This window comes from Muscardinus avellanarius, assembly GCF_963383645.1.
Source record: "Muscardinus avellanarius genome assembly, chromosome: 9".
Taxonomy (NCBI): Eukaryota; Metazoa; Chordata; class Mammalia; order Rodentia; family Gliridae; genus Muscardinus; species Muscardinus avellanarius.
This window is the reverse complement of record NC_137795.1, coordinates 34,396,186-34,468,274: the sequence shown is the minus strand read 5'-3', so window position 1 is coordinate 34,468,274 and position 72,089 is coordinate 34,396,186. Positions and strand designations below refer to the sequence as shown.

The 72,089-nt window shown below is 41.6% G+C and overlaps 1 protein-coding gene and 1 pseudogene across 2 annotated transcripts; both read right to left on the bottom strand.

The window, feature by feature from the left end:
* Positions 1-242: 242 nt before the first annotated feature.
* LOC308266771 (ras-like protein) lies at positions 243-1,174 on the bottom strand (annotated as a pseudogene). The gene is made up of 2 exons: positions 1,089-1,174; positions 243-937 (listed from the first exon to the last, which is right to left on the bottom strand). The product of its transcript is annotated as a ras-like protein (transcript).
* Positions 1,175-24,238: 23,064 nt separating this feature from the next.
* On the bottom strand, positions 24,239-33,181 carry AGR3 (anterior gradient 3, protein disulphide isomerase family member; the record flags this gene model as incomplete). The annotated part of the gene is made up of 7 exons (XM_080701472.1): positions 24,239-24,288; positions 25,467-25,550; positions 26,228-26,291; positions 26,523-26,599; positions 27,386-27,438; positions 31,075-31,138; positions 33,076-33,181. The coding sequence occupies 7 exons, from the start codon at positions 33,179-33,181 to the stop codon at positions 24,239-24,241; spliced, it is 498 nt and encodes a 165-aa protein (XP_080557598.1).
* Positions 33,182-72,089: the final 38,908 nt, after the last annotated feature.

Here is a 72,089-nt window from a genome sequence, read left to right as displayed (position 1 = left end):
ATTTTGCTAGTTAATGGGCATTTAAAGGAAAAAAGTTTTCATTGTCATCTTAGAGTAAGCATCTAACAGTCTGCATGGAGCACCAAAAAATAGGTAATGTAAAAACAATTGCTAATAATTTAGTATAATGTACAAAAATATGCTTTAAGAAAAAAGTATAAATTGTATTTACATAATTATACATTTTGTCTTTGATTTTTTTTCTTCCTTTTATCATCTTTGCTCATCTTTTCTTTATGTTTTCAAATTTCCAGAACTAATGTATAGAAGACATCATCAACACCCTGTCTTGTCTTAGCTGATGTTTCAATAAAAGGAATTTCATAATTTTTTGCTAAGTCCTGAGCCTGTTTTGTGTCTCTCGTTCTAGAGGGCAGATCACACTTATTTCCTACTAGGACCATAGGTACATCTTCAGAGGCTTTAACTCTTTTAATCTGTTCTCTATAGTGGTGAATGTCTTCAAATGATTTAGTATCATTTATGGCAAATACACAAAGAAAGCCCTCCCCAGCCCTTATGTATTGGTCCCTCATTGCACTGAATTCCTCTTGACCTGTGGTTGTGTTGAGAATGTCTAAGAGACAGGTTTCTCCATCAATTACTACTTATTTCCTGTAGGAATCCTCTATTGTAGGATCATACTCATCCACAAAGTGATTTAGAATTAGCTGTATGGTCAAGGCACTTGCCTATGCCACCAGCTCCAACTATCACAAGATTATATTCAGTTATTTTTAGCAGGCCTTGCTCAGCACCTGGAGCCACCGCCCTCCTAAGCTCTTTAAGATCTTGGGGGATCCAGGGGTGCCAGGTAGGGGGAAGGTTTCCCCCAGGGTTAATGGTCACAGGGAAAAGTTGGGCTTGCTTCCCCTGATAGTTGACTCCCTGATATAGGGGAGGTGCTGAGGGAGTCACGGGGAGGGGGCAGAAGGGGCTATGGGAGGAGAAAGACACCGGGGCATCCCTTTTTTGCCAGAGGCAGCCCCAAAAAGATCAAGAGAGGGATACCAGGGCAGAAAATCTTTGGGGGCTTCAGTAGGTCCTTTATCTAATTTTTCCTGCGCTGTCAAAGTGACTGTCCGTACCTGGTCTTGCAGTTCCTAGCGATACCAGGCTGTAGGGTGGTTTCCTCCCGGGTTGATGTTGACAGTTCCTCCTGCTCCCACCTCATCTGATGGCATAGGAGCGGAGGATACGGAGAAGGAATTGGCCGGGGAAAGGAGTTTTGGGAAGCCCTTAGCGTCCCCAAAGGGATTGGAGGGATCGGGAGGTTTTTTAGGGGCTTCGGGACAGGAGGAGGGTGTATGCTCAGCGGCCCCTTTTTCCGCTGGCTTGGGGCCACGGTCAGCGAGGTTTTTCAGGGTTTGCGGGGGGGGGGGGGTTGGGGGGGGGTTGGGGAAAAAACTTTTAAGCGCGGAGATGGTGGGGAGAACCCTGAGAGGGAGAAACTCTCCTTCATCTGTTTGGGCATGCTTGATTAGCATTTCTACTTGGTCCCATGTGTCCCAGTTATAAAGATTTCCCTTGGGGAGCCAGGGGGCGATTTTTAAAAGACAACCCCAAGCTTGTCTGGCATGATCCTCAGAGAGATCAAGCCCACGGACTCTTTAAGAGCAATCTCAGAGATTCAAGGGAAGGGTCGGGGCTTGGAGCTAGACTTCCCCATGCTAAAGTATGGGGGATACTCACCCACAGACTGATTAACTCGCCAGCGATTACCTTTGTTAGACGATGGAGAGCGAGGGGGGGGAGACCTCACATGGAGCACCAGACTGATGGGTCCAGCCAGTCAGCGGCGGGGCGAGATGATGAGCACGGATGGCCCCGATCACCACACGGTCCGGGAGATCTGTCAAGCAAGATCTCGTTTATTTTCCTCAGGCAACCCAATTTAAAGCAAAAAGGCAAAGGGGGATTTTCTGGACAGAAAACTATTCTAACCTATCAAACTAAAGGTAGTGGGGGCAAGGAGATGCCCCCTTGCATCTGCTTGGTGCTATTTGTTGCAGGTCTACTCATCGGAAGTTCCGGCGGTTGTGCAGACCTGTGTTCGCTACATATAGCCCATTCATCGGAAGTTTTGAGAGTGCTACATGTAGCCTATTCATTGGAAGTTTTGACAGGTGGCCAACACGCTTGGCGCTACCTGTCATCTGGCGGTTGAGCAGACCCTAACACCTGAGGGGCTCACTAAGTTTCTGAGGTGGCCTTGAACCTGTAATCTTCATGTCTTAGCTTCCCAAGTACTGGGATTACAGGCATGTATCATCATGCCAGGCTGGTAATGCTTCTTAATTTAAGAAGATTATTTTCCTAAGTTTTTAAGGAAAATGCTAAGAAAATAGCTTTATGAGAGATCTTTGGGCACTATTTAAATAAAAGTATCAGTATTAGTTTATCTTTTATGAAGTGCTATAATTTGTTTTGTTTTATGGTACACATTGAAAAAATTCTTTTTAGAATTTAAGAATTCCTTTTAGAATTCAAGAATTCCCTTTAGCTTGCATATCATACTATCATAAAATATTTATAAATATTATGATAAATAAAATTTTATTGCACTATCTTGAAAGAAATCTTTCTAAATAATACAGTTTTACCAGTTTAATAAATTACTTTCTTATCCAAGAGAAACTAGGAAGGGTATGTTAACCTAGACATTAAGAAAAAAATGTGAATCTAAAGATGTCTCTGTTATAGCTTAACAAACTAAAGAAAAATAACAAAATGGGCATATGGAAAAGTCTGCCTTGTTGTGTTGAAACATCTTCCTCTCAATGTTTATTTTTTTAAATGGCAATGCTGAGGTCCAGAAACATTGATTTAACATCTGTATTTATTCTTCTAGCTAATTAATGAATACAACTTCAGATTTGTATATCTGTATAACAGTGTCTCACTGAGTTGCAAAGGGCCTAAGTAGCTGAGGCTGTCCACGAACCGCGATCCTCCTGTTTTAGGCTCCTAAATGCTGAGATTACAAGCATGTGCCACCATGCCTGGCCACTGATTTCTGATACCAACTCTCCATATTTATACTTTTTTTGTTCACAATTTGTGTTCTGTCACATTAAAACAAAATCTCCCCTGAAGATGTCCGCTTTTCCTTTCTTTTAATTTTTTCCTTTTGCTTCATTATTTTCGCAAAAACCATAACATATTCTAAAAACCGTGACATTTTTGGCATCCAACATTTTGGTGGCCATGCCCGACCACTGGCAGCTCGGGATTCTTAGGCTCCTCAGAAATTGGGGGATATTTTCAGGGAAGCAAATTAATAAAATTTTGTTGAAAATGGCAATTTTCAACAAAAATTGGTATTGGGAAATGGCTTCAAAATGTATTTGAAAATAGCTTTGGTATTAGAAAGCTAGAGCTTGGGTGCGGGCAGGTACTCAGGGAAGTGATCATGCAAAGATCCCTGCACCAAGGGTGATTAGCAAGAAAATATTGGGAGCCCAGGGCCTTTTGCATTTTAAAGACAAGCAAAAATTCCCCAAGCATGTAGAGGATGCCACAAGCCTTCAATGGATCTCTGACCCTGATAATCACTTACCACATTTTGGGGCATAACAAAAGGCTTGGGGTCTGTACTGGAGACTGGACAGGCCTACAGGAAGGAATCTCCACATCAAAAGACCTGCCCTGAGAAGGGGCAGATCTAGTCGGGTCAGAAGATTATTGGTAGAGCAAGATTAAGGATAATGTATCTTTATAAAATAGTTTTATATCCAAAAACTTTAGTAACTTATTTTCAAGTTACTCCCCTGTACCCTCCTTTGTATACTAGGAATGGAACCCAGGGGCATTCTACCTCTGAGCTACACCCCAGCCCTATATTTTATTTATTTTGAAACAGGGTCTCGCTGAGTTGCAAAGGGCCTCGCTAGTAGTAGCTGAGGCTGTCCACAAACCATGATCCTCCTGTCTCAGCCTCCCAAATGCTGGGATTACAAGCGTGTGGCACCACTTCTGGCTTTACTAATGAATTTCCAATGTCAAAATATCAAATTTTAGAGAGTTAAAACATTGAACTTGTGAAATAGAGTTTTCTGAATCTTGCTTTTCCTTGGTGCTGCTTTGAAGATTATGAGTTTTCCATGACATCACCATCGTCACTGAAACCCACCCTTCTCACAATCCTGCGGCGGGCAGCTCTTTCAAGTTCAACAGGGAAGTTAGAGCCAGTGCTCATAATGGCCTCTTTAACAAGTATATGAAAAACCAAGACAATGAAAATGAGCCCATACAGAAGAGACAGGCATGTGTACCAGCACATGCACTCTCCGTAGGCGTAGTGTGAAAGTGACATTCTCTTCAGCCTGTTGAACATTGACTCGGATCCCCTCATCAGAAGATTTACATCTAGGAAATAAGTAAATACTGTCATACTGTGGAAAGAGACCAGAGAAGGAAAAGGACCAGAGAAGGAAAAGTAGGTAGGCCACATTTGTTGGCTCCGGTTGTGAATATAACTTAATCCTTTTATTAGAACTAAAATACATTGTACATTTTGAGCTTTTTTAGTTACTGAGGACTGAACTAAGGGGCATTCAAACTCCAGGCTATTACCCCAGCTCATTTTACTTTTTAAAATTTTGAATCATAGTCTTTCTAAGTTGTTGAGGGTCTCTCTAAGTTGTGGAGGCTAGCCTTGAACCTGCAAACTTCCTGTCTCAGTCTTCCAAGTACTAGGATTATAGGCATATACTACCATACCTGGCTTCAAGAGCTCTTTGAATGGATGTGACACAATGATTCTAAAAAAAAAAAAAAAAAAAAAACAAAAAAAAACAACCTCACTATGCTTGTGTCTTCTAATGCTTTGGACATTTTTTAAGCATGCATTTTTCTAAGCATGAGAGAAAAGGATCAGGGTCGTGGCTCATTCTCTTACTCCTTCAGTTTGAATGCTGAGGTGGCCTAAAACTCCAGATATTCTTTGAAAGCCAAGCTCAGAAATTTTTTTTTTCTTATTTATTCTGGTCCAGTGCAAATATTTGTCTATTGAAAAATACACATAGCACATTACAATCGTAAACCCACCATCTGCTTAAAATGAGCCAACACCCACCTGTTAGGAGCCGGATACAGGCCGGTATCCTGTTTCTCCAGCTCTTAAGGGAAGGTGACTGACGCTATGGGGCCTGGTTTGTTTGAGCTGCCCCATGCCAAGATTGCCTGATAAAATTCCAGAAGGGTGTGTATATTTGTTGCAACCCCTGAAGATGCCTTTCAGGTTCTCTTGGAGAATAAAAAATTTTATTCCTTCTTGTGGTACTACAGATTAAGCCCAGGAACATTCTACCTCTAAGCTACATCCCTAGCCCTATTTTATTTTTAATTTGGAAACAGGATCTAAGTTGCTGAGAGCCTTGCAAAGTTGCTGAGGCTGACTTTGAACCTGTGATCTTCCGGTCTCAGTCTCCCAGGTACTGGGATTACAGGCATGTACCACCATGCTCTGCTGAGAAATATATATATATATTAATAATAAAGAGGTCAGAAAGAGGCTACAGTGCCATCAGCTTCCAGCAGGTAGATGCCTTCAAAGATTCTCCATTCTAATGTTCTAGTGCAAGGAGTGAAATAAATAAATCATTCGACATTCTGCAGTATGTGGATGAGCTGGGCTGCTCATATGAGCTGATGCTGACGCTGACTGAGAACTCCCACTTCCTAGTGAATGCGGAGAGGACTATAGCAGAGGAGGGCCCTCAGTTTGCCATGGTTGATCTTTTTAAAGTGACTACTAGCTGGGCGTGGTGGCGCACGCTTGTAATCCCTGCGCTGGAGAGGCTGAGACAGGAGGATCGCACAGGTTCGAAGCCAGCCTCAGCGACTTAGGCTCTCAGCAACTTAGTGAGATCCTGTTTCCAAATAAAATATAAAATAGATCTGGGAATAGAGCCTGGAGGTAGAAAGCCCCTGGTTTCCATCCCTAGTACCACACACACACACACACACACACACACACACACACACACAAGTGATCACTAGTTTTCATTGCAAACTGACAGACATGTGGTTGGGACTTCATCTTATGGTTTTGAAAGAAACTGTTATGGTTTGGGAAACTGTCCCCAGGGACCTTTGTTAGACCCCTGGGAATAATTCTCAAAAAAACCCCACAAAAACTGCGGGTTCTTATCCTGAGCTAAGAGTAAATATGCAATAGCCTGGACTCTTGATGAAGATTTAAAGAAGTTTATTAAAAAGATAGAAATACAGAAGACAGTTACAGCCTCATGTTACCCCAGAGTAACATGAGGGGGTGCTTGGAACAAAATCACTGAAGTACAAAACACAGAACAGACTTTTTATACACATGACCTCCATCTTGTTTCATGTAATTCTGACGTAGTAAAACTCCCTGTAAACCCCTCCCCTTACTTTCCCACGAAGGTCAACCCCTCCTCCCATCCTAGCTAGATTATCCAATTATGTAAACCTGTCTTTAGAATGATGAGGAAGTCCTAGTTCCTCTCTCTTATTGACTTGATAATTACCTTTAGCTAGGTTAATTTACATTCGAATAGTTGCCTGCTTCTTGGCAGAAACCAAGTCCTTTCACAGATCTTCCCCTCACCCAATTTTTGAAATATATTTATTAATAATCAGGGCTTTCTCAAATCTTTCTAGGCCATTCCCAATACTGGTACAACACTTCACCTCTGAGTTGCTCCAAAGTATCTGTTTTTGTCACTCGACAGTACATGGATAGGATCCGGAAAATGAGTTCACAGTGAGAGTTGTTACTGGAGGTGGCTGCTGTACCAGTATTGGGAATGGCCTAGGAAGATTTGAGAAAGCTCTGATTATTAATATATTTCAAAAATAATTGTGTCAAAATGGCGGCAGGCCTGGAGAGAGAAAGGCTTGGCTTTGGTCAGGAAGCAAACAGCTATTGAAACTTAGATTGACTTAGCTACATGTAATTAGCAAGTCAATAGGAGAGGAGAACTAGGCCTTTATCTAAAGACAGATCTTCATGATTAGATAAGCTAGCTAAGATGGTAGGAGGGGTCGACCTTCATGAAAGGAGACACCTTGCCACACCTTGCTAGGGGAGGTACCTTTTAGGGTAAGGGGAGGTACATTACAGGGTTAAGGGGAGGTACCTTACAGGGACGTTTGCTACGTCAGAATTACGTAAACAAGATGGAGGTCATGGGTATAAAAAGTCTGGTCCACGTGCTGTATCTTGGGAGTGGTGAGTTGGCCCGGGCCACCCTCCCCCCTCATGCCATTTTGGCATGGGGCTGTAACTATTTTCTGTATTTCTATTTTCTGTATTTCTATCTTTTTAATAAACTTCGTTAAATCTTCAGCAACTGTCCAAGCTATGCATATTTATTCTTAGCTGAAGATAAGAACCCGCGGTTTTTCTGTTTTTGGTCATTTTGGGTTTTGTTATGGGTTGGGGGAAAGTGTGTCCGGGACCCTCGCAGAGGTTCTTGGGGAACAGTTTCCCCATGACCATACTCTCCCCAAACCGTAACAGCTGCCTTTGCAGCCCGTTATAGAACAGGTCAATCAGTTCACATGAAATGTACCCCTGAAAGTCTTGATTGTTGGATTTTATAGTTTGAACGTAAATGTTTTGGGGTAACTAAAGATTGAGCCCTGAGGCATTCTACTCTCCAGCTATACTCACAGACCTTTTTAATTTTTTATTTTGAAACAGATAAATTACTGAGGACCTCACAAAGTTGCTGAAGCTGGCCTCAAACCTGCTATCCTTCTGTCTCAGCCTCCCAAATACTGGGAGTACAGGCATATGTTACCATGTTTGGCTCACTTTGAAAAAATATTTTTTTTTTTGGGTCTGAGGATGGAACTCAGGGGCATTCAACCACCGAGCTACACCCCCTGCCTTAGTTTTTATTCTTTAATTTGAAACAGTGTCTCACTAAGTTGCAAAGGGCCTCACTAAGTAGTTGAGGCTGTCCACGAACCGCGATCCTCCAGTCTCAGCCTCCCAAATGTTGGGATTACAAGTGTGAGCCACAGTGCCCAGCTTGACTTTGAAATTTTTGAAAGAAATTACCAAGGGTTTTTTTTCAAAGGAATTTTCCTGACTGATAGCTGTTATGGATTGGGAGAATATGGTTATGGTGTGGGAATGTTATGGTTTTGGGGAAACTGTCCCTGAGGACCCGTGTTAGGGTACCAGACACACAATTTCCCTCAGAACACACAAAAAAACAAAACAGAAAAACCGAGGATCTTGTCCTGAGCTAAGGGTGAATACACATTAGTCTGGACTCTTGCTGAAGATTTAAAGAAGTTTATTAAAAGATAGAAATACAGAAGACAGTTAAAGCCCCATGCCATTCAGAAATGGCACGGGGGGGTGGGGGGGATATGATCTGAGCGAATTCACCAAAAATCCCTGCATGCTGAGTGTTCTTATCCCAACCAAGTCTGTGCAGGTCCTTTGATATGTAGATATGCTGCCCTATCTCTAGCCCAGGTATCTGCTCTGTCTCCATCCCAGCCAGATCCACCCCCTGTAAGGGGGGGCAGCATTGTCTGGGGCACAGACACCCCCCCCCTTTTGTTACACTCCCAAAATGTGTTAAGTTGCTTATCCTGGATCTGGGATTTCCTCACATCCTAGAGGAACCTTGCCTCTCTTTAGAAATGTAAAAAGGCCCTTTTCCTGAGGAATTTTACCTCTCTTTAGGAATGTAAAATAAAAAGGCCCTTTTCCCTGATGCTCCTGGCTTTCTACCAAAGATATATTTTTAAAATTGGAAATCTTTCCCACTACTGGTACATTAATACATTTTGAAACCTCTTCCCAATACTGGTACATTTGTCAAATCTAGGTATGAAAGCAAATCAATTTAAACTTACTCTTTGGAGTAAATTGCTGTGCTCTGCAATTTTTAAGATAATGAAGAATTGCCGGGCGTGGTGGCGCACGCTTGTAATCCCCACGCTTGGGAGGCGGAGACAGGAGGATTCCGCAGGTTTGAAGCCAGCCTGGCTGGCTTAAGAGACCCTGTTTCCAAATAAAAATATAAAAAATAGGTCTGGGACTGTAGCCCAGAGGTAAAAGGGTTTCCAGGAACCCCAGTATCACCAAAAATATAAAAAATAAATAATGAAGAATTATATGATTAGTGTAAATAAATGCTTAAATGTTCCATAAAATTAATAAAACCAGAACATGATTTCAGTGGTAGATGGAATAGGTGGTCATAGATGAAAGCCCCACCTGCCCCGTTTCATCACTTACTGTTGGTGTCTGGAACCTCTAAAGCTTTTATATCCCTCCAGGGCTTCCCTTGTCAAACTCAAAGTAGAAGAAGTGCCATTGATTACAAGAGCCTTAAAGGGGATTGACCTGCACAGCTGTGTTAACATGAATATCTTCAAAGAATCTCAGGGCAAAGGACAAGTAAGGGTTTGAAAAAGATTGGGGGAAGGAAAAATGATTGAGGATAACAAAAGTTTTCAGAGTAAGCGTTGACCTAGAGCAGGTTTTCTGAGGGAAGGGGCACTCAGCAGTGATGTCAAGAGGGCCAAGTATGACTCAGAAGAGGTCTAAAAGTGAAGAATGATGCCAAACATAAAAATCTCCTCTTTAAAATTTTCCTATGAGGCTGGGTATGATGGTGCACGCCTGTAATCCTAGTAATTGGGAAGCTGAGCCAGGAGGGTCACTAGTTTTGAGGTCGGTCCCAGCAATTTAGCAGCTTCTGCAGTATAGAGAAACCTTGTTTCAAAAACAAAAAATAAAAGGGCTGGGGGTATAGCTTGGAGGTTGAATGTCCCTGGGTTCAACCTTCAGTGCCACTAAAAAAAAAAAAAAAAAAAATCCTCAGTGGGTAGTGTAGAAGATCAAGAAATAATCGCAGTCTTTTGCTTCTGTACATTGCTTGCTTTTAGGGTAAAATGCTAGCTAGCCTGGCTAATGCTGTTTTGTGGGCCAGCTCCATTTTGCTGTGCAGCTGAACTCAGTTTCCAGTATAAACTGCTGTAGATCCCTAGCAGAGCCATGACAGGCTCCACAGTCGCAGAACTGGTCAGTTTCGAAGCCTGGGCTGGGGTGGACAATTCCTAACTACCCTAGGTGCCATAAATTGATTAAAAATCATTAAGGGCCACTCTGTTACTCAAGATAACCTCTGTGGAAAATTCCTTTAGAATAAGATAATTCCTTCGAAAACCACGACCCCTGCAACCGTACTGTATAAAACCAACCTCTGGACACGGGCTCTGGGTCCTTGTCAAGACTCTATTGCGCTGGATGAGACTCGGACCCTAACTCGAGCTACTTTCCCAATAAACCCCTTCCTGTTTTTGCATTATTGTGTGTAGTGGTAGTCTCTGTCACCCTGGGGTCCTGGACTTTGAGACTTTGAGTATAACAGGTAGCAGTGATTTCTTAATGGCAATGTCTATCTTGTGTGGGGTACTGAAGTAGTATTACCCAGTGTTTCCCCTCCTTGCTCCCAGATCCTCAGGCTGCCCAGAGCCGCAGAGGCTGAGGGTAATCTTGTCTTTGGGTTTTTGTTGAACATGGGTGGAAACTTAAGGCTGGGTATGGAGGAGTTGTGTATGATCTTGCTCTAAAGCATAATTGAGATCCATGTTAATTGATTTTCTTTAATAAAGGACACAGTCCAAATAGCTTTAGGAGTCGTACCACATCAATTTCATTTAATTTATTTTTTTATAATATAAAAATTAAAAGCAGGACAGCATGGCAGTGAAGTGTGGGCACGGGAGTCAAATTTTTTGGATTAAAGTCCTGATTCCATTAATTAGTTGCGTGACCTTTAACTGATTTACTGAACATCTTCAAGCCCTTTCAAGCTCCATAGCAAAATGTGGATAAGAGCATTTCACATTGATGGTGAGGTTATTTATTTTTATATTTTTGTGGTACTGGGGATGGAACTCAGGGGCATTCTATTTACAAGCTACACCCCTAGCCCTATTTTTTATTCTTTATTTTAAAACAGGGTCTCACTAAGTTGTAGAGGGCCTTACAAGTTGCTCAGGCTGGCCACAAACCTGTGATCCTCTTGTCACAGCCTCCTAAGTACCGGGATTACAAGCGTGCGCCACCATGACCAGCCTGATGATGAGGTTTTAACACATTAATTCATGTGAAGACCCCAATATCATGCTTGAAACATAGAAAAGTTCATCATGTTTCTTTTAATTACAAACTAGAACTATCAACTAGAATAATCAGCTTTTTCTCTGGCAATAACTTTTGCTTTTGAATCAAAACCACAGCAATAGTTTTAGATATTTTTCAAAGCTGATTAACTTAACTAGTGACGGAAATTCCTTTGGATACTGAAATAACTTTTAACTGGGCAGATGTTGGTTTGGAGGATTAAACTAGGACTGGACAAATGTAAGAAATGATTCTTGTTTTAGCAGGGCTTCTGTGTGATGGAAAGTGTTGGTGTTTCTCTACCCATTATGGGATTCCTGCAAGTTGGGCATGGGAGGAAAGACCATCTGTACTGGCTTGCTCAGGCTGTCATGACAAAGTACCACATACTGGGTGGCTTAAATAGAGATTTATTTTCTCACAACTTTGGAGGCTTGCAGTATGAGATCAAGATGTTAGTAGAGATGTTTCCTTCTGGGAGCTGGGAAGGCAAACCTGTTAATGCCTCCAACCCTGTAGCTTTGATGAGCCTTTGTCCTTCTTTGGTTTCTGCCGCATGAGCTCAGTCTTGGCTTTCGTGTTCACATGGTATTCTCTCTCTGTGTCTAAATCTCTCCTTTTATAAGGACACCAGTCACATGTACATATGTACCTATGTTCAAATTCCTCTTTCTATAAGGACACCAGTCATATAGGGCTCACCCTACTTCAGTATGATTGCATTTTACCTAATTGCATCTTCAATGAGGCTATTTCTAAATAAGGTTGCATTTTGAGGCAGTTAGAACTTCAACTTCTGAACTTTTTGAAAGGCACAGTTCAACCTGTAATAGAAGAAGATTACTATTTCCAGAAGTCATAGCAATCAAAACTCAACAAAAACCTAATTGCAGTTTTCTGTATATGTTCCAGAAAAGATGTCCAGAAGACTGGTATTCATAAATAGAATCACTGTAGACACCCAGTGGTGAGGTGTTTAATGGCATTCTGTTGTGGATGCCTACACAATCTTGTGTTCTTGCAACACTCATACAATTGGTTTTGTGAGATTGTGTGCACATGAGTAAAAAGAATGGGGAGGGGGTTAGGGAAAGTCTTTTAGCTCCTCAGATTTTACTATTTGATGGAAAAGATGGATATTTCACAAGAAACACATCAAAAAGCAGAAAAGAAAATACTTATTTTATTTTACTTACAGGATCTTTCTAAATATACAGATTGTATATAACTGTGTTTTAGGCAGCACTATTGTAAAATCTTAAGCAAAATTTAGATGTTTATATGTAAATTAATGTTCATGCTCTTGTTAACTCTAATCCAAAATTCTAAATAACTCTCCCCCCAAAACTCTGTATGCTTTTGTATATTAAGGTTAATCCAGTGAACAAGAATTTCTTTAGTGCCTACAACATACTTTATTTTCTGCTTTGTCATATTATTACCATAGTGATGGACCACATTCTCATTCCTTCCAAGATTCATGACTGCTGCATCTTTTGTGAAGACTAGAAGCTTCTTAGAAGGTTGAGCCATCTCTCTGCTGATCCTATATTATCCTGTTATATAGGTTAGTAAGGAGCTGGTTCCCATCAGTGATATGTACATCTTGCCACTACACTGATTTCTTCAGGGGAGGAAAATTGCCTTATTTTTATCCAATCTATCTTTGAATCAATACTAAACATATTACCTGGCACAGAGTAGAAATTAGATGTTGGATAACTGAGAAAGAGTAAATGACAAAATAATTAAGAATTTTTGATCTCATAAATTCAGATATTGATTTGAAGTATAAAATAATTGCTACTATTTGAGGCAAAATATGGAGGAGGAGAAACAAGAGGAGGCATGTAATAAGTCAAAATTAGGGTTGCCATTATTAGCAAACAAAAGATAGGCACGAAATCTATTTTAGTACAAGTATGTAGCAAATATCACAGGACATAGCTCTATTAAAAAGTTGTTTATCTCTGATTTAAATTTAACCAGATGCTCTGAAATTTACATGGCAACCTTATTTTAATCCCCTTTTGCCTATTATATCTCTTTGAAATGCAAATTAAATCCCTGAAATCTGTTCTATACAAATTTACAGGCACACAGATTTGCATGTGTCATTTTACATAGTTGATATTAGTAAATTTTCTTAACATTGTATGTGTTAGGGAAGGAATATTTGTTTTAGAGGTTGTAAGCATAGTAGGATATAGAGTTTAATTTCTAAAGTAGGGTAGATCACTTCCCAATTTTTTTGATTGGGTTACTTGTTTTATTAGTGCTGAGTTTCTTGAGTTCTCTATGTATTCTAATATGTAAGATATTAGTCCTTTTTGGAAGGAATAGTAGGCAAAAAATTTCTCCTGTTCTGTCAGCTCTCTGTTGAGGTTCTTGATAGTTTCTTTTGCTTTACAGAAGCTCTTTGTTTAGTGCAACCCCATGCATTGATCCGTCTTTTAGTTTCTTGTGCTTTGGGGTCTTGTTGAGAAAGTTTTTACCTGTGCCTCTGTGTTACAGTGTTGTGCCTATGCCCTACTCAAGGAGCTGCAAGGTCTCTGGACTAATTTCCAAGTCATTAATTCATCTTGAATTGACTCTTGTGCAGGGTGAGAAAGTAGAGTTTATTTCCATTTTTCTGCATATGGTTAACCAGTTTTGCCAAAACCATTTGTTGAACAGGCTATCTTTTTCCAGTGTATGTTTTTGGCCCCTTTGTCAAAAAATCAATTGGCTGTAACTGCAGACTTGTTTTTGAGTCTTCTATTATGCACCATTTGTTTGTGTATCTGTTTTTTGTGCCAATATCATGCTTTTTTTATCACTATGGTTTTGTATCATAGTTTGAAAGCAGGTATTATGATTCCTTCTGTATGGTTTTTTTTTTTTTTTTTTTTTTTTTGCTGAGAACTACTTAGACTATTCTGGGCTTTTTGTTGTTCCAAATGAATTTAAAGACTGATTTTTCTATGTCCGTGAGAAATGACCTTGGTAATTTAATAGTTATTGTGTTGAATCTGAGATCACTTTTGGAAGAATGGCTCTTTGTGTGTGTGTGTGGGGGGGGTTGGGGATGGAACCCAGAGGCATTTGACCTCTGAGCTACACCCCCTGCCCTATTTTTTATTCTTTATTTTGAAACAGGGTCTCACTGAGTTTCAGAGGACCTCACTAAGTAGCTAAGGCTGTCCCCAACCACGATCCTCTGGTCTTAGCCTCCCAAATGCTGGGATTACAAGCATGCACCACCACGCCCAGCTAAGAATGGCCATTTTGATGATATTTATTCTGCCTATCCAAGAACATGGAAGATCTTTCCAAGATACTTCACAAAAGAAGAAATTCAAATGACCAATAAATGTATGAAAAATACTCAACATCACTGGCAATCAGAGATGCAAATCAAAACTACCTTGAGATTTCACCTAACTTCAACTAGAATGTCAATCATTAAAAACACAAACAACAACAAATGCTCGCGAGGATGTGGAGAAGTAAAAACTCTAATACATTGTTGGTGGGTTTGCAAATTAGTGTAACCACTTTAGAAAACAGTATGGAGAAGAATAGAAATGAACCTACCATATGATCCAGCAATGCCACTTCTGGGTATCTACCCGAAAATGTGAAAAACAACAAACTACTAACCTACTGAATGATAGCTATGTTCATAACTGCACAATTCACCATTGTGAAACTATGGAACCAGCCTAGATGTCCATCAACAGATGAATGGATTTTATTTTTTCTATTTTTTGTGGGTATGGGGATGGAACCCAGGGGCATTCGACCACTGAGCTACACCCCCTGCCCTATTTTTTATTCTTTATTTTGAAACAGGGTCTTACTATGTTGCAGAGGGCCTCACTAAGTAGCTGAGGCTGTCCGTGAACCACGATCCTCCAGTCTCAGCCTCTCAAACGCTGGGATTACAAGCGTGCGCCACCACACCTGGCTTGAATAGATTTTTAAAACAATGGAATATGTACACAGTGGAATTTTACTCAGCCATCAAGAAGAACAAATTACATCCTTTTCAGGGAAATGAATGGAACCGGAGAACATTATGCTAAGTGAGATTAGTCAGTCACAAAAAAATAATAAATAGTATGCTCTTCCTAATATGTGGAATATAGGGAGAAAATGGGTCATAGGAGGAATTCTAGACGAAGAAGAAGAAACCAGCCGGGCGTGGTGGCGCACGCTTGTAATCCCCGCGCTTGGGAGGCGGAGACAGGAGGATCGCACTGGTTTGGAGCCAGCCTTGCTGGCTTAAGAGACCCTGTTTCTACATAAAAAAGTTAAAAAATAGGGCTGGGAGTGTAGCCCGTGGGAGTGTAGCCCGGAGGTAGAAGGGCTTACAGGAACCCCAGTACCACCAAAAAAAAAAAAAAAAAAGAAAGAAAGAAAAAAGAAAAAAATAGGTCTGGGAGTGTAGCCCAGAGGTAGAAGGGTTTCCAGGAACCCCAGTACCACCAAAAGAAGAAGAAGAAGAAGAAGAAGAAGAAGAAGAAGAAGAAGAAGAAGAAGGAGGAGGAGGAGGAGGAGGAGGAGGAGGAGGAGGAGGAGGAGGAGGAGGAGGAGGAAGAGGAGGAGGAGGAGGAGGAGGAGGAGGAAGAGGAGGAGGAGGAGGAGGAGGAGGAGGAGGAGGAGAAGAAGAAGAAGAAGAAGAAGAAGAAGAAGAAGAAGAAGAAGAAGAAGAAGAAGAAGAAGAAGCCATAGATAAACAAATAAGGCAACTTAACTGAGGAGAACGGGATGGGGAGGAAAGGGAAATTCTTTAATGTACCTGATGTACATTCACAAACATATCACAGTCAATCAGTAAGCCAAACATGAGAAAGAGGGAAGGGGGAGGGAGTGTGGAGGGAAATTGGTGAAAGGCTGAATGAGATGTGTGCAGGTATGTCTCTACCATTTTGTGCCCCACTAAGATGCATAACTACAATGCACCAATAACAAAAAGTAGTGTAGAGAGACAAAATTGGTTACAAGGCTACACTTACTGATATAATTGGTAAGAAATAATTGTGTATAATACATATAGTAACTGTTACAAAATATATAATACTATGAGACAGGTATGGTGATGCATGCTTGTAAGCCCAGTACTTGGGAGGCTGAGATAAGAGGATTGCAGATTCAGGGCCAGTCTCAGCAATTTAGTGAGGTCCTCCACAACTTAGTGGGACCCATCTTCAAAATAAAAAAATAGGGCTAGGGGTTTACCTCAGAGGTAGAATGCCCCTGAGTTCAGCCCCAGTATTGAAAAAAACCCACCAATAATATGCACAATAAAATCATATGTATCAGGAGGGAGGGAAATGGGAAAGCAGGGGAGGGCGCCAAGTACTGTGTGCATATATGCCATTGTTAACATGATCCACATTATGATGTGAGCTTATAGTGCACCAATAAAAATGAATAAAAAATATGCCGGGCGCGGTGGCACATGCTTGTAATCCCAGCATCTGGGAGGCTGAGACGAGAGGATCTCAGTTCACGGACAGCCTCAGCTACTTAATGAGGCCCTCCGCAACTCAGTGAGACCCTGTGTCAAGATAAAGAATAAAAATAGGGCAGGGGTTGTGGCTCGGAGGTCAAATGTCCCTGGGTTCCATCCCCAGACCCCCACAAATAAATAATATAATGTCATATCTATTTTTATTACAAAGATCAATTTATCATTTAGTAATATTTTTTTTCAGGTCTAAGGATGAAACCTAGGGGAATTTGACCTCTGGGCTACACCCCCTGCCCTATTTTTTATTCTTTAGTTTGAAACAGAGTCTCACTAAGTTGTGGAGGGACTCACTAAGCAGCTGAGTTTGTCCCCGAACTGCAATTCTCCAGTCTCAGCCTCCAGAATGCTGGGATTACAAGCATGCACCACCATGCATGGCCTAGTCACATTCTTATATTAATTAAAGACTAGTGAGTCCTCCTTCTTTCCCTCCTTTCCTTCCTTCCTTCTATTTTTTTTTTTAATTTTATTTGTGGTTCTGGGGATTGAACCTAAGAGCATTCTGCTTCCAAGCTACATCTCTCAGCCTTTTTACTTTTTATTTTGAAAGTCTTGCTAAGTGGCAGAGGGTCTTGCTAAATTGCTGAGGCCGTCCTTGACCTGTAGGCAGCCTCCAAGTACAGGGATTATAGGCCTATGTGACCACACCCAGCTTCAATTTTCTTTATTCTTAACAACTAGTTGGTCAACAATCTCTTTGGAGATCATAGCAAAAGACTGCTAAGTTTTCTGCCTCTGAGGTATTTATACAACAATAGAATCAACCATACTGTTTTAGTCTTCATACATTAAGTCAGAGATTTTTTTATTATGATTTAAGGAAATAGAAGATATTGAATTAACCCTCTAGCAGCTTCTTATGAACATGAGTTTGTAGTTGAATATCTGATAATTTCTTAATAGATATACTGTTATGGTTTGGGGTGACTGGTATTGTTCGGGCAAACTGTCCCCAGGGACCCCAATTAGGCTCCCAGTGGTTATTCCCTGTAACTGTGGGTTCTTGTCCTGACTCAGGACAGATGTATACTGTCAGGACTCTTGCTGAAGATTTAAATTAGTTTATTTTTTTAAAATTTTTTTTTAATTTATTTTTTAAATTGGTGCATTGTAGTCATATATCAATAACATTGGAGTACAAGACTTGAGAGGATATACAAGCATACATCATCCGATTAGCCCTCCTCCAGCCCCCATCCCATTCCCTCCCCCTCCCTCCATCCCATGCTTCTTTGGTGATATACTTTGATACATTTGTTTATGTACCTCCTGCGTTTTAAAGAGGCTCCATCCTCCAGTATTGCATACCCTCTGATTGGTCACGTTAGTTGCTTCACTATAGGGCCCTTTCTATAGCTCAACCTCTTCCTGTTGCCCTTTTCCTCCTAGTTATTGCTGATTAAGAGAAGCGTCTGATTTATATTTTCTGCGGTATTTCTCTGTGCATGCTGTGTTGCAAGTACCGATCCCACTCTTGATGGTCCCAGTAGCGGCCTGGCTACTCAGTGGACTGATCCATACCTCGCTGGCTCAAGCTGCGGCCTTGCCTCATGGGAGGCCCCAGTTCTGGTCTCACTGGCCCCTGCACCGGTCTAACCCCTAAGCTGCCTTTGGTCCCGGCCTAGGAGGCTGCAGGAGTGAACTTGCCTCACGCCAGGCTCCGATGCTGGCCATTGGCCCCTGCACCGGCCTAACCCCTTGGCAGGATTCCAATCCCGTCCTTGGAGGCCCCAGCACCAGCCTAGCCTCACGGCAGGCTCCAATGCCAGCCTCGTTGGCCCCAGCACCGGCGTAACCCCTAGGCAGGTTCCGTTCCCGGGTTAGGAGGCCCCAGCACTGGCCATGTCTCACGGCAGGCTCTGATGCTGGTCTCTCCTCACGACAGGGTCCGATGCCGGCCTTGCTGGCCCCAGCACCGGTCTAGACCTTCGTCAGGTTGTTATCCTGGCCTCGGAGGCCCCAGTAACGGCCTTGCCTCACAGCAGGCTCCGATGCCGGCCTCACTGGCCCCAGCACCGGCCTAAACCCTCGGCAGGCTCTTTTCCTGGCCTCGGAGGCCCCAGTACCGGCCTTGCCTCAAGGCAGGCTCCAATCCCGGTCTTGGAGGCCTCAGCACTGGCCTTGCCTCACGGAAGGCTCCAGTGCCGGCCTCGCTGGCCCCAGCATCGGCCTCACCCCTCGGCAGGCTCCAATCCTGGCCTCGGAGGCCCCAGTACCGGCCTTGCCTCACGGCAGGCTCTGGTGCCGGCCTCGCTGGCCCCAGCACCGGCCTAACCCCTCGGCAGGCTCCGATCCCGGCCTTGGAAGCCCCAGCACTGGTCATGCCTCACGGCAGGCTCCGATGCCGGCCTCGCTGGCCCCAGCACCGGCCTAACCCCTCGGCAGGATCTTATCTTGGCCTTGAAGGCCCCAGTACCGGCCTTGCCTCACGGCAGGCTCCAATGCCGGCCTCACTGGCCCCAGCACCGGCCTAACCCCTCGGCAGGCTCTTATCCTGGCCTCGAGGCCCCAGTACCGGCCTTGCCTCAAGGCAGGCTCCGATGCCGGCCTCACTGGCCCCAGCACCAGCCTAACCCCTCAGCAGGCTCCGATCCTGGCCTCGGAGGCCCCAGCACTGGTCATGCCTCATGGCAGGCTCCGATGCCGGCCTCGCTGGCCCCAGCACCGGCCTAAACCCTCGGCAGGCTCCAATCCCGGCCTCGGAGGCCCTAGCACTGGTCATGCCTCATGGCAGGCTCCGATGCCGGCCTCGCTGGCCCCAGCACCGGCCTAACCCCTCGGCAGGCTCTTATCTTGGCCTCAGAGGCCCTAGTACCGGCCTTGCCTCACAGCAGGCTCCGATGCCGGCCTCGCTGGCCCCAGCACCGGCCTAACCCCTCGGCAGGCTCTTATCCTGGCCTCGAGGACCCAGTACCGGCCTTGCCTCAAGGCAGGCTCCGATGCCGGCCTCACTGGCCCCAGCACCAGCCTAACCCCTCGGCAGGCTCCAATCCTGGCCTCGGCGGCCCCAGCACTGGTCATGCCTCATGGCAGGCTCCGATGCCGGCCTCGCTGGCCCCAGCACCGGCCTAACCCCTCGGCAGGCTCTTATCTTGGCCTCGGAGGCCCCAGTACCGGCCTTGCCTCACGGCAGGCTCCGATGCCGGTCTCGCTGGCCCCAGCACCGGCCTAACCCCTCGGCAGGCTCCGATCCCAGCCTCGGAGGCCCTAGCACTGGTCATGCCTCATGGCAGGCTCCGATGCCGGCCTCGCTGGCCCCAGCACCGGCCTAACCCCTCGGCAGGCTCTTGTCTTGGCCTCAGAGACCCTAGTACCGGCCTTGCCTCACGGCAGGCTCCGATGCTGGCCTCACTGGCCCAGCACCGGCCTAACCCCTCGGCAGGCTCTGATCCCGTCCTCGGAGGCCCCAGCACTGGTCATGCCTCATGGCAGGCTCCGATGCCGGCCTCGCTGGCCCCAGTACCGGCCTAACCCCTCGGCAGGCTCTTGTCTTGGCCTCGGAGGCCCCAGTACCGGCCTTGCCTCACGGCAGGCTCCGATGCCGGCCTCGCTGGCCCCAGCACCGGCCTAACCCCTCGGCAGGCTCTTATCCTGGCCTCGAGGCCCCAGCACCGGTCTAACCCCTCGGCAGGTTCCAATCCCGACCACGGAGGCCTCAGTAGTGGCCTTGCTTCACAGCAAGCTCCGATGTCGGCCACTGGCCCCTGCGCCCGCCTAACCCCTCAGCAGGTTCCGATCACTGTCTCTGTGGTTATTATTTCAAAGGTTACAGGTGTAATGTATCAGATCTCTGCCTCCCCTGAGTATTGGCCACTGGCATTGCCACTGCCTCCACCGTTTCAAATCCTTCCCAGGCTCTTTTTCCACTCTGAATGTTGTCCAGTGTTCCTAAGCATGCGTGATGGTAGCATTCGACATTTGGTGCAATTTCTCCAAAAAAATAAAGTTGGTAAGATCCGGTTTCTGCTTCTCCTGAATATAAGTCTCCACCACCATCGCGGAGAACTCTTTCAACTCCGCATTTCTCCTTGGTCTCCGCTAAACTCTCTCCTTACAGGTGATGTCTGAGATTCTTAACAATATAGAGAAATAGCAGTCCTCTTTCACGGTGAATTTTTCCATAAGTTCCAGTGCATTTAGATAAGTTTTGTCTGCATCTCCAGTGTCCTGGCATCCATAACGGCTTTCTTACCTCCTCTCCGATATTTTTCTTTATCTTTTTCTGTTCTGGGTCCGGTTTCTCCAGGGGTCTGGCGTGCTAAGTGCAGTTCTGCCCGGGGCCCAGAGTCCCGCAACCCGGGCCCCGCCTGGCGTGCGCTCCGCGCGACCCCCGCCCAGATCCCAGCATCTTACTGGGCCCGGTTTCTCCAGGGGTCTGGCGTGCTACGCGCAGTTCTGCCCGGGGCCCAGAGTCCCGCAACCCGGGCCCCGCCTGGTGTGCGCCGCGCGCGACCCCCGCCCAGATCCCAGCGTCTTACTGGGCCCGGTTTCTCCAGGGGTCTGGCGTGCTATGCGCAGTTCGGCCTGGGGCCCAGAGTCCCGCGACCCGGGCCCCATCTGGCGTGCCCCGCGCGCGACCCCCGCCCAGATCCCAGCGTCTTACTGGGCCCGGTTTCTCCAGGGGTCTGGCGTGCTATGCGCAGTTCGGCCTGGGGCCCAGAGTCCCGCGACCCGGGCCCCGCCTGGTGTGCCCCGCGCGCGACCCCCGCCCAGATCCCAGCGTCTTACTGGGCCCGGTTTCTCCAGGGGTCTGGCGTGCTATGCGCAGTTCGGCCTGGGGCCCAGAGTCCCGCGACCCGGGCCCCATCTCTAAATTAGTTTATTAAAAAGCGAGAAATACAGAAAACAGTTATAGCCTCATGCTACCCAGGGATAGCATGAGGGGATGGCCGGAACAAAGTCACCGAAATACAAAATACAAAACAGTCTTTTATAGATACAATATCCTCCATCTTGCTCTCCTACATAATTCTGACATAGGTAAAGTTCATCCCCTTAATTTTCCTGCCTAACTCTCGATTATGCCCAGTTTCTCCTTTCACAAAGGTCAATTCCCTCCTCCCATCCTCTTAACTAGCTATCAGTTATTATGAAAACCTGTCTTCAGAATGTGAAAGTCCTAGCTCCCACTCCTCTTCCCACTTGCTAATTACTTTTAGAGAGGGTATGACGGGGGTCCTGCCCGTCGTCAGTGGCACGGGGCTGAACAGGAAGGTAGAGTGCCGACGACTCAAACACACACACACACACACCCAGAGCCAGGAGTCAAGCAAGATCTCGTTTATTTCTCTCCAAGCAATCATATATATAGCACCAAACCACGAGGGGAATTCCCATGGGAAATAGCCTAGCCTATCGGAATAAAGATCACTAGCACGTAGTTTACAGCCAATCCCAGGCCAGTACATGAGCCATTCATGTGTGCGGAAGCTCCTTTAAAGGTAAAAAGGGAAAAACTGCTCAGTCTCCCCACCCATAATGAATGGGGAAACCACGCCTTCGTAGCTTCCTCCAGGCGCCATCTTAGCCCCTTTTCTGCTGAATCATTTTACTGCATAAGTTCTTAAACTTTACTTAAAGTTTTGCCTTAGGCTGCAGGCCACTCAGGCCGAGGGAGGCTGCATCTCCTTAGGCGCTGTGTGGACACACCCCATCAAGGGTACTTTACATCCTAGCAGTGATCTGACTCCTGGCCTTAACCAAGTCCTGACTTGCCCTTCCCTCTTACAACTCTGAGCTTCATGTTCTGTGACCCCATTTTTGAAATATATTTATGAATAATCAAAGCTTCTTTCTCAAATCTTCCTAGGTCATTCCTAATATTGGTACATATATAATCTGTTTTTCCTAGTTAACTGGAGAAATTTTTTAATTTTCATGGGGCACTTATACTTTTCTTAAAATATTTAAAGTTTTAAAGTATGTGCATAATAGTTAAATAAAGTAAAACATACAGTTAAATTTTAAAAATATAGTTAATTTTATTTTTTATTTTTATTTTTTATCTTTTTTGAACTGGGGATGGAACCCAGGGGCTTTCTACCTCTGGGTTGCACTCCCAACCTATTTCATATTTTATTTGGAAACAGGGTCTCACTATAATGCGGAGTGCCTCACTAAGTATCTGAGGCTGGCCTCTAAACTTTGTGATCCTCCCATCGCATCCTCCCAAGTATTGGGATTACAAGTGTGCGCCAACACGCTTGGCTTAAAATATATTTTAAATGTACTGTATTGAGGTTTTTTTTTTTTTTTTTTTTTTTTTTTGTTCTACTGGGGGTGGAACCCAGAGGCTTTCTACCTCTGGGCTATACTCCCAGACCTATTTTATATTTTATTTGGAAACAGGGTCTCACTAAGTTGCTGAGAGCCTCACTAAGTAGCTGAGGCTGGCTTCGAACCTATGTGATCCTCCTGTCTCAGCCTCCCAAGTGCTAGGATTACAAGCCTGTGCCACCACGCTGTCTCTGTACTGAGTTTTAAATATCTTAATTTAAATACAGAAAAGAGGTTTCTCCTCCATTGTCTGGAGTCCCTCTGGTATCCCTAATACTCCCTAGTTTGAGCACATTAGAGAAAACATAAGTCCCTTCTCTTTCTGTGCTTGGCTGATCTCACTTAACATAATGTTCTCCAGGTCTTTCCATCTTCTTGCAAATGACATGACTTTGTTCTTTATAGCCTAGTAGAATTCCATTGTTTGTATTTCCCATAATTTTGCAATCCATTCATATGTTGAAGGAGACCTAGGTTGGTTCCATATTTTGGCTGTTACAAATTGTGCTGCTATGAACATGGGTATGCATATGTTACTGTAGTTCTCTGATTGCAACCCTTTTGGACAAATAACCAGGAGAGGTATAGCCAAGGCTAGAATGAAAAGATAGGAGAGGAAGAAGGCTGAGGTTGATTAATGAAGGAGCTCCATCTGAATTTGTGTAGAAATATAAATATAGCATGGTTAACCTGGACACTCATTGTTGGGAGGAGGTGAAGGGGAAGTAGGGGGGAGAGTGCCAAGCACAGTCTGAATGTATACCATTTTCAGTATAACCCACAAAAAATAAAGAAAAAAGAAAGTAAAAAATAAACACAGAAAAGAAACAAGTGACTGACTCTTAAATGTACTGCTGAAATTTGAAATGAGAAGTGGACAGAGATTCACCCATTTGCTTCAGTACCATAGAGACCATTTATAACGTACACTAGAAGGTTCAATATAGCGAAGAAGACAGAAGTGAAATTTGGTGAAATGAATAAGAGATGAGGAAATAGAAGCAACTATGATAGACATCGTATTTAGGTCCTTTTCTTTGCTATAACTCCTGGCTCATCATAAGCTTTTCTAGCTATTGATGAAGGTAGAAATCAAACTACTATTTTGTATGCTCAGGTTTCAACAACATTTATTGAACTATCATTTCACCTTTATAAGAATATTGCAAATACATTAAAAATGTAAATAGTAATGTTACAAATTCCATATAGTTGCACATTTTGTATTTGTCAGTGAGCCAGAGGTTTTCTTCATGACATTTGACCTCTTAGAATTTAAGACATTTTTCCATCATCTCTTACAACTCTGATTGAATAAGTCTCAATGCTTTCTTCATGTTTTCTATTACTGAAATAAGAGTAAACATATATTGTCATGTTAGCAATTGAAAGTATCTAATAATCTGTTAATGCTAGAATTTGGAATTGGTCCATTTATATTAATAGCTTGAAAAACATGGGAATTCACTAGGTGATGTTTAAAAATATTATGTTAAAGGTGTGCATGTAAATTTATGAATTAGACCAGTCAGAGCTAGTTGAAAAAAAATCCTTATAATAAACAATTTTATCAGAAGAGCTTTTAAGGCATATCTATTTTCTTTTCAATGAGTTATTAAACTTATCTGGCACTACTGAATCTGAGAGGCATAATTATCTTATTAGATATACTTAGTAGTGAAAGTCATTAAAGTTTTAATTAAATATGTACCTCCTTGCTTATAGGCATTGAAGAAAGACAAAAATATTTCATTATTAACATTTGAGGAAATCACATGTGATCTTTGATACCAGGAAGATGAACCATCTCAAAATTTCTGTCATTGTAATGTGTACTAAGTTCTTTTTTAGGTCTCAGAATTTTGTGGTCATAAGAACTCAGAATTTAGTTGGGCATAGTAGGCTGAGACAAGAGGATTGCAGTTTGTGGACAGCCTCAGCTACTACTTAGTAAGGCCGTTTGCAACTCAGCAAGACCCTGTTTCAAAATAAAGAATAAAAAATAGGGCTGGAGGTGTAGCTCAGAGGTAGAATGTTCCTGGATTCCATCCATCCCCAGTACCGCAAACAAAAGAAAAGAAAACAAAACAAAACAAAGCAAAACCCTCAGAATTTAGCAATCCATGTTAAAGTAGATATTTTGGCCAGACATGGTGGCACACACCTATAATTCCAGCTTGTGGGAGACTAAGGAAAGAGGATGAAGCATTTGAAACCCAGCCTGACCAATACAGGAAGACTCTGTCTCAAAAAGGAGTGGCGGGGGTTCTGGGGATATAGTCAGTGAATTTGGCTGGGTTGGAGAGAAGAGGAGAGAGAGAGAGAGAGAGAGAGAGAGAGAGAGAGAGAGAGAGAGAGAGAGAGAGAGAGAGAGAGAGAAAGATTTCTGGGAGGTAGGAGTTCACATTGTAAGCACCACCACAAGCCCCAGTGATTGTAGATAATACTGATATAGGCTATCATTAGCCCTTTTAACAGTCAAAGGTCAGATATTACCACTATCCAAGGTGATTTATGAATACGTACATACTGGTAAATCCTGAGGTTCATATGTATATAATCTATTAGAATATCTTCCAGTTAAATCAGCTCTGACAGTTAAAGAAGGGTCTGTTGAGAAAAAAGCAAGTCACTGAGATATTGTTTAACATTCTTAAAATCAGTTTTTCCTCCTACTCTAAAACAAATGCCAAGCAAATTTACAATCAAAATTCATTTGCATATATGTGAATACATGATGAATTAACCTGAAATTTTCTTTTACTGCATTATGGCTCTCTGTTATTTCAGGGCATTGGACTGAAAGTATGTTAGGATATTGATTTAATATTTACATTTATTTATTTATTTATTTATTTATTTATTTATTTTTGTGGTACTGGGGGTTCAACCTGAGGCCTTCTGCCTCTGAGCTATTCCCCTAGGCCTGGTTTTATTTCTTATTTGGAAACAGGATCTCACTAGATTACTGAGAGCCTCACTAAATTATTATTGCCAGCTGTGAACCTGCAATCTTCCTGTCTCAGCCTCCCAAGTACTAGGATTATAGGCATACATTACCTTGCATGGCCTAGTAGTTACTTTTAAAAATATCTAGCATTTACCAATAATAGACATGGTAAATTTTGAATATAGAACTAACAAGAACATGATGTTGTTTATTGGGTTAGAAATGACTTTCCTTTAGTAAGAATAGTACTAGAGTTAGCATTTGAAAACAAATGACAGCAAGAAGTCTACAATTCCTATTGATTTTGTGAATTTGATAAATGAGATTACACACTTACCAACAAACATGATTCTAGGCACATATTGTCCATCGGGTGATAAATTTTTATCAGTGGTCTCATGCTAGCAGAAGAAAGAAAATACAGTTATTAGGCTAGGCCACTTTTGACAGTTAATATAATAAATATTTTATGTGAATTCGTTTTCACTAGATAGTATATTTTGGCCTTTTATAATTCTATACAATATTCTATATCTACCAATACTTAGTGCTGTGTGTTCTGAAAATACAAAAATAAAAGAATAAAAACTTTTATTAATTATGATATTAAGAAACCTATTGAGTTTATGTACCATGATATTCAGCATGACAAAATTATTTTGAGCCATTTCTTGTATTTGTTCATCTTGGGCGAATACTTTTTTCAGTGCTGTGAGGAAAACAAAATGATAGTTATGTTTGAGGATCAAGGCATCTTCAACTTAACATTGTAAAATTAAGCTAGTATTTCTCACTAAATTAAGTTACATTAAGTTTAGTATTTTTCATTCACTTGAATCAATAGCTTCAGTTTACCTAGTTTGTTGGCCTTTTGCCACTTGGTTCTCTTTTTTTATTTTTATTTTTTTCAGTGCTGTAGATGGAACCCAGGGGCATTCTACCTCCGAGCTACACCTCCAGCCCTATTTTTGATTCTTTATTTTGAAACAGGGTCTTGCTGAGTTGCAAAGGGCCTCACTAGTAGCTGAGGCTGTCCTTGAACCGCGATCCTCCTGTCTCAGCCTCCCAAATGCTGGGATGACAAGCGTGTGCCACCACGCCCAGCAGGACACTTAGTCCTTCACTGGGAAGCAATTAAGGAACAGTCTGTTCATGGGGACACCAAAAGAGAGTCACACTAATGAAACTAGTTTTATAATTCCATGTCACTCATTGACTTATTGACTAAAACAATTTTTTTCAGCAAGTTTTCCCACTAGCTCCTTCTTTTCTAGTGGGAAGAGGGATATCACATTCAAAGGACACATAATAGAAATATATGAAATAGACCCCTAACAATCATCGTAGTCTTCAAACATCTGGGTAAAGTGTTGGTACTCTAGCATCCATCTATTAAAAAATGGGATCAGCTGAATGCCTTCTTAACTATTCTTACCAGGTCATATTTTCTACTGCATATTGGACAGAAATTAAAATCTCGGGACTAAAATTTTACCTTGGCAGTACTGACAAGCCTCCAAGTGGTGGATAACCATCAGTGGCTTATTACTATAAGAAGAAAGTGTGAGTTAAGTCATGTCGTTAACACTGAGTTAAAACATAAAGTGAAATTAACTCAAAGCTTTTTGACTTTTGACAAAACTTAAAATTTTCTGATTTACAAATCATAGTGATATAGTCTATAGCTAATATGTTAATATTTTTTATTCTCAAGCTTGCAATATAAGTAAATTTTAGTAAATTTACTTATATTGTAAATTTAAGTAAACCCTGAAACTTAGCTGCAAAGATTCGTAAGATAGTTAGAAAGCTGACATTTGCCAACAACTTCAAACTTATTGGTGAAAAAGCATGCTAGAAATCTGATAAATGAAATACAAATCTCACTTTTTATTAGTAGAATGCCATCCAGAAGTATTAATGTTTTTAGAAACAGATCTAGAACTCAGACCTTCCAAGTATCAACCTAGATACTTGCTACTAGATAAACTAGATAACTCTTCTGGCTGAATCTAGGTGGGTGTAGGTGTCTTGAGACACAAAGTTTAGTGGTGGGAGTCCTTCTGTTTTCCGGAAGTGCTCTCATTTCTTCCCAGTACCTACAGAACAGCTGGAAACAAGGGCAGCAGTGTTTAGGAAAAGGGAATGAAGTAACTCTTGGAAAATGAACTTTAGCATCAGATTTCTGGGCAATTAGAATCTAAGTGAAAAACTTATTGGGAGCAAAAGAAACTCCCTCTTAGCAATTCAGCCATTAAGTGAGCTGTTCACAAGAGCAAACCGAAACAACTGTTTCATTTCAAGGAAAGCACAGGAGTATTTTTGGCAGAAGGTAAAGTAGCACCAGTCTAAAACAAGGCCCATTTTCTTACTTCAGTGGGAGCAAAGAGTAAATATTTGAGAGTTTTCAGGCTGTGTGTTTTCATTTCTAACTACTTACCTCTGCCATTATCACACAAAAACAGACATAACCAACATATTAAAAAATGAGTGTCTTTGTGTTACAGTAGAACTTTATTTATGGATGCTAAAATTTGAATTTTGTGTGGTTTTCATGTCACAAAATATTACTTTTTATTTTTATCAAAATTTTTAAAATGTAAAAATCATTCTTAGTGTGCATACTATATAAAAACAGGTGGCTCCTAATTTAAAACTTCATTAATAGCACTTCAGATGATGAGAAACATAGCTTCACAGAGCGGGTAGCATTCACTAGCTGTACTTTTGAGACTCTCCCAAATCAGAACTTGCTAAAACCTCGTTGCTTGGTGTCATTTGGTGATTTGTGATTTGGTGAGCATTTTTTTCTGTTTTTTTTTTACACCTTTATTTTATTTATTTTTTATTAGTGCATTGTAGTCAAATATGTTGCAGGGGATAGGTTGTGGGGGGGAAAGGTGTGTGATGTGAAATAACCCCCCCCACCACCACCACCAGACACACAGAGACAAACAGAAAAACCGTGGATTCTTGTCCTAAGCTAAGAATAAGTATTCATCGCTTGGACAGCTGCTGAAGATTTAAAGAAGTTTATTAAAAAGATAGAAATATAGAGATAGTTACAGCCCTGTGCCGGAGCGAGGCACAGGGGGGCAATTCGAATGAAAATGCCAAAGAACTCCAGTTTATTGAGTTTTTATCCTGTTTAAGTCCAGCAGGTCCCTTTGATTTTTGGAGATCATGTTACACCTTATCGCCAGCCCCTGCTCTGCTTCTGTTATCTCTCCAGCTGGGTTTATGGCCTGAAAGGGGGAAACATCTCTATCTTCAAACACAGGCCCAGATTTATGGCTGGAGGGGGAGGCATCTCTGTCTTCAAACACAGGCTTTTACATTTCATCTTCTCCCCCAAAATGTGTTAAATTGTTCTTAGGAATGCAAGGACATGTTGGCTAACCCTGGCTTTCTTAGTAAAGAAGATATGTTTCAAGGTTGGACATCTTTCCCCGGATTGATACATTAATACTTTTTAAACTCTCTTCCCAATACCAGTACAATACATCTTAATAGGGTACAAGATGTAGAAGCTCTATTTAAAAAAATAAATTATAGATTTAGTTGGTTTAAGATTCAGAATTTAAAAAGGTAAGAACTCTACCTCTCACTGATTGTAAACAGTATTACTACTTTTTGTTTCCTTACTGAATCAAGTCATGATCTTGAATATAATTGTGTACTGGATATGTCTATGCATATATGCATTTGTATGTATACATTCCTTTTTAAAAATAACACAGGGCTGAGGGAAGCAGTTCTTGTCTGTAATACCAACTCCTTGGGAGACTAAGGCAGGAGGATTCTGGGTTTGGAGGTCAACTTGGGCAATTTAGCAAGACTCTGCTTCAAAAATAAAATAAAGTAAAATCAATGTTAATAATAACACACAGGCATTTGAATTAATATGTATCTTAGACATTATTCTACTGTTCTCTTGCGTAATCTTCCATTAAATGGATATATTTTGCCAGGAGTGGTGGCGCACGCTTGTAATCCCCGTGCTTGGGAGGCAGAGACAGGAGGAGCATGCAGGTTTGAAGCCAGACGCGCTGGCTTAAGAGACCTTCTTTCCAAATAAAATTATAATATAGGTCTGGGAGTGTAGACCGCAGGTAGAAGGGCTTCTAGGAACCCCAGTACCACTAAAAAAAAAAAAAAAAATTAAATGGATATATTTTAATTCAAATCAGTCCCCTTTAAAATGGGTATTTAAATTATTTTCAGTTTTCCATGTTTCTAAACGTCATTTGTATAAACAATTATTTGGTGAACATATTCATAGATAACTATAAATAATTTTCAAAAGCAGAATTTCTGGGTTGTAGAGTTTGCATATTAATTATTTTAATATATCCTCTCCATAGAAGTTGTATCAATGTATAGCCTCTCTGGTAAAATGAGAGCTAACTACTTTCTCTACTTTCATGAAAGTAGTTATAAACTTTAAAGATTTTTATCCAATAGTTGGATAGAGAGAAACTAGCATGATTTTACTTTCTTCTAAAATAGTCAATCTTACTCCTTTGTATTGAGTTCTGTGTTCTTATGTTCTGTGAACTCTCATATCCTTTGCTAGGTTTTCTAGAGTGACTTGAACTTTCTCTTTTTTTATTTTACATAATTATTTTTATTTACTTTTCTTTTTCTTTCTTTTATTTCAATTTGGCATATTTCTACTTTTGTAAGGTGCATTGGAATTGAACATTCTTTAGATAGTTGATAAATCCTTGGGGAGATTTAAAATATACAAGGTTTTTCAAAAAGTTACTAGGTCTTTTAGGATAAAAATTGCGTCACTTCTGATCATTGAGCCCAGGAGAGTGCCTGGCATTCCTTAAGTACTTGCTTGATTATGATTCTGAGTTTGAAAGAAGTTCCTCAAATTATTCTGATGATCAGATGAGCTGGAGGACTGTTGCTGTAAAAAAAATTTTCTATTTAATCTTATTTAATGCTTAATGAGCACTACTATTTTGTTTGTGCAAATTATACTCAAAAGCTTGTTTAGGAAATGAATAAATTAATACAAAAGTATTTAAAGCTTTTTAAAGTAACAGTTTGTCCAAACAGCAGGTAATAATAGAGCAAATACATGTGACATCCTTTCAAAAGCTAACATGTCCATCTGGGGTTCTTTTTATAAGCATCTCCATGATCTGTTAAATTACCTGAGAGGCATTTTACCTTTTGTGAGCATGAAAGAGACCTTCTTCATAAGTTTGTACCCATGTGATGTCATCTCCCCATCCTGAAGTAGAAGAGAAAAATCAATGTATTAACCTAGGAGTACAAGAGAGATCTGAAATGGGTATTTGATAAGCAGATGTCGACGTACAGACATTTAGATGAGTTGCCAAGCTGTTGGCGGGCATATGCTATAAAGAATACACAATGAAAGCCAGACACAAATAGATACTGTCCTTTCAGATTGTAATATGGAGGGTTTCGGAACTGTGTTTTAAATGTCAGGGGATCATGGCCTTGAGCCCTATAAGTACTTAATAAATATTGTTATTGATTAAAAGCTATCTCTGGACCACGCAAGAGCACTGGCTTTCAGGATGTGCAGGAAACAATAGCTCATCATGATGCTTTTAGCACTATCAAAAACCTTTGGACTGTACTACTCCAGACTGTCCTTTGTGTTATGTGTGCAAAGAGCTGCTTATCCTTATGAAAAAGTGTGCATTGTTGAAAAGGGAATTCCAACTTTGCATTGAGTTCTGACTTGAAAAAATTCTGCTGTGGTAATTTTATTAATGCAGATGCAATGAAACAGGTGTTTTGGAAACATCCCAAAGTGTGAAATAGAGGAAAACAGAAAGTAATGAGTAGAGAGAGACCCCAAGTAGTTGGGAATGTGTATAAGAGATTAAAAATAAGAACATCAAGAAGAAGCAACTCAGTGAGACCCCATTTCAAAGTAAAGAAATAAATAAAAATGAGGCTGGAAATGTAGCTTAGAGTTAGAATGCTCCTGGGTTCAATTCCCAGTAATACACACACACACACACACACACACACACACACACACACACACACACACGTGCACACACACTTGAAACCCCCCATCAGTTTTCCGACTCTGTAGTTTCATACTTTGGAGATTTCATATAAATGGAATCATATAATATGTGGTCTTTAGTGACTGAGATCTTTCACGCAGTGTAATGTTTCCAAGATTCATCCACTGTGTCATTTATTAGTACTTAATTCATTTTTTATGGTTGAATATTATTCCACTGTATAAATATACCATATTTTATTTATTCACTAATCAGCTAAAAGAACTTTGGGCCATTTCCACTTTTTGGCTTTTATAAATAGTGCTGCTGTGAAAGGTTTTTTGTGGGTGTGTGTTTTCATTTCTCTTGGGAGTAGACCCAGGAGGGGAACTGCTGAGTCAAATGGTAACTCTACCTTTTTAAGGAACTTCTGGGTTGTGGTCCAAAGTGGCTGCACTGCTTTACGTTTTCACCAGCGGTGTTGATTTGTTTCTGCCTGATTTCAAATCTTAACATTGGAAGATCTCTTTTGTTCAGGCCCAACTTTAGTGGAACTCTTCCTCTTTACAATAATCCTGAACTTTTCCAACTTCTCTTGAGCTTGTTCAACATCCTCACGCTGCATTTTGCATTCAATAGGTTATTCTAGAAACACCAGGTGAGACGAGGCCTCTGCTTATTTTTTTTTTATTTATGTTTTATCTTCTTTTGCTTTTTAAAATCTTTTGTTACAAACATCCTTTAATGCTAGAGCTTTCGTTTCAGTTCTGGGTAGTCTTGTATAAAATTCATTCCAAATTATCTTATTGCCTTAAGAAATAGTGGACTGGGATTTTGTGCAAATTTTAATAAATCTTAAAATTAGGACACCACTATAATATATCAATCATTATTATCTAAGACTTTACCAGGGTTGTAGATATCAAACTAGTTCTCTACTATTTCTGCAAAAGATGTAGAAAATCATTATTGTTCTAAGGTTGGTTTGATCTATTGCCTAAAATCAATGGATTTCTCCTGTTCTTTTGTTTTGTTTTGTTTAAATCTATTTTGAAGTCATACCCAACAAATATCCAGTTAATTGTGCTTGCTTTATAAACTAGACTATGGGTGAAGATATTGAGTATTTTTTAAACAATCCAAATGGCTAAGTTTAGGAAATAAAATGAGAATATAGTACCTCTTGAGAGTGTCTGCGGAGGTCTCTTTTCCTTTCTAATTGCAATAGCAAGGTTGGATGGAACCGTGATGAGAAAGAGGCAGAGGGCCGAAACAGAGTGTAGCATCCTGTCTTCTAGAGAACCTGTCAGAAGAAGCTGGATAACAGAAAGGCATTTTTAGAAGTCAGTATGTTCCTCCAAGCTATTATTAAAAAACATTTGTTAAGAGCTGTACAGAAAGCAAGGCATGGTGGTGCATGCTTGTAATCCCAGCATTTGGGAGGCTAAGACAGGAGGATTGTGGTTTAACAGACAGCCTCAGCTACTTAGTGAGGTTCTTTGCAGGTCAGTGAGACCCTGTTTCAAAATAAAGAATAAAAAATAGGGCTGGAGGTGTTGCATGGAAGTAGAATGCCCCTAGGTTCCATACCCAGGACCATAAAAAACAGAACAGTTATTTGGCCTTTTTGCCTTTCGGTTTATAACTCACCTCTTTCTTTTGATTTTAGTTCTGCCATGAGTTTAAAATATGTGTAAAGAATAGAAATAAATACACCAATATCCTTCACACTTAAAGTTTCCTTAAATAATTTTTCTCAGTGACTTGTGTTACTTAATCGCAATTTCCCCATGAAAATGATGAAATTCCCTAGCCAAAATGTAGTGGATGACTTATTGATTCTGCTCAAACATGGAGTTTGCTACATTTAACTGTATGAGGCAGTGTGAAAAATTAATGAGACACAGCGATCTGGCACTGACAAAACATTTATTGGTTTTAGTAGACTATTGGTAATAGTCTAGTTTATGTAAAATAGCAACTGTGGTTATGGACGAGAACAATAACTTAGTGGTAAAGTTTATATATTCTAGGTTTCTCTGGACATTTCCTCTTCTCTTCCTACTCATGCTAGCATTTTCCCCTTCTCAGTGTTGTATCTTTTCTGTCTCCTCTCTGAAGTGAAGATGTTTGCAATTGAGATTAGAGTTATGTCAATTATTTCCCTCCCTAATCTGCAATAGACCCATTTATTGCTTTCTTTATATTCAGGTACTAAAATGCCTGTTAAACAGTAACCAAAATGTCTGATAAGGATCTCAATTTAAGTTGGAGTAACTTATTAAGCCATAAAACATTTCAGAATGTCATCTTTTATCTTAAGAACTCCTTGTCTTTTTTTAAAGGCTGACTCAGAGAAATGGTGGGTTTCATTGGGGGATAGATAGACAGCTGAACTTGGACATGCAGTGTGTAGCCTGGGTAGGAGGGCAGCTCGATGTGGTTGACAGGTTCAGCAGAGAAACTGAAGCACTATTTATGTCAATCTTAACCTCAACCCAGAAGGCTTCTAGAAGGTCTATGGATGACCTACAGAAGGCTTAAAAAACAAAAACAAAAACAAACAAACAAACAAAAAAACCAGAAAAAGAAACTGCTCATAAAATGTTACAAGTTTCTGTTCATTTTTTTCCTGAGAGTCCAAAATTGCCTCCAGATTCTAAGGTTGTGGATTGAAGATTTGGGGAGCCGGCATGGTGGCGCATGCTTGTAATCCCAGCGCTTGGGACGCTGAGACAGGAGGATCATACAGGTTCAAAGCCAGCCTCAGCTACTGAGTGAGGCTCTTGGCAACTCAGTGAGACCCTGTTTCCAAATAAAGTATGAAATAGGTCTGGAAGTATAGCCTGGAGATAGAAAGGCCCCTGGGTTCCACCCCCCAGTACCACATTAAAAAAAAAAAAAAAGATTTGGGGAAAGCCAATCTGGAGAAAGCATTAGAAAGGTTCTCTTAGGAACAGAGATCAGCAGGTGAAGTGGACATTTAATGAAAAGAGAAAGCATAACTTTGTTGCTATTTTAATTTCACCAAGAGTCTAATGAGAACTGAATTATTTTTAATGTAGCTTCTATTTCATTGTTTTTAGATGAGTATGCTTCCTTTGGGATAGGATGTGTTGCTGAGGTCCTTTACTAGCAGGTGCAAGGTTAAGCTCCTTGGGATACACAGCTGAATGTGATATTCTAGCAGCTTGGAGACTGTGGAAGCACTTACCCAAAAGTCTACAATTAGCATTTTGGTCAGTTAGCATTTTCTGACACTAGGATTTTACTTTTCAAAAGTAATTTAACATAAGGCATTTACTTGACTATTATTTTAAAATTTCTGTATTTTGAAAACCAAACATTAAAATAGAATACAAGAAAGAAGGACTTTTACTTTTAATTTAATTTAATTTAATTTTGTTTTTGGTGGTACTGGGGTTCCTGGAAGCCTTTCTACCTCCGGGCTACACTCCCAGACTTATTTTTTTACATTTTTATTTGGAAACAGGGTCTCCTAAGCCAGTGCGCACGGCTGGCTTCGAACCTGCGCAATCCTCCTGTCTCTGCCTCCCAAGCGCAGGGATTACAAGCGTGCGCCACCACGCCTGGCTACTTTTAATTTTAAAAGAGTCATTTTTGGTTGATTCAAACTTGTTCTATTACCACTACTATAAAAAGAGAATACAACTATGAAAGTAGCATGTGAAATCCTGTTTAGTAGAAGAGGAAAAACACAATCTTGTTTTACTTTTTTTACTTTTCCCACCCTCTACCCGAAACCCTCACTTTTAGATAACAAACAAAGAGCATTTAAATACAGAAGAGATTGACTACTGATTAACAAATTTGGAAATATTTCTTGCTTACCTGAACTGGCCAGCGTTCCTTTTGAAGATGTATTCTGAACGTTTCTGGTTAATAAGGGGTGTGGATTTATAGACGCAGAAGCACGCATACCTGACGTAAACCTCAGCTGCATAGAAACAAGAGCACGTCACCTGCAATCCCCGAAGAGGCTGGTCTCAAACACTCAATACTTCTTTCCAGTTATCATGCTTCTCACAGTAAAAAGCTCTTCTTTCTCTAAAGTAAGATTGAATAGCCCTATAAAATGAGGCCAGAGATTATCTTTGTGCTTCTTTTTCCTCTATGTTTTATTTTCCATGGTAATTTAATGTTTGGCTAGAGGTCAGCATCAAAAAAAAAGTAAATAAAATAAAATAAAAGGAAGAAAAAGAAAGAAAGAAAAGAACAAAGAGAAATGAATGGTTTTGTACATTACTGTTCTCAGTGAGAGTTCTGTGAGGCTTGCAAACTAGATATAAAGCAAATAGAAATTTCTAAGCGTTGCTCTGTTTACAGGAATATAACTAACAGCCAAAAAGATTAGGATTTTTGTTTGTTTTGAGAGAGAAGGAAATAAAAAATGCTATTTTAAATTCAATACTTGCAGCCAGGCATGGTGGTGCACAATTACAATCCTAGTACTTGGGAAGCTAGGACAGGAGGATTGCAGGTTCAAGGCTAGAGTCAGTAGTTTAGTGAGAGCCTCAGCAATTTAGCAAAACTCTGTCTCAGGATAAAAAAATAAAAGAGGGCTAGGGGTATATATCCCTTCTGTTCAATGCTTATTATCACAAAATTAATGTCTTCATAATTTGATCACTCCTTATAATCTTTTTTGCGCAAAACAGAAAAACAGGCAACTAGATAAGTTTATTTATATAATAGATATTAAGTGATTACTAGTAACTATATCAATTTGTTAAAATGCAGTTATAATGATCAAGGGTGGAGGTCAACAAATCTGATACACTTGTTTTTGCATAGTTCAGGAACTAAGAATGGTTTTTATATTATTTTTCGAATGGTTGAGGGAAAAAATAAAAAGAATATTCATATTTTATGATATATGAAAATCATATGAAATTCAAATTGCAGCACGTCTGTGTACTTGGCTCGCATATCATCTATGGCTTACTACATGCTATAACTCAAAGTTGAATATGTAGAATAGGAACTGTATGGTCTGCAAAGCCTAGAGTATTTACTAACTGATCCTCTACAGAAAAAGTTTGCTGACCCCTCAATCAGGGTATTGTTTCTAAATTAATCCCCTTTATTCTTTCTTTCTTCTTGAAAGGTTTGAGCCTCTGCCCCACAGGGGGCGGGGCCGGAAGCTAGGAGGCAGAGCTCCAGGATTCCCAGAGGAGACCACGCCCCTCGATTTAAGGGAGCCGCTGCTAACACACAGACAGAAGCGGGCACAGGCACACTAACAGGGAGACAGGAGCTCGGCTCCCGTGGGACCCCTTCCCCTTGGGAGTGGGGACCAATAAAGGCATGCATTGTTGCAGGGGATAGGTTGGGGGGAAAGGTACGTGGTGTGTAGTAACCCCCCCCAACCACCAGACACACAGAGACAAACAGAAAAACTGTGGATTCTTGTCCTAAGCTAAGAATAAGTATTCATCGCTTGGACAGCTGCTGCAGATTTAAAGAAGTTTATTAAAAAGATAGAAATATAGAGATAGTTACAGCCCTGTGCCAGAGCAAGGCACAGGGGGGCAATTCGAATGAAAATGCCAACAAACTCCAGTTTCCTGAATTTTTATCCTAAGTCCAGCAGGTCCCTTTGATTTTTGGAGATCATGTTACACCTTATCGCCAGCCCCGGCTCTGCTTCTGTTATCTCTCCAGCTGGGTTTATGGCCTGAAAGGGGGGAAACATCTCTATCTTCAAACACAGACCCAGATTTATGGCCGGAGGGGGAGGCATCTCTGTCTTCAAACACAGGCTTTTACATTTTGTCTTTTCCCCCACAATGTGTTAAATTGTTCTTAGGAATGCAAGGACATGTTGGCTAACCCTGGCTTTCTTAGTAAAGACGATATGTTTCAAGGTTGGACATCTTTCCCAGGACTGATACATTAATACTTTTTAAACTCTCTTCCCAATACCAGTACATGCATATCATTCATATCGGTCTCCTGCGTGTATCTGTGCGCTGATGGGACCCGCCGCGTCTTTCTTATTTTAATCATATTGCTCTGTCTTTATTTTGTCTAATTGCGCTGAGTATATTAACAACTGCAGTCCTAGAATATTAGAGTAGTGGTTTTCTTGCCCCTGATATTATATAGAGTAGGCTTCTTTTATATTATCTTTAGACATCATGCTGATTTGTCTTGCCATGTTGAGAAAGCAGTTATCATTTCTATACTGCATCTCTTCAAAACAAAAATAGATTTTGTTTATAAAGACTACCTTATGGATTTTGCCACTTGATAAAGTGAGTTTTATCATTTTTTTTAACCGAACCTTCCTTGTCATCCTGAAGGAATCTCATGTAGCCAAGTTGTATTATTATTTATTTTTATGCCAATCAGTGGGTGTTTGTTTTAATGTGCTTTCTTCTTTAAATGGGATTCTCAAAGGGAACTGTTCCTGGAACGTGCTATTCAAATGGGACTCCTCCTGCTGGAGGTTCAGAAACTGCATCTATAATTTTAATTATAAAACCAGTACTTAAACCGGGCGTGGTGGCGCATGCTTGCAATTCCAGCATTTGGAAGGCTGAGACAGTAGGATTGCATTTCATGGATAACCTTAGCTACTTAGGAGACCCTTTGCAATTCAGTGAGATCCTGTTTCAAAATAAAAAATAAAAAATAGGGTTGGGAGTGTAGTTTAGAGGTAGAATGCCCCTGGGTTCCATCCCCAGTACAAAAAAAACAAAACAAAAAAACAAAACAAAACAAACAAAAAAACACCAACCCCCCAAAAAAAACAGTACTTATATTCGAACAATAATCCCTAAATTTCCATGTTAGAGACAGAGCTGGGAAAGTTTTCAACTTGCTCTTGACTGGGAGTAATCTAGAAGAAAATCTCAAAATATTCTAACGTCCTCACTAATTTCTCACATAGCATTCATTTTGACAGATAATGAGATGGAATGAGATAGAGGAAGCCAAGTGTTTATGGAGTATGACCGTACTGAGTTGAGAAGCATATTTGTTTCTTTCCCACTAGCCACTAGTGTGACAATGGAATTTATCCTAAAAACTAATAAAAATTTGGGAGCAAAAGGAAGTAATCAAAGTCATTAGAATTATATAATTTAAAATAATATTTTGAGATACATATTTGTTGGCTCAAATTTGTTTTTATTGCATAATAGATCACAAACAGTTCTACTAAAGATGGCGTGGTGGCGCACACTTGTAATTCCAGTACTTAGGAGGCTGAGACAGGAGGATTGCAAGTTCTTGGCTGGACTCAGCTACTTAGTGAGGCCCTCTACGACTCAGGAAGACCTTGTTTCAAAATGAAGAATAAAAAATAGTGTTGGGAGTGTAGCTCGGAGGTAGAAGGCTTCTGGGTTCAATTTCTAGTACCAAAAAAAAAAAAAAAGGTTATTTTCAAAAGTAAAATTCTTTAAAATATAGGCACTTATATTGTAGTAAAATTTAAGAAATATTTTTGTATATATTTATGTTAACCATTTTCTTAACTGTATTCCTCTGATACCAGGTGGTCTTTTTGAACAGAACATTTTATTAGATGAAACATAAAATAAGCCATCTCTTCATAATTATTTTAAAATTTTCATTAAATTTCCATGCTATAAAATTGTATGATTATATGCCTTCTATCATTCCACTAGGGAACAGCATCAAAATATATCTAATAGTCGGGCGTGGTGGTGCACGCTTATAATCCCAGCATCGGGAGGCTGAGATCAGAGGTTCACAGTTCACGGACAGCCTCAGCTACTTAGGCCCTCTGAAATTTAGTGAGACCCTATTTCAAAATAAAGAATAAAAATAGGGCAGGGGGTATGGCTTGGAGGTAGAATACCCCTAGGTTCCACTCCCAGTACCTCAAAAAAATATGTATGTGTGTGTGTGTCTACACACACACACACACACATACACTTTATAAATCAAGGGTTTTTTTTTTTTTTTTTTTTTTTTTTTTTTGGCTGGGCCAGAAATCCCCATAACAAAAGAGGCCTGCGCAGAGTTAAGGGGCAGACTTACACCTAGGTCAAAGGATCACGTCATAGAGCAAGATGGGGACTATTATCTATAAAAGCTGTTTTGTCTTTTGAACTCCAGTGACTTCATTATGGGCTACCCCCTATACGATCCCGGGATAGTAGAGGGCTGTAAACTGTCTCCTATATTTCTGTCTTTGTAATAATAAACTCATTTAAGTTTTCAGCAAGAGTTCAGACTAGTGTTATATCTATCCTAGTTCTGAACAAGAACTGGCGTTTACAGAGAACAGTTTTGGAGCCTGAAAGGGTCCCCCAGAACAGTTCAGGACCCTTTTAGGGTAACAGTAACAACTCAGGTAACTGTAACAGCGCAGAGGTAGAGCACTTTTGAGTTTAGTCTCTAGTAACACACACACACACACACACACACACACACCACACACACACGCACACACACACACATACCATGTAAGACTAGAGAAGTACCCCAAGAAGGAAGATACAGTGTCTCCAGTAGATCTTTTACTTCACACAGCCAAATGCAATGCTTGATCAAGGATCTTAGATATAAACATTGTATACAGAAATCTATAGTAAAAATTAATATTTGCCAAGACTTTGCTGCCCACTCCATCTCGGCATCTACATGTGTGAGAATCCATGTAGTCATCGGCGATTAGCCCCGAGAGAGGGCATCGTCTCTGGCCAAAAAACTCCTCCACTCTTAGATATTCTTTCATAACTACTATCCTTTTGGTAATGATTCTTTTAACTCTCCAAATGAATTGCTCCGGTGGGAAAAAGATCAGGACTGCGAGTGAAAATTGAATCCATGTAAAATAATCCTTCCAGTAAACTTTCAGCCTTGCTCAAATGGTAATCAGATGAGCCTTGTTCAAATGGTAATTAGAAGCAACATTCCAGTAAAAATAGCTATGTCAAAACAAAGGACAGATGAAATAGATGTGTAAAGGTGAAAGAAAGAGAATATGGTGAGAATGAGAAAGTATTTTTGTATGAAGAAGAGCTTATCCTAAGTTGGCCCGAATGGGAAAGAGAGAATTAGGGTAATCAGAGAAGAAAAGAAAGTTGCAGAAGGTTAGTGATAGGAATATGGATTATTAAAAGAGGGAAAATGCTCAGCTGCTAGAGAAATATATCTGACAACTAAATCTAAAGACCTCATGTTATTTCTTGGTGTTTACCTGCTAAACTGTGTCATGAGTTTGTTTAAGTTTTCAGACAGCGGATAGTATTGCAGACAAAATCCAGCAGACATTCATCGAAATTCCTTAAATCATCATAAAGGAACATGGATTTACCTTACAATAACTATATGAAAGCTGGAATCTCGGACTTTGTCCCCCATTATATATAAAGGAGGACATTGGACTAAGCCCTAGGAATGAGAGCTCCGAAAGGGTTAAAGAGAACTCTTAAATAACAAACTGGACTCTTCAAGTGATTTTGGGTGTGACTTTTAGCCAAATAGAAGCCTCTGCAGCTGCAAGGCCAAAGGGGGCTGGGCTCCAGAGCACAAGGCCCACCTGAGATAATGGGACTGATCTCAATCACAAAGACCTGGGATATCCCAGGCCTTACTTTTGTCTTGTTCAGGGTTGGTAATTTGCATGTGTATCTCTCTTTTGTACCTTGGGTGTTTTGCACTTCTTTTTACTAGAAATTCACTGGGAGAGGGGAATATATAAAAAATCTTGTGTCCAAAATAAAGTGTTCAATTGCACAAGAAGCATTGATCCATGTCAGGTTCTTTCTCAAAAGCGCCGATCATAGGATTATTTTCCTAGGAAAGAACCGCTACAGATAAGAATCTGTAGTACGTCACTCTATCTTTCCCCACCTTTACTGAGACCCTCGACCGCGAGCAAACTTGCGCCCCATTGGACTAGCTGGCTTTCGACAAATATTCAAAGATGGATTTCTAAAAGTTAACTAAATTGCATATTATAATTCATATTTTCAGGTTCACTTCAGACCTGGTGGGATAAGAAATCTCTTCCTTTGTGCTTGGTAGGCTTTATTTAATATGTATTAGTGTGTAGGCGTACGAGTCCTCTCTCCCTCTGATTTTGTCTGTACTACCTTAGAACACTTGAATTTTTAGTTTGGCTAAGTAAACTTTATTTTTCTTTGTCATTTCCAAGAGGGTATGATTTTATCTCTAATATATTCAAAGGAAGGTTAGAAGATTGTGGCTCTGATTGCCATTTTGCATTGAAAGCTACCGTTTATCCCACTTTAAATGAAACCAAAACGAGTTGCCTGATTTGTTGTAGCTCACTATCGATAGAAAAATCTGGTCTCGAGTTTAAATATTTCGAATCCAAATTTTGTGTTCTTTCCACAGCGGCGTAGCTATTGACCATGGGTTGCGAGGAAATGTGAACAGAGGTTTCCACACCTGTAGGGGTGGGTCCTGCTGGGCCACAACAGGAGCCGACTCCCCAGTGCTGACTGGGAAAAAAACAAGAACATTAAAGAGAGTTTTCTTTTGACACACACCTCGCAGTATGGCTGCTAATTTTAAGCCCACATTATATGACACTTCCCCATCATCTCCGTCACTGCCTGAAGTTGCCATGACAGCTCAGTACTTCTAGGGGCTACATAGGAGCAGCGATCATCACTCAGCTGTATCCTGAACTCTTTAAATTGCTTTTTCTTGGCGGGGGCAGGGCCTGAGGAGGAGGGGCAGTGGCGCTGGGGCTGAGGGACCTCTGCGTTGTCGTGGCAGGTGCAGTTGCAACCTGTGGGGAGCTGGTCCCAGTCCTTTGCCACTGGAGGAAAGAGCCCAACTTCTTAGCGGTCACTGTGCACCAGGGTCTTCTGTATGTTCAGCAATGAAAGTTGCTGGTGGGATCTCCAAAGTAGAGCTTCCTTTCCATTCTGGGTCCTGATGATGGCAGCCCTGGTCACCTTGCTATCCTGAGGCACACAGGCAATGGGGCCGCCTGCCTGGACAATTGTGAGGGAACCCAGACCAAAGCCAAGATCACCTTGATCAAGAACTCCATAAAATCCTTTCCTGACCACACTCAGTGTAGAAGACTGGAAGTGTACCTCTTGAGAGACTTCAGGGGAGGTAGGCAGCTGTCAAAAAAACTTACGGACTTCTTAGTGAATTTGGCAAACAGGAAGATGACTTTCACTTACTGACATTAATTAAACAGCCATGAAGAAAACGAAAACAGCTTTCTAATAATTTATGACCTTGCAGTCAACACTAAAACTGCATAGATTTTTGGAGCCTCCTTTCAAGACTGTCAGCTCTAACAGGAAGGTCAGTATTTATGATGCAGAGGCCAAACAGGTCCTCACTCCTGGATGCCATTTCTACACGTGGATTTCTGATTGTAGCAAGATGGTGAAGTCAGTATTAGAAAACCTTTCCACTTTACCTTTGGCGGAGCCCCCTCATTTTGTTGAACATGCTAGACATACCTTGATGTTTTTAAAAACATATCCAACTCCAGTGAACACACTATTTCCTGAAAATAAAGGTTTCCTCTACAAAAAGAATAATAATAATAAAACAAAGAAAAGTGGATTTGGGGATTCTAGGAAGCTAAATATAGGAATTATCAAAGACAGTAACTTTGAGGCATGACAAAGACCAATGTTGGGTTTGGGAAGAATATAAAGTTAGAATCTACATCTGTTGAGTTTCAAGTCTTCTTCCTTACTGTCTTTCAGATGGTTTTCAAAATAAAATCTTATTTGGCAAAAGAGAGAAAAAATTATTTTTATTTTTTTTTAGACTGTCTCACTAAGTTTCACAGGCCGGTGGTCTTGCACTTTTGATCCTTCTGCCTTAGCCTCCCCAGTAGCTGGGATTCAAGGCCTGTGCCATTGCACCCAGTTGGCAGTCACTATAATTTGCAAATGTATAATTCAAGATGTTTCAAGTACTAATTTCATATTAATTTTAAATAAGTTTGACATAGTTTTGCTCAAGTGTTTCTTGGCCCAACAAATTATCCCAGTGAATGTCCATCAGCTGACAGAGTGGTATTACAACCTGGAGAACTCCACCCTTTGGGAAACTTGACCAGGGCTGAGCTGAAGATAATCTCTGATTTCTACATGAGATGTCACTACAATCAAAGGAAAGCAGAGCAAACAAATGGGCACTGATGTGGGATTTGGACATTAAGGTGAAAGATACATGCTCAAGTTGTGGTACAAAGAACCTGAATAAGAACCCGTGACATCATGATTTGCATACTGACCACATTGCCATAGCAGAAAAAAAAAATCTTAATATATGTAAGGTAACTACATCTATTTTCTTGAAACATTGACTAGGAACAACTCCTAACCACTTTGCATATCTTGCTATTTTTCCCCTTAATAGAAGAAACAACTGATAGAGTCTCCAAAGATTTTTGAAGCAGAACAAGCCTAATAGATTATAAATGGGCCACTGAGAGTCTAGGTCTAATAATGAATTTAAAGCTTAAACCTTAAACTATTTAAGGCACTGGAACTTGAACCCAGAACCTTACACATGCTAGACAAATCTCTACCACTGAATTATACCCTCAGCACTTGAAAATATTATTTAATTATTTAACTTACCAAGTGTTTCAAAAGTTTCTTTGCAAGGTAAAGACATGAAGAACAAGATTTAGTAACTTTAAATACATTTTTCCCCTCAAGTCACTTAATATTTTTGTATTAAGTATAGTTCTGAGGTACATCCATATTTGTTTATTTAAGAATATCTACAAACAATTGACAGGAAAGGGCCCAGTGTAATGTTTCCTTTTATTGTTTGGCAACATGGTGAAATGAAAGGTCCATCCTCCCAAGGGATGTTGTATTAAATTTATCTTTCCACATGTATGAATTTGCACACATTATTGAAATAAATTCAAAAATAGTTAACAATTGAAATAGCCTAAGTACCAATGGATCATATCTAGTGGCTAGGTCTTCCAGGGAAAAAGAAGGAGTTCCCTGTGTGTATGTGTGTGAGGGGTTTTTAATAGTGAGCCTTGCTGAAGCCCCTGTTTATTATTAGTTAATGAAGGAATGGTTCCCATATATTAACAAGTGGCATGACTATAATAGTATCGACTTGTTGAACATCAGGTGTGTGTGTGTGTGTGTGTGTGTGTGTGTGTGTGTGTGTGTGTGTAAAAACATGACTTAGCAAGAATCCAGAAGATCTCCAGTTTCGACTTTAAGTATGTGTCAAAGTTGATTCATTATACCCTTTTAATAATGGTCTCTCCTGATAATTTTTGCATATGCTTTAGTGAAGAGAAGATGGGAGGGGGGGCGCTGAAAGATGTAGAGGTAATTGTTGCTCTATACATTTCTACAGTATCTTCTTTCTTCAAGTTGTGGTAGAGGCCTGGTTTCATCTTCTCCCATGATTCTAATTGGTACCAAGAGGCTAATATCTCTCCAAAGATTCAGACATGCAGGTTAGTAAGTGACATAACTAGGTTACCTTGGTGATCCCAGGAGTATAGTGGCATTGGGAATAGAAGTAGGGTTCTTAGTACTGGTGATAAATACAGTTTATTTTAAAGTATCATGAACACTGACTTTTTCTATCACCCCAACTGATAACTAATATACCAGCTTATAATACAAGCAAATAATTCCATGTAGATTGTTTGGAGGGGAAAGATGAGATTGTAGTTTCCCAGAGACCAGGCAGTTTTCATGTCAATGTCTTTTTCTATAATATGCAAGGTTTAGATTATGAGTATAACATAGGTCTCTAGCTCATAATTACTACTTGATAAACTTATTTTCTCTTGTTATTACTGAAAAGAAACACGCTTATTACCACAATGGTTGTGGTAATGTTTTAGTTTGATATAATTACTGAAGCTGTTTTTCTGGATACCTGTATCATTTTGCTGAGTCAAAACCAAATATAGAACTAAATTACATGGATTACATTTAACCTCTGCATTCTTTAGAATGACTGATTTTCTGATAAAAGTATGGATGGGTTATGCAATTCAAAACATAAAACTATTCTTTAGCACTTTGAGAATTAGCTTCTATTATGATTAGGCACCTTGTCTCACCAGCATGAGGTTTTTATTTGATGTCACAATGGGCTATGCCTTTTCACCGTTTTGAGGAGTTACTATCTTCTAATTCCATAATTTCTCATTGCTTACCTACCCATTTTCATTTAGCTTGTTTCTCCATATTTCATTGATACATGTATGGTTTTTGTTCTAATGTCTTGAAAATTCCAATATTTTATTTTATTTTTTGTGATGATGTTGAACCCAGAGGCACTCTACTATGAGCACTTCTTTTTCTTTATTTTCTTTCTTTCTTTCTTTCTTTCTTTCTTTCTTTCTTTCTTTCTTTCTTTCTTTCTTTCTTTCTTTATGTAGTCATACATCACTTTGGAATACAAGACTTGAGAGGATATACAAGCAAATATCATCCAATAGGCCCTCATCCAATCCCCATCCCATTCCCACCCCCCCCCCATCGATCCCATGCTTAATTGGTAATTATCTTTGATATATTTTTTTGCACCTCATGAGTTTAATTAATTAATTAATTAATTAATTTTTTGTGTGGTACTGGGGTTCCTGGAAGCCCTTCTACCTCCGGGCTACACTCCCAGACCTATTTTTACAGTTTTATTTGGAAACAGGGTCTCGTAAGCCCGCACGTGGCTGGCTTTGAAACTGCGCCATCCCCCTGTCTCTGCCTCCCAAACGCGGGGATTACAAGCATGCCCCACCACACCCAGCACCTCATGAGTTTTAAAGAGATTCCATCCTCCCCCATCCCCTCCCCTCTGATTGGTCACCTTAATTGCTTCTCAATAGGGCTTTTTCTACTACTGAACCTTCTCCTGTTACCCCTTTCCTCCTAGTTATTGCTAATTAAGGGAAGCATCTGGATTTTATTTTCTGTGCTATTTCTATGTGCATGCCACATTGCAAGTTCTGATCCCACTCTTGACGGCCCCAGTAGTGGCCTGGCCACCCAGAGGACTCTGATCCCAACCTCGATGGCTCCAGTACCGGCTTTGCCTCATGGGAGGCCCTGATCCTGGCCTCGCTGGCCCCCGCACAGAACTAACCTCTTGGCTGGCTCTGCTCCTGGCCTCATAGGCCCCAGCACTGGCCTAGCCTCATGACAGGCTCCAATCCCAGCCTCACTGACCCTGGCACCGGCCTAACCGCTCGGCAGGCTCCTATCCTGGTCTCGCATGTCCCAGCTCCATCCTTGCCTCACGGCATTTTCCGATTCCAGCCTCGCTGGGCCTGGCACTGGCCTTATCCCTTAGCAGAGTCCGATCCCAGCCTCTGAGGTCCCAGCACCGGTCTTGCCTCACAGCAGGCTTCAATCCCGACCTTGCTTGCCCCAGCACCAGTCTAACCCCTCGGCTGGCGCCGAACCCTGCCTCGGAAGCCTCAGTAGTGGCCTTGCCTCATGGCAGGCTCCGAACCCGGCCTGGTTGGCCCCAGCACTGACCTCACCCCTCAGCAGGCTCCAATCCCGGCCTTGGAGGCCCCAGCCCCGGCCATATCTCAAGGCAGGCTCTAATCCCGGCCTTGCTGGCCCTGGCTCCAGTCTAACCCCTCGGCAGGCTTCTATCCAGGCCTCAGAGGCCCCAGAACCAGCCTTGCCTCACAGCAGGCTCCGATCCCAGCCTCGATGACCACGGCATTGGCCTAATCACTCAACAGACTCCGATCCTGGCCTCGGAGGCCCCAGCACCAGCCTTGTCTCATGGCAGCTTTTGATCCCGGCCTAGCTGGCCCCGGCACCGACCTAAACCCTTGACAGGCTCCTAAACTGGCCTCAGAGGCCCCAGCACAGGCCTTGCCTCATGGCAGGCTCCAATCCCGGTCTCAGAGGCCCCATCACCTGCCTTGCCTCATGGCAGGCTCCGATCTGAGCCCCCCTTTTACCCAGCAGGTTGTCCCACATTCCTGAGGTGCGTGGTGGTAGTATTCTGCCTCTGAGGTAATTTCTTCAAAAGTTCCAGGTGTATTACGTCAGATCTCTGCCTCCCCTGAGTACTTGCCACTGCCAATGTGACTTCCTCCACCATTTCAAATCTTTCCCAAGCTCTTTTCCCATACACACAATGTCCAGTGTTCCTAAGCATGCATGACAGCATTAGACATTTGGAGTAATTTCTTCAGAGGATCAGGGTGGTTGGATCAGATGTCTGCCTCTCCCAAAGACAAGTCTCCACCACCATCTCGGCCACTGCTGCCGCCACCGCCTTCCTCCTAGGTCTCCGCTAGACTCTCTCCTTACAGGTGATGTCCCGGATTCTTAACAATGTAGAGAAGCCGCAGTCCTCCTTCGCGTGGAATTTTTCCAAAAGTTCCAGTTCAGATGTATATGTTTTGTCTGCATCTCCAATATTCTAGCTGCTGCCTCACCCATCATAACCCCTCTCGAATATTTTTCTTTTTTCTTTTCCCTTTAAAAAAAATTTTTTTTTAAAAAGGGAAGAGAGTATGTGTGGTTTGGGAAGGATGTGGGTTCAGGCACTTGGTAATGATGAAATATTTTTCCCATTCCGGGTGTGTGGGGTGGGGGTCACCTAAGGGTGCCCCGCCCACGGCCACCCACGCGCCCAGGTTTGGGGCCTGGAGGTCCGGACCTCAGGGTCCTTCTGGGTGGGGAGGGGGTCGCCTAAGGGTGCCCTGCCAGCACCTGCCCATCCGCCCAGGGTCGGGGCCAGGCGGCCTGGACCTCAGGGTCCTTCAGGGTGGGGAGGGAGTCACCTAAGGGTGTCCCGCCAGCACCTGCCCATCTGCCCAGGGTCCGGGCCAGGTGGTCTGGACCTCAGGCCTTTTTCTTTATTTTGAAAGAGGGTTTCACTAAGTTGCTGAGGTTTGCCCTAAACCTGTGACTCTACTATTTCAGCCTCCCAAATACTGGGATTACAGATAAGTGCCATTGTGCCTGGCTGACAATTCCAGTTCTTAAGGTTGAACACATTGCATATCTGTGGATTTCACAGGACTGATAGGTTGTACTCTTGTCACAATGAGAAATACCTTGATGCTATGGTATGTGTGTTACCAACAAACTATTTCAGAGGTCAGAATTTAACGTCTCACAGACCAAATTAAGGTACTCTCATTATTTGGGGTGTTGAATCAAAACAGTGAGAATTAAAGGAAAAGACATGAAAAAGATGAGCATAACTTGGAGGAAATGCAACTGGGAAGAAGGACACAATACCTAAATCCTGTGCTGCCTAGTATCTCTCTGCCCCATCCCTTTTGACAGCATCTCTCCCATGATAATGGTATGCTTGGTTCTCAAGCTGAAAGTGGGGAAGGGGTCTCAGCAGAAGGAAGATGCCCAAAGCCAATTATATGTGAGACACAGGGCAACATGTCTACCAGCTGTAGCCCAATAAAAATTGTTTTTATCCTCATGGGTTGGAAAACATGAGCCTGTGTGAGTGTCACCAAAGAGCAACTGATTCAAAGATGACGTTACTGGAGGTGGCATGATTTGAATCAAGAAAAGCATGTACTTTTATATCTTTGCTGAAATTAATGTGAATGTAGTAAAATATGTTCCATTTAAAATTTAAAAAGTTAATTTTCAATGACTTTTGAGGAAATATATAACCATGTAATCACCAGTACAATAAAGATAAAAAACATTTTCACCAGTTGCTAATATTCCCTTATGCCAATGTACACCCAATTTCCCATCTCCACTACTCTACTTTCTGTACCTCTAGACTAAGCTTACCATTTCTAAATAAAACTATATAGAATTCAGTCTTTTGTATTTAACTTCTTTTACTAAACACAATATTTTTGCAATTCATTTATAGTAGTGTATGTATTATAGTTCCCTCTTCACTCTTTGTTATTGCAGAGTACTATTTTATTACATAGGCATATCTCAATTTGTTTACCCACTCACAGATTGTTGAACATTTCAGTTGTTGCTAGCCTTGGATTATTATGAATAAAGCTTATATATATAATATACAAATTCTAGGCCTTATAGAGATATGTTTAATTTGTATTTGGTAAATACCTGCAAATTGCAGTCATATGGTAAGTGTGTGTTTAATAAGAATATACTAGAATGTTTATATTAATTTGAATTGCGACTGGTTGTTCCATATAGACATCAGCACTTAGTATTGTCAGTCTTTTTAATTTTAGGTATTTTATGGATATGTAGAGGTATCTCATTATAGTATTTATTTATTTATTTATTTATTTATTTATTTATTTATTTATTTTACAGTACCAGAATTGAACCCGGGGGCATTCTACATCTGAGCTACATCCCCAACCCTATTTTTTATTATTTATTTTGAAACAAGGTCTTTCTAAGTTGTAGAGGGCCTCGCTAAGTAGCTGAAGTTGGCCACAAACCTGAATCCTCCTGCCTCATCCTGAGACTACAAGTGTGAGCTACCATGCCTGGCTCTCATTATAGTTTTACTTTGCATTTCTCTAATGACTAGTGATGAGTATGTTTTTATTTACTTATTAGCCATTCATACGCAATGGTGAACTTTCTAATGTATTTTCCCTATGTTTTAAAAATTAGATTGTTTTGCCCCCCACCTGGAAGGCCCCGGAGGTCAGGGCCGCAAGGCCCAAACTCCGGGTGGGTGGGCAGGTGTAGGCGGGGCACCCTTAGGAGACCCCCTTCCACCAGGGAAGAAAAAAAAATTTTCATTGCTACCCAGTGCCTGATCCCACATCCTCCCCAAACCACACATATCTTCTTCTCTTATTAAAAAACAAAAAAGGGAAATGAATAAAGAAAAATATTCAAGAGGGGTTAATATAGCCCCGGCGGCAGCTAGAATATTGGAGATGCAGACAAAACATTCATCTGAACTGGAACTTTTGGAAAAATTCCCCGTGAAGGAAGACTGCTGCTTCACTACATCGTTAAGAATCCTGGAATCACCTATAAGGAAAGAGTCTAGCGGAGACCTAGGAGGAAGGTGGTGGCGGCAGCAGTGGCTGAGATGGCAGTGGAGACTTGGATTTGGGAGTGGCAGACATCTGATGCAACCCACCCTGATCCTCTGAAGAAATTACCCCAAACGTCGAATGCTACTGTCGCACATGCTTAGGAACACTGGACATTATGCGGTATGGGAAAAGAGCTTGGGAAAAATTTGAAATGGTGGAGGCAGTCGCATTGGCAGCAGCAAGTACTCAGGGGAGGCAGAGATCTGACGTAATACACCTGGAACTTTTGAAGAAATTACCTCAGAGGCAGAATACTTCCACCACGCACCCTTGGGAATGTGGGACAACCTGCTGGGTGAAGAGGGTGCTCAGATTAGAGCCTGCCGAGGGGTTAGGCCGGTCCCTGGGTCAGCGAGGCTGGGATCGGAGCCTGCTGTGAGGCAAGGCTGGTGCTGGGGCCTCCGAGGCTGGGATCGGAGTCTGCCGAGTGTATGGGCTGGTGCCGGGGCCAGCAAGGCTGGGATCAGAGCCTGCCGTGAGAAAAGGCCGGTGCTGGGCCCTCCGAGGCCAGGACTGGAGGCTGCCAAGTGGTTAGGCCAGTGCCAGGGCCAATGAGGCCAGGATCGTAGCCTGCCATGAGGCAAGGCCGGTGCTGGGGCCTCTGAGGCTAGAATTGGACCCTGCCAAGGGGTTAGGCCATTGCTGGGGTCAGTGAGACTGGGATCGGAGCCAGCTGTGAGGCAAAGCTGGTGTTGGGATCTCCGAGGTCGGCATCGGAGCCAGCTGATGCGTTAGGCCAGGACCAGAGCCATTGAGGCTGGGATCGGAGGCTGCCGAGGGATTAGGACAGTGCCGGGGCCATTGAGGCCTGGATCAGAGCCTGCTGTGAGGCAAGGCAGGTGCTGCGGCCTTTGAGGCCTGGATAGGAGCCTGCTGAGGGGTTAGGCTGGTGCCGGGGCCAGCAAGGCTGGTATCGGAGCCTGCCTTGAGGTATGGCCGGTGCCGGGGCCTCCGAGGCCGGGATCAGAGCCTGCCATGAGACAAGGCTGCTACTGAGGCTCCCAAGGCAGGGATCAGTGCCAGCCAAGGGGTTAGGCCAGTGTCGGGGCCAGTAAGGTCAGGATCGGAGCCTGCTGTGAGGCAAGACCAGTGCTGAGACCTACGAGTCTGGGATCGGACTCTGCTGAGGGGTAAGGCCAGTGCTGGGGCCAGTGAGGCCGGGATCAGAAACTGCTGTGAGGCAAGGAAGGCGCTGGGACTTGCGAGTCCAGGATAGGAGCCTGCTGAGGGGGTAGGCCAGTGCCAGGGTCAGCGAGGCCAGGATCGGAGCCTGTCATAAGGCTAAGCCAGTGCTGGGGCCTCTGAGGCTGGGAGAGGAGCCAGCCGAGGGGTTAGTTCGGTGTGGAGACCAGCGAGGCCAGGATCAGGGCCTCCCATGAGGCAAAGCCGGTGCTGGAGCCAGTGAGGTTGGGATCAGAGTCCTCCGGGTGGCCAGGCCTCTACTGGGGCTGTCAAGAGTGGGATCAGAACTTGCAATGTGGCATGCACAGAGAAATAGCCCAGAAAATAAAATCTAGATGCTTCCCCTAATTAGCAAGAACTAGGAGGAAAGGGGTAACAGGAGGAGGTTGAGTAGTAGAAAGGGCCCTATTGAAAAGAAATTAAGGTGACCAACCAGAGGGGAGGGGATTGGGGAGGATGGTATCTCTTTAAAACAATTATATTGTGGGTAAACAATTATATCAAAGATAATCACCAATTAAGCATGGGATTGAGGGAGGGGGAGGGAATGGGATGGGGATTGGATGAGGGCTTATTGGATGATATATGCTTGTATATCCTCTCAAGTATTATATTCCAAAGTGATGTATAATTACAAAAAAAATAAATAATTGCCACAAAAAATAAAAACAAGATTCCCTAAAAATAAAATAAAATAATAAAAAATAAAAGATAAATAAAAATTAGATTTTTTTTTTTTTTTTTTGGTGGTACTGGGGTTCCTGGAAGCCCTTCTACCTCCGGGCTACACTCCCAGACCTATTTTATATTTTTGAAACAGGGTCTCTTACACCAGCGCGGCTGGCTTCGAACCTAGGCGATCCTCCTGTCTCCGCCTCCCAAGTGCGGGGATTACAAGCGTGCGCCACCACGCCCAGCCTAGATTGTTTTGTTTTTAATTCTAAGTTAAGAGGAATTTTATGTTCTGGAGATAGACTTTCTGTCAGAGATAATTTAATCTTCCAGTAATCTACTGCCCTTTCATTTTCTTGACTATGTCTTACTACGACCAGATATTTTAATTTTTATGAAGTCTAATATATTATAGTTCTGAATTTTTGATTTTTGTGTTCTAAGAAATATCTGCCCACTTACATATAAGATTTCTCCTTATATTTCTTCTAGAAATTGTGTAGTTCATCTTTTATATTAGGGGCCATAATCTACTTTTACTAACTTTTAAGTGGTTTTTGAGTGAATAGTTGATGTTTATTTTTTAAACACTATTATGTTATTATCATTATTTTAGAACTAGTTGTTAGAAAGACTAAACATTCTTCATTGAATTACCGTAGCACATTTATCACAAATTTATTGCCCACTTCTGTGCGTGTCTGTCTGTGAGCATAGCTACTCTATTGATCTATATGTTTATCTTTATGTCAGTGCCATCCTCTCCTAATTTAGTTATATAGGGAGTCTTGAAATCAGGCACTGTAAGCCAGTGGCTCACGTTTGTGATCCCAGTACCTGGAAGACTGAGACAGGAGAATCCAGTTTGCAGCCAGCCTCAGCTACTTAGTGAGGCCTTCCACAACTTAGTGAGACCCTGTTTCAAAATTAAGAATAAAAAATTGGCCTGAAGGCATAACTCAGAGGTAGAATGCCCCTGGGTTCCATCCCCAGCACCACAAAAATGAAAAAAGAAAAAAAGTAACCAGGCAGTGTAAGCTATCTTTCTTTTTGAAGTTGTTTTGGCTCTTCTAGATCATTTGCCTTTCCATAGTAATCTTTCAGACCCATCTTATCAACTTGTATACGTGTGTGGGTGCGCACACACACACACACACACACACACACACACACACACGAGTATGGATTTTGATTGAGAATGTATTGAATATAGGCCTGAGGCCAAGGCACAGAGCAGTTCAGTACCTCTTTAGATCTGGACCTTAATACCTTTTAGTAAGGAAAATGTACATTGTCTGGAGTATCTACTTTGTAAATCTTTACAAACCAGTGGTAGCTGATTAGTTGAAGGGAGATTTGGATAAATGTTATAGTTTGCCCTCTTCTAGTTAGTATGAATCAGAGCCACATATTTGAGCAGCAAAGTCCCTCACAGAGATTAGAACTCAGTCAACAGAAGCAGCTGCTGCTCTTTCTGCCATGAGCTGTAAGTTGTAACTGGTGGGTATAGTCAGTGCAATTGGACTGTTGGAAATAGTAATCCGGAACCTGTAGGTTAAAGTTTCACATGGAAAAACAAGTCTGTTATCAGAGAACTTCTTGACCTCTGCCTCTTGTTAGTGCAAATATGCTGCTAGTTAATTATTTTGGAGACAAAAAGACTTACCTCTAAAGAGGCAGCACTTCAATATTAACTTTTCGGATTTGGATCGATGGTGGACTGATTGGTGAGTGGTACAGGATTTGATCACCTAGACTGTTCTGTTTCTGCCTCAGCTTCAGTTTCCCTTATTCAACTGCAGCTGATGTACACCTGCCAGCATCCAAGACAAAGAGGCCATCAAAGGAGGAAGCAATCCCTCGTTCCCTCACTCCTCTACCTGCTATCAAGTTAGCTCTGATTTATTTCTTGGTTGTTCTCTAAATTCTGAAATTGTTGAACATGTCCAAAAGAAGATAAATGGCCAGGTTATGGTGATTTGATTATGTGACATACAGGAATCCTTTTCTGCTCAGGATTCTTCAGGGGCTACCCAAGAAGGCTTGTTTATGGTTGTCATTTTAGAGACTCAGAATTTAGCTCAGCCACTGTTGCATAATGAAGCTTATCAATGAACAGATCAAGATTGAGAGCCAGGTATGTTTACATCCTTCAAATTGAGGTGGAAGAAAAACTTGACCTATTGTAAACCTAAGGGGAATAACTAAACAAAACACTGTGGGAAAAAGCAAAGAAAGAGAACTTAGGTTGAGAAATGGTATTTGCACAGTTCAAGAACTAGTTAGCATATTTTCACACTAACTGAACCCAAGGAAAAACAACTAATATATCAGGGGGAAAGCTCAGCTAAGCTAATGCATAGAAAAGAGGCCTATTGCCATGAAGACTTTGTAGCTGGCAGTGATGAGGCAAGTACTCAAATTCAGAAGTGAGAGGCGAGGAAAGAAATATTTGAGGAGGGCACACTTTGTAGGATGATGTCTTTTTTTACTGGATCATGAGGCCATTCTGGTCTTCACTGGCATATAACAAAAGAGAATTAAGAAGAATATTGTGGCACACATCTGTAATTGCAGTTCTTGGGATGCTCAGACAGGAGGATCATAGGTTCAAGTCCAGGCTGGGCAACTTAGAGAGACCTTGTTTTGTTTGTCCTTGTCCCTCTCTTTTCCTTTTTCTCTCTCTTTCTTTCCCTTTCTCCTTCCTTCTTTCCACTCTTGGGGATTAAATCTAGGGGCTGAGCTTTACTACCAGCCCTAATTTAGTTTTTATTTTGAAATAGGGTCTTACTAAGTTGCTGAAGCTCTTACTAAGTTGCTGAGGCTGGCCACAAACCTTCAATCCTGCTCAGCCTTCCAAGTACTGGTGTTACAGGTGTGTGCCACCACATTTTGAGGAGATAGAAAGGAAATAGGCAGATAGGGAAAAGGCCTCAGTAGAAAAAGTTAATTTCCTGAGTTTCCTGAGGGGCAACAAATACCTGAAATTCCAAAGGCTCAGAGATAAGAAGGACCAGAGCTTCACAAAGCCATCAGTTTACTAATCAACAAACCCAGGAACAAGTCTGGCACTCCTGAAAGGAGATTCTTCAAGGACTTGCAAATACCCTATGCAAATCCTGAGAGCTGCTTCCCAGAATTCCCAGAAGTCACCCTAACCAAAAGAGGACTCGCAGGCATCAGCAAAGCCCCTAGTTGGATAGCAAATGGGGCTTTTCCCTCTCGGGACCCCCTCCCCTTTTGGGGAGCTGTTCTCTCTCTCGCAGGTCGTGTTATTCCTGAGAGAAGGCAGAGTGCAACTGAGGGCATGTGGCTCAGGCTACTCTTGGGTAGTGACCTGAAGGCCTCTGCTGGACATCAAGGCTGACCAGGGCCCCTAGGGGTGACCTGCTCCTCTTTTCTGGAAGATCGCGTGGACTCTGGGAGAAAGTATTTTGCAACTGACGGCACTTGGCTCAGGTAGTGACCTAAAAGCAACTACTGGACACCAGAAGACCCGATAGCCCTAGTGGTGTTCTGCCTCTTTTCCTATTCTCTTCTAGCAGATCGCGTGGACTCTGGAAGAAAGCAGCCTGCAACTGAAGGCAATTCAGCTTGGGCTACTCTCAAGTATTGTCCTGAAGGCAGCTGCTGGACCCAGAGTTCCAGCCCCTTTGGGGTGTTCAACCACCCTTCTCCATTCCCTGCTATTTCCAATAAACCTTTTACTCTCCTTCCTGAGGTCTACGGGTGTCATTCTTCGCTCACTGTAGACAAGAACCCTGTAAGGAAATGCCGAGTTTCTTCTCAAGAAACTCCGTTTCATCTATGATGAAACCCCAGGTTTCTTCTCAAGAAACCCCCTGTTTCATCTTGGGGGCTCAGAAGAAACCCCTGTTTCAATTTGGCAGGAGACTTTGCTTCTAAATAAAAATAAAATAGGACTAGGTGTAGCTAAGAGGAAAAATGTCTCAGAGTTTAATCTGTAGTACCATGTAAAAAGAGAGGAGAGAGAGAGAGAGAAAGAGAGAGAAGGGAGAAGAAGAAGGATGAGGAGGGGGGTGAAGGGAGGAGGAGGGGGAGGAGGAAGAGGAGGAGGAGGAGGGTTAGAAAAAAAGTGGTTAGAAAAAAAGTGTTGAATACACAAGGACAATAACTCTTTTTTGGAAAGTTACCTGTATCTTTCCAAAGGGATTGAAACCGGAGAACTATAGTAACATATGCATACCCATGTTCATAGCAGCACCATTAACAATAGCCAAACTGTGGAAACAACCTAGGTGTCTATCAACAGATGAATGGATTACAAAATTATGGTGAGTATACACAATAGAATTCTACTTCACAATAAAAAGAGAACAAAATTGTGTCATTTGAAAGAAGATGAAAAGACCTGGAGAACATTATTGATAGGTTGGGTCTCCTCCCTTTCCCCTCATGGCATCCTGCAGCTGAGACAGAAGGTGCACCCCGGAAGCTGGAAGTGGAGATGGGGCAAACTGCAGATATTGCGAGAGGACCAGCATTCTCCTGTCTCGCTAGCCCCATGCCAAGACCCTGGCTACATTAATAACCTTACTTCCTCTCTCAGGTGCAATTCTACTGATCAATCGGCACCTCCCCCCACACTATCGGTCATCAGACCTTGCCCAGGGGTGCCAGTTAATTAAAAAGTGCCTGATCTCACACTCCTTTGCTGGATTTTGCCTCCCTTGTGACCCCCCAACTTGATTTCAACATTACATCTGATGCCAAAACCCAGGAGGGGGCACCTCTTTCTCTCCCGCCTTGAGCCCTTGTGACTTTTTGGGTAAATTGTCCCCGCCAGGCCCCTGAGGGGATCCCCCCTCTCTACTCCCTGAACCTGGAACCGTTCTAGGACAAGGTGAGTTCCCTTCCCTTACTCTGGTTTGTGGTTAATGTCTCCGGCTTTTCTGTTTGTCCAAACATGCAGTTTTATCAGAGTTGTCCCAGACAACCAGATTGTCCTCTTCTGGCCCTGAGAAGGGAGTAGAGACATCCCTCCTGTTCCCTTGGCCCTGTTTCTGGATGTTGATCAGGATGACGGGGACACCTGTCTCCTGTTCTTCATTCTCACACATGGATCAGACATGGGAAACCAATATTTTATTTGTTCCCACTGTTCTACTGCCCAGATCCTGTTGGCTCAGGATACTTCTGCTCATCCTTTCAATCCTGCTCTGACCTCCCTCCCCCATCAGCTGCCATTTTGACTCTGCCAAGACACAGGCACTATTTTCTGACTCCACCCCAATCCTCAGGATCTTTCCTAACCACCCCAACCACCGTCATACCCTACAGCTAATCTCCCTTCACCAAAGGAGTCCACCTCTGCCCCTGGGTTCCCTCTATCTACGCCTCCCTCTCTGATCTTAACCTCCCATTGGAGCTACCTTTGATGGCCTCACACCCTAACCTGTTCCTTTCCCCTTGCTGTCCTCCCTTAAGGGACCAACCCTTACCTCCCCATCGCCTTTCCCCATGTGTGACCATACCCGCTCCAAGGATTCCCTCCTCTATTAGCCCCACTCCATGAGGTGGCCAGTACAGAGAGTATGGTCCATGTTCATTTCCCTTTCCCCCTCCTGGATCTTGCTGAAATTGAAAAAAAGCTGTCACGGTGGGAGACTGTTACAGGGGCCAGGTTGGGCTCCCAAACTGTAACAGTGAGATATAGCCACGGGTTCTTGTTCTGAGCTATGTGTAGAAAACAATAGCCCGAACTCTTATGCTGTAAGTGTAAGCAATTTTATTATTGCAAAGATGGAAAGATAGAAACAGATAGTAAAGCTCTGCACTCCAAAGGGGTGTGGTGTAGGTAAGTAGTAACTTGAAAATAAGTCACTGGAGTTCTAGATACAGAATAGTTTTTATAGATATATGATCTTTCATCTTGTTCTACCAAGTAATCTTCTGACCTGACTAGATCTGCCCCTGCTCCAGGGCAGGTCTTTTGATGTGGGGATTCCTTCTTATAGACCTGCCCTGTCTCTGGTACAGACCCTAAGCCTTTTTTTACACCCAAAAATTTGTTAATTGATTATCAGAGTCTGGGATCTTTTGAAGGCTCATGGCATTCCCCCACATCCTTTGGGAAGTTTGTTTATCTTTAAAATATAAAGGACCCTGGGCTTCCTCTCTTTTCTTGCTAATCACCCTTGGTGCCTGGAACTCTGCAGGGTCTCTTCCCTGCCTGTCCTTTCTCCAGGCTCTGGCTTTCTAATACCAAAGTTATTTTCAAATACATTTTGAAACCATTTCCCAATACGGACACATTAATACCAAAGCTATTTTCAAAAACATTGTGAACACCAATAAAATTTATTTAAACAAAACATTTAAAGCCATTCCCCAATACTGGTATAAAAACTGGTTTCTTTTTTCTGCCAATCCATCCAGTTTTATTAAGGAATTCCAATATATCATTCAAGCATATGATCTCACATGGTGGGATCTTCATGTTATGTTAACTTCTGATGAATGGGATTGTATCTTAATGACCACTCGAGTACAGGCCGACCAGGCCCATTTGACCAACCCTGTCCTCCCTACTGGAGTGGCTGTGGTACCTTCTGAATATCCCCATTGGATTACCAGTCAGCCCCAAACGGTGGAGATGAGGAAGTAAAAAAGAGAGATCATATGATTTTATGCTTCCTTGATGGCATGCAGGCTGCCTCCCATAAGGCGGTTATGACGAACTTAAGGAAATCACCCAAGGTCCAGATGAAAACCCAATTGTTTTTCTAAATCAGCTTCAGGAGGCTTTCCCCCTCTATATTTGCTTAGATCTATCTACTGATGTGGGATCTGTGGTGTTGGCAACCCATTTCATTAGGCAATTGATCCCTGACATTCAAAAAAATTTTAAGAGGTGGAGGACAGCCCTCTGACAACTGTCCGAGTCTTTGATTCTTGAAAGGGACAGGCTGAGGTGGAGTGCACAATCTGGCTCTTCCAAAAGGCAGATTTGCAAGCCCATGCCTTGGTAGCAGCCCTGCAGCCTGCAGTGGCAGCTCAGCCCTCTGGACGGTGAGCGCCACCTAGAGGCAGAGGACAAGTACATCCAGGAGCCTGCATCAAGTGCGGCAAGGAAGGACATTGGGTTAAGCACTGCTTTCACCTGCACCCAGCAACCAGACTGTGCTTGGCACGCAACCAGGAGGGCCACTGGAAAAGTGATTGACCTTGGGAAAGCGATGAGCCCTGCGTGCCTCAACACAGGGGGGCCGCCCTTCTAGACTAGACCCTGACGCTGGCCCTACTCGGCCTGGCTGACGACTGATGGCTCTTGGACTCATCAATCCTGACATAGTGAAGCCCTCTGCAATGTAGTGAGACCCTGTTTCAAAATAAAAAAACAAAATAGGACTGAGAGTGTAGCTAAGAGATAGAATGCCCCTGTGTTTCATCCCTTGTACCAAAAACAAACAAACAAACAAACAAACAAACAAAAAACAACATAACAAAACAAGACAAAACAAAAGATGGGTTATGTACAGAATGGAATTTTACTCAACCATAAAGAAGAACATATTTTGTCATTTTCTGGGAAATGGATGGAACTGGAGGACATTATGCTAAGTGATATTAGTCAGTCACAAAAAGTTAAAAAATTGGATGCTCTCTCTAACATTTGAAAGCTAGGGAGAAAATGGGTCATGGGATGAACTCTAGAACGAAGAAGAAACTATAGATGAGCAAATAAGGCAACCTAACTGAGGAGAATGTGAAGGGGTAGAGAGCAATTCCCTAATGTACATTCACAAACATATCAATCACTAAGTCAAACATGAGAAGGTGAGGGGGAAGAAATGGCATGGGAACTGGGAAAGGGCTAATTGGATGATGTGTGCATGTATTCCTTTACCATCTTGTACCCCATTAAGATGTATGAATACAATACACCAAAAAATAAATAAATAAAAGAAAACTGGTATATTTCAGATGCCAATTTCTGAAAAGAACCAGGAATAAAGTTGTTTTCTCAAATAAAGCAAATACAGAATTTGAGTAAAATGTATTTCCTTCTTTTTAATTTTAGTTTTTATTTATTATGACACTGGAGAATGAACCCAGGAAAGTTTCGCCACTGAGCTGCCTTCACTCCCAACCATTTTTCCTTTTATTTTGAAACAGAATCTCATTAAGCTGCTGAACTTGGCCTTGAATGTGAGATCCCCCTGTCTCAGCCTTCCAGGTACAGGGGTCTAAAGGTGCCTATCACTGTGCCTGGCTACCTTTTACTTCTTGCTAGAGGATTTCTCTAAGTCCAATTTTACTTACAGTGACAGACAACTGTGGAAGATTAGCACTCACTACAGATGTCAAAACCCCAAAATAGAAAGTTTTCTCCCCCCCCCCTTCTATTTCTCTTCCTGATATGTTCTCTGGATAAAAGAGTTTCTCTAGCTGGGCATGGTGGTACACATTTGTAATCCCAGCTTTTGGGAGGCTGAGACAGGAGGATCCAGGTTTGCAAACAGCCTCAGCTACTTAGTGAGGCTCTTTGCAACTCAGTGAGACCTTGTTTCAAGGTAAAAAAAAAAAAGTAAAAAATAGGGCTAGGGGTGTAGCTTGGAGGTAGAATGCCCTTGGGTTCCATTCCCAGTATTGAAAAAAAAAAAAAAGAGTTTCTCTCTACCACTGTATGGTTGGCTCAATGCTCTACATTTGAATCAGTCAGCAATAGCAAATATGCTGCACAAGAGCTGCCTCTCCTCTGACCCACACCCATGCAAACGGGGTTCCCTGATGGCAGCCCCCATTGCTGTGAGATGCCAGGGAGCAGCCCTCGGGCTCTGTGCAGCATCTCCATCATGCAGAAACCTGGTACACCTACATCCACTTGACTACTTTCAACTGTTCATTGGCTTTAGCTATTTATAGTAGCATATTCAGCATTCTGAAACTATCAGAAGATATTCCTGATGTATAACAATTTTCAAAGTCTGAATTTTAAGATCATAATTGTTTGGGGACTAAATTGTTCAGGAAGGAGACTTGTGAATGCTACTATTAAACATAGCAGGGTTTAACCTGTGCTAACTTTGTTGAATATTGTTACAGTTTAAATGGTGGGGTTCTTTTTCTTATTCAACTAAAGTTTGCTGAGTAGAAAAATTAAAACTGATAGGCAGCTCAGTGAAGCTTTAACAAATCTTTATTTCAAAATCAGTAGGAGATAGAGCAGTAGGGAATAGAAAAGGAAAGAGCAGCGTGCTGACCCGCATGCTGGAGAGCCCGAAAATGGAACTCTGGCCCCTCTTGGGGACCCCAACCTTTAAATAGATTTTTGTATTGGTATCTTTCTCATCAGCATTACCGAGGCAATGGGCTAGTTATTTATTTCTTAGCCAGGTGGTGCCTCTTTGTCTCCAGACAGTGCACTTACTAAGTGCAGGGGTCAAGAATCTACCTGGCCCTTGTCTCCATTGTACTGGCCACTATTAGTTGCTCATCAACTAGGGTGTTTTGAAGCCACACACAAAGTTTACCTTTCCTATGCCCAAGCCAAATCACAGTGGAGAGGAGGCAAACAGAGGCACCGATTGCCTCTATTGTAGTTTTAGGGCTAAGGCTTCAGTTGACTCTAAGGCTTTTACTATAGGTTAATCATTAGAATGAAGGGCAAAGACAGAGAGGAACTCTGCATTGTAATAGCTGCAGCCCCCTCCCTGCTTGAGTGCCTGCACAGCACCTAGGCATTGACTATATTTTACATTTTGGAAATTATCAAAGTAATTTTTTAATACCAGCACATTTATACATTTTGACGCCTCTTCCCAATACTGGTACAAATATTACTATGTGAGCTCAAGTTAAGATATTTCCTCTACTATTCACTGATGCCTAGTATGTGTCATAAAGTTAACAAAAATCATAAGAGCCTGCAAGCCACAGTGGTTTCACTTACATTATGTTGCTCCAGTAATTCCCAGGAAGCCATGACTACTTACTATGAGGTATTATAGAACTGGTTAAAGCTTTATTCTAGTTGTTAAAATCTGTGATGTAGCATATATCATATATGATAACTAAAAAAGGTTCAGAATCTGCTCTGGGACTCTTGAGCCCTAGTAATAAAGTATCCAGATGGTCTCTTTGTGCTCTGATGAAGCCTGGAGAGTTGCTTACCCAAGGGTTCATTGAAAAACATATGGGATGTATGGTTTCCTGTGGTCTTGATATGGGTTCTGATGGCAAGAGCAAAGGTTCTTTACCACCTGCAGAGTTTTTGAGGGAGCACAATGCATCAAAGCAAACCTATTACTCCAGACAGGCAACAGAACATAGTTCCCCAAAATTCAGAAAAAGCTGTTGGGAGTTGATGGTGTCTTGTCTATGCGGGCCTCACATTGTACCGCTCCCGGGATTCCCTGTAAATACTTTGTCCTGGGTTTTACACCTTACATGCCACTTGGTCACTGAGTTCCAATGCTGCAGAAGATCCTATTCTAGCAGGAATGAGGACATAGCTGGTGCTATTCTGGTCAGTTCCTCATTTTAACTTAGTAATGCATTCTCAGCACATTCTACAGTTATTCTGAGAACTAACAGTGGGAGAGGGGTGAGATTGATCAAGGCCACTGTGGACCTGTCATTTTAGTGCAGGAACATTTGTATTGTTACTATAAAAAAGAGAGAGTAGCCAAATGCTGGGAGAAGAGACCTAACTCCCAAGGGTTAGGGGAAAATTTGCAGGGGCTGGGGGTATAGCTCAGTAGTGGAGCATGTGCTTAGCATATGCAAAGCTCAAACACACACAAAGAAAGTACTAAGTGGCCACTCAACACAGCCAGCATCCACTGAGTCAAGCAGTTTCAGAAGAGAAGCTCCTAGTGTTGGTCTTTGCTACAGAACCTAGGAAGGTTTGCTTGCAAGACAGTCAGCCCTAACTTTTGCCAGACCCAGAGAATTAGAAGCTGGCTTAGAATGGGAGCATTGCAGGGAAGATATTCTCATCTATTTTCTGTACTTTGCTCATTTTCATTCCATATCTAGCCCTCCACCCAACTTAGGAGGAAGTAACCAACTAGGAAGCAGAGGTGACAGGAGAGGGGAAAAGCCAGAATTGTGGAAGAATTATGGGATAATTTATTTGTTCTTTTTCTTCCCATTATAAGTTTAGTCATAATCCAGTCTGAGCCAGGGAAGAAGTTAAGGTTTTGATGTTTAATCAATATACTTTAATGAAAGTAAAGGTTTTCATTTATATTTTGTACTGAAAGTATTAATTGTTGCAATCTGCTTAGGATTTTCAACATATATAGAGCTGTCTGTGGGGAAAAAAAAGCATGGGGCCTATTGTGTACCAGGGAGATCATTCCCACTGAGTACATTTTATAGGGTAAAAAGAGGCAAAAATAAAGTTGTGTTTTGAATTTGATATTAGCCATGCTGGTCAACATATCCAGAAATACTATCGAAGGGAAGAAAACCTAGTGACTGTGGTGCTAGGGGTGGGGAGAGCAGTATGAGAAAGGAATATATTAAAAGCTATGCCTTAAGATGGGCATGGTGTCTCATGCTCGTTAATCTAGTACTAGGGAGGCTGAGATAAAAGGATTGCAGGTTTGAAGCCAGCCTCGGCAACTTGGTGAGACCCTGTTTCCAAATAAAAAAAATTAAATAGTTCTGAGGAGGTAGAAGGCTTCTGGGTTCCATCTCCAATACTATTAAAAAAAAGAAGTGAAGTCTGTCCCAGCATTCAGATGGCAGAGACCGGAGGTTGGTTTGGGGCAGCTTCAGTTACTTAGCAAGGCCCTTGCTAAGTTACTTGCAACTCAGCGAGATCCTGTTTCTAAAATAAAGAGACTAAAAATTAGGGCTGGGGGTGTAGCTTGGAGGTACAATGTTTTTGGGTTCGATCCCCAGTACTGCAAAAAAATAAAATAGAAGAAGAAGAAGAAAAAGGAGAAGGAGAAGGAGAAGGAGAAGGAGAAGGAGAAGGAGAAGGAGAAGAAAAAAAAAGAAAAAAAAAGAAAAAGTGATACCTTTGTACCATGGTAATCAAACAATGGCTTGGCATCATGGTGAGCACAAAGCCTAAAACCACAACCTGGAGATAAAAGAGTAAAGAAAGAGTCATTATCCTGCAGTAGGTATGTGGAACCCTGGAGTTATTTCCAAAACAGTGCTCTCCCTGCAAAATGGAATATTTATTTATTTATTTATTTATTTATTTATTTATTTTTGTATATGTGCTGGTACTACAGATTGAACCCAGGGATATTCTACCTCTGAGCTACACCTCCAGGCCTTTTTATTTTTATTTTGAAGCAGGGTCTTACTAAGTTGCTAAAGCTGGCCTGGAGCCTGTGCTACTCCTATCTCAGCCTCCCAAGTGCTGGGGTTACAAGGATGTTATCACTGCTTCTGGCTGGCTAGAAGCATGGGTATTTTATTCAGAGAGCCTGCACATGCACATATAGGAAAGTACATTAGCACATTTCTGAGCTCAGCTTGGTTTAAAGAGGAAGGAAGGCGAACACATTTCTGGGCATGATCAGTTCAAGGTCTTAGAGCACAGGTTCAAAAAAGATAGATAGGACATGAGTGCTTCTGGGGCGGCTCAGTGGGACTTGTGTCATCCACCTCCCCGGCCTGGGAAAGTGTGAGAGAGGCCCTTCTCATCTTTGATTCTGTCCTGATTGCTCTTGAAAAGGTAAATGTTGAGGGCTAATGTTCAGGTGAGGCGCAGGTAGAGGAACCCATTGGCTTTCATATTATGCCTGAAAAACAATGCAGTCCAGTCCAGCTCACTAAGGACCATCCTGTGTCTGGAAGTAAACTCCCATTCAACCTATTAAAATAGTGTGCAGGTGCTTGAAGTGCCCCCTTCCCTGTCTTTTGAAAGGTGGTGGCTTTAAATTATAGTGGAATAGGGAGTGTTGGCTTCTGATGAGCCCTCAATTTACCATTTTGTATTTTGGTACTGGAGGTGGGACCCAAGGCATTCCATCTCTGGGCTCCATTCCCAGCCCTTTTGACTTTGTTTTAAAAAGGTCTCGCTAGGTTGCTGAGAGAGTTACTGCACTGGTGAGGTTGTCCCCAAACCTGCAATCCTCCTACCTCAACCTCCCAAGTACTGGGATTACAAGTTTGCATCACCAAACCTGCCTCAATTTACCTTTCCTATAGAGGTGACTAACAATTATTTTTTACAAAGAAGGAAAATCTCTCATACTGTGCTCATTAAAAAAATCAGATACAATTTATACACCATTGCATAGGATTTGTCTATCAGAAGGATTTAGAATTAGGTATCTATACCTTTTTATTCAGAATAGAGGCACAACAGGTAAAAGGCATATTCTTTCCCCTTAACAGTTCAGAAAAATACCTGACCATGAAAAGGTCAGATTTCGGATATGCAAAGCGCACGTTTCTGTTTCTGTCTCCCTTCTTGGCTGCCAGGCTGAACATTTTTTCCATTCAGCTCCTGGATTTCCACAAAGCAAATGGCTCTGCTGTGTTTCCAGTTACCTCTCATTCTGCATCTTGCTCAAGGTCTTTGTCCTAGAGGGCTTGGCTCAGTGGGGTTTCACCTTTTGTTCTTCACTGTCCCAAAGAGATTTATAAAGTCAGAGTTGTCTTAGGCTTTGAATGAGTTCTGAGTACAAGTGGCATTTAGGAGTTAAATGAAATGGGCTTTTAAAATGGTGTGAGTTAGGGTCATTTATATTCAGTGGTTTAAATGATCTCTCTTGTGAGACCCTCTTTCAAAATAAAGAATAACACATAGGGTTGAGGGTGTAGCTCAGAGGTAGAATGTCCCTGGGTTCAAGCCCCGGTACCACACACACACACAAAGATGATCTACCTTGACATACATCTAGTAAATCTGTCTTTGAAATGTCTTTTCTTTGTTTTCTCTTTTATTGGTATGTTCTAATTATACACCATACTGAGGTATAGAGTGATAGGAATGTATATGGCACAATTCTTGGAGCACTTTCCTTCAGGTCTCATCCTCTCCCTCTGCTTCCCTGTACATGTCTTTGAGATGGGTATTACTGGTTTCATATATGGACATAGCATTATTTCATCTGTGACCTTCTTCACATCTCTATGTCCCCTCCTCCTTCCCTTAACCCTTATTCATCACTCCACTGGGGTCTCTGTTCCTCTCTCTGAGGTTATCTTGGTTTTCAATTTCTCTGTATCATCCACATATGAGATAAAACATACAACTATTTATTTATTTATTTTATTTGAGGCTGGCTAATCTCGCTTAATATTCTCAAGTTTCATCCATTTTTCTGCAAATTATATAATTTTGTTCTTTATGGCTAAGTAAAATCCCATAGTGTGTTCATTCCACAGCTGGGTGATTCATTCATCTATTAATGGACACCTAAGCTGGTTTCATAGTTTGGCTATTGTGAATTGTGCAGCTTATGTACATGGGTATGCAGGTATTGCTATAATATTTTGACTTCAGCCATATCACTGTTGAACACACCCAATTTTGTCTGAAATGTCTTTTCCAAAATGTTGCAAATGCTATAGTACTATGACACTATGTGAGACATGGCGAGGGGGTGCCACATGGTTAAAGATATGGGCATTGGAGGGAGTCAGACTTTTTAATGAATGCTGGTCCTCTTCCTTACAGAGATAATGTGACTTGGGCAAGGACTATAATCTATCTGAGTCTCAGAAAATTTTTTTTTGAAAAGTGGAAATAAAATCCTTTGGATTTGTCAGGATTAAGTAGGGAGCTATATATTAGGATGTAGTACAGTGCCTCTCCATATGAAAATACCCAGTCTATGCTAGTTAATATTAATAATGTTTTAAAAACTGTTTCTATGAGGTAATTACATTTCTTAAGATTTCAGATTTTTTCATCTATTTAACTAATGCCAAGAATTGTTACATTTATTCCAAGTATGAAATTAATTGAAAGAAATAAATGATTGCAAATGTCCTATATAATGGAGGGGAAAAGAAAATGGGCTCTAGTTTTAGAGCTATGCTGGCAGCGCCACCTGCTGGTAGAAAAAACTCTGGCATTTTTTATTTTTATTTTTTTTTATTGATGCACTGTATTCATACATCATAATGGTATAAAAACTTGTGTAGACATACATGCACACATCGCCCAGTTAGCCCCTACCCATTCCCCATCCCATTCCCTCCCCCTCCCTCCTTCTCATGCTTGGCTTAGTGTTTGACATCTAATATTATAGCAATTTATCCAAAATTAATGATAATCTCACATAACAGATTCATCTGTCTAATATCAAACTTTAGATCACTTAGAGATAACATCTCAGTATTTCTTTTTGCTTTCTTTCTTACTAGAGGATGTTTTTTTCTTTTTTTTAAGGTAAAACTATCATACATTTTTTTTTTTTTTTTCAGAAAAAGTCTATCCTAACAAGAAATATGGACTCTAAATACTCAAAACATTCTTGGAAAAGAATAAAGCTAGTAGATGTACATTTTCTGATTTCAAACCTTATAGAGCTACAATAATTGAAATAGTGTAGTACTGCTATAAAGGCAGATATGTAAACCAGTGGAGTAAAATAAAAAGCCTAGAAATAAATCCTTCCATATATGGTCAAGTTATTTTTGACAAAGTTTCCAAGAACATTTGGTGAAGGAAATAGTAATCTTTTCACTAAATAGTTAAAAGATAATAATTACATGAAAAATAATAAGATTGGACCCTTACCTAACACCATATACAAATATTAACTCAAACTAGATACAAGACCTAAATGTAAATCCTAAGACTATAAACTTTTAGAAGAAAACCTGGGTCATAACACTTCACAACACTGAAATTGGCAGTGATTTCTTGGATATGATTTCAAAGGCACAGGCAACAAAAGAATAAACAAACTTCCTAAAAAATAAAAAAATATTGTACAGTGTAAACAGAGTTAAAAGTTACTGATAGAATGGGATAAAATATTTCCAAATGCTGTATCTGAAGGTATATTAATATTCCAAATAGAAATCCTAAAAATTAGCAACAATAAAAGCAAACAATACAATTTAGAAATACAATTTAGAAATAGGTAAAAGACTGAAAAAAATAATGAATCTCCAAAGATTTTAACCTATAAACACATGAATATATTCTTCTTTGCTTCGTTGTCTGCTGGATGGAAAATCTTGTTTCTCTGGTTCTCTTTGAGTATTTTCTCTAGCACTGATTTCGAATACATAAATTCCTTCAGTTTCTGTTTGTCATGGAAGCTTCTTATTTCCCCATCTAATTTGATAGATAGTTTTGCTGGGTAGGAAATTTTTGGCTGGAAGTTGTTTTCTTTCAGAGTTTGGAATATGTTACTCCAAGCCCTTCTGGCTTTCATGACTTGGTTTGGGAAGTCTGGAGTGATTCTCATTTGTTTGGCTCTGAATTTCACTTGGCCTTTTGTTTTTTTGCCTTTAAGATTCTCTGCTTGGCTTCCACAGTGGTCATTTTGACAATTATGTGGCGTGGGGATCCTCTTCTCTGATCCTGTCTAAAGGGAGTTCTATAAGTTTCCTGGACCTGTGTATCGACCTCTTGCTCTATGTTTGGAAAATTTTCTGCTATTATTTCTTTGAAAAGATTATTGATCCCTTTGGTTTCACCTTCTTTTCCCTCCTCTATTCCAATTATTCTTAGGTTAGCTCTCTTAAAATGGGCCCATATTTCTTCAATATCAGATTCCTGCTGTCTGATCTTTTTCTCTAAGTTATAAATTATGCGTTCGTTTTTGGAGTGATCATCTTCTAGGAGCGAGATTCTATTCTCCATGTGGTCTAATCGATTGTTTATGCTTTGAATTGAGGACTTTACTTCAATGATTGCATCCTTTATTTCTTTTTGACTCTCTCTGAATTCTTTTCAAAAGTCCTCTATTATTTCTACAGTTATTTTCCTGATTTGATCTTCTAGAGATCTCTGAATTTTTGTGTTATCAGGTTCTGATGTTGTGGGGTTGTGGTCATTCATTGCTCTATTGTTGTTCCTCTTTCCCATGATTTCAGAATTTTGTGCCTTCCCTGGGTCACTACGACTTCACTTAGGGTGCTCTGTATCTCAAGTCTCTTGTAATCTCAACTGCCACTACTCCTTTACTGGGTTGTATCTCAAAGTCTCATACCCAGGAAGTTAATTGAGGCTGCACAAGACTGTGGAGGTGCCGTGTCGGGGCCCACTCAGCTGGACCGAGATGGCACCCAGGCTTGTTGCCAGCGTGGACTCAAGATGGCACCTAGGCTTGCAGCCAAGTCATGAGACTCACAAGATGGATGTCTCCTTGAGCATGCGCAATGTGCCATGCTACGTGCCTGCAGAATGATCAGTGACGCAAAGCCTCATGCTACCACCAGCCTGCCTATGAGAGAGTCAGAAGTGTGCACGCCCTAGCCGTGGGAAGCTTGGGGTTGGTAGGGAATAGAGGGAGGGATTATGATGCTGATATATATTGTGCTTGTTGTACGCATTGTCAGATATTAGAAGAGACATATTAGAAGAGACATATTGAGACATATTAAGGATCCATTAAAGAAGAATTCATATTTCAGCTGAAGAGGTGTCTGTGTTGTTCTCTAAGCCCCTGCGGGTCGGAGTCTTAGGGGACGATAGTCCCGGGCTGGGCGTTTTCCCACAGGGAGCTGCGGCTAGGGTGTGGTATCTCTGCCACTGCTACTCCTTCACTGGGTTGGGCTGCAAAATATCCGACCCACGGAGATTATAAAAGCTACGCAAGTCCTTGGGAGTGTAGCACAGAGATTTCTCCTTTAGGGGCTGCAATCGCACTTACGGTTATTGTGAGCGCAGATCTGGAGCTGTGGTGGGGTGGGGCCAACTCGCTGTAGCTGCTGGCAATATGGTACCGCTGCCACTCCCTCAGCCATGAGACTGGCGCTGCTGGCAATATGGCACCGCTGCCATGCCCTTGGCCGTGAGGCTGGCATATTTCTCTTCTGGTTTTGAGCTCTGTTCTGAGTCCCTGGAAGGTGTGATGAGCTTGACCACTAGGAGTTTTAGGCATTCTTTGCACTGAAAGAACTCCCGAATTACACCCGAATGATCTGCAGCTGCTCACTTCAGCTTCTTGTTTACCTTTCCTCTCTGGAGCCTGGTGCTGTGAGGGAAGATGGTGCCGGCTTGCTCTGCTGCTGCATTGCAGGCTTGATTTCTGGTCTCTGGTTGTTCATCTAGTCTTTTTTTCTCTGTCTCTTGTCTTTACATTTTTATTTCTTTGCTGATGGTGTTATTTTGGCTATGAAAAGCGCTGATTTTGTGGCAACAGAGATCGAGTTTTAGCAGGAGTCTAAAACGCTGCTTTTCTCAGTTGCCATCTTCCTCTGGCATATTTTGATAAGCAAGAAATGAAGTTGAGTGTTTTGTATCTTTTTCAGCCAAGGTGGGCCAATCTCTCAGTTTCTTAACTTGAGAAATTCAATTGTTTTTGAAAAGCTTGATAATAAGTACCAATGACATTCTTTTGAAGTATCAATAATTGTCTTTAAAGAAACGATTCCTTAATGGATGTTATCATAAACAATGTCTCCTCCTCCTCCTCTCTTCTTCTTCTTCTTCTTCTTCTTTTTCTTCTTCTTCTTCTTCTTCTTCTTCTTCTTCTTATTCTTATTCTTCATTATTTTGCAGTACTGGGGGTGGAACGCAGGGACATTCTACATCCAAGCTACACCCAAGCCTTATTTTTTATTTTGAAATAGGGTCTCACTGAGTTGCAAAGGGCCTAACTTAGTAGCTGAGGCTGTCTGAAGAATCGTGACCCTCCTTTTGCAGCCTTCCAAATGCTGGGATTAAAAGTGTGTGCTGCCATGTCTAGCTGTCATGATTTAATTTTATTATGCTAGCATATATATGTGTATTTGTATATATATTATATGAATGTTTTGATGTTTCTACCGTCTCAATATTGTGCATATATATTTATATATATGCAAATAAATGAGCAGGTTACATAAAACACATTTTCCATGATTATTTTTTGTGGTACTAGGGATTGAAACCTAGAGAGGACTATTTTATTTTTATTTTGAAGCAGAGTTTTATTAAATTGTGGAGAGCCTGGCTAAATTGCTGAGTTTGGCTGTGAACTTGAAATCCTCCTGTCTCAGCCTCCCAAGGACAAGGATTACATACAGGCATGCACCACTGTGCCTGGCTTCATGATTTTTTTTATTGTGATAAGTTTCACATAACATTAAACTTATTTATTATTTTTTTTTTTTTTGGTGGTACTGGGGTTCCTGGAAGCCCTTCTACCTCCGGGCTACACTCCCAGACCTCTTTTTACATTTTTATATTTGGAAACAGGGTCTCCTAAGCCAGCGCGCGCGGCTGGCTTCGAACC